The sequence below is a fragment of the Protomyctophum bolini genome (genome assembly GCF_963924005.1).
Source record: "Protomyctophum bolini genome assembly, chromosome: 21".
NCBI lineage: Eukaryota > Metazoa > Chordata > Actinopteri > Myctophiformes > Myctophidae > Protomyctophum > Protomyctophum bolini.
In genome coordinates this window covers 20,951,666-21,023,754 of record NC_137882.1, presented here as the reverse complement: position 1 = coordinate 21,023,754, position 72,089 = coordinate 20,951,666, and the positions used below count along the sequence as shown (strand labels likewise).

The 72,089-nt window shown below is 42.5% G+C and overlaps 1 protein-coding gene and 1 long non-coding RNA gene across 2 annotated transcripts; one reads left to right on the top strand and one right to left on the bottom strand.

Annotated features, from left to right (window-relative positions):
* Positions 1–11,565: 11,565 nt before the first annotated feature.
* On the bottom strand, positions 11,566–13,894 carry LOC308336208. The gene is made up of 5 exons (XR_013966133.1): positions 13,853–13,894; positions 13,134–13,432; positions 12,330–12,715; positions 12,026–12,109; positions 11,566–11,580 (listed from the first exon to the last, which is right to left on the bottom strand). It is a non-coding gene; the product is annotated as an uncharacterized lncRNA (long non-coding RNA).
* A 21,967-nt stretch (positions 13,895–35,861) lies between these two features.
* Positions 35,862–68,099, top strand: LOC308336639 (cadherin-10-like; the record flags this gene model as incomplete). Its single annotated transcript, XM_080794086.1, has 11 exons — positions 35,862–36,071; positions 48,229–48,523; positions 54,520–54,639; positions 57,340–57,507; positions 57,860–58,041; positions 59,852–60,105; positions 62,804–62,940; positions 63,185–63,306; positions 63,656–63,764; positions 64,026–64,277; positions 67,609–68,099. 11 exons carry the CDS (start codon positions 35,862–35,864, stop codon positions 68,097–68,099), a joined length of 2,340 nt encoding a protein of 779 aa, XP_080650212.1.
* Between the last annotated feature and the right edge of the window lie 3,990 nt (positions 68,100–72,089).

Here is a 72,089-nt window from a genome sequence, read left to right as displayed (position 1 = left end):
ATTTTGAATATGGCCTGTTGTGCATGTCAAATGTATTGTTTTTCACAGCTTCCCTTCACATCTTTAGCAGCACACTATGTCATGCATGCTCACTTGCACAGAACAGTGTGTGCAACTGTGATATATATGCATGATCAGATACTAACGTGCATTATGACATTATTCTGATACAAATAAAAAAGGTTACAAAACAAATACATATAAAATAGAGTCAGCGTATGCACTTCATACCCATTTAATCATCATTAAGTCATGCTAAGGTACAACGCAAGCAACGGTGATCTGTGAAGGTCACCCATGCTCTATGTGAGAAAGGGGGAAATGGGAGGGGGAAGGACACCTAGGATAGGGTGGGGGCTCTGGGGAATTCAGAGGTGTTAGACTGGAACTGTGGCTCAAAGGTGAAACACACAGAGACTCAGACAACTCATTGAAATGTTAGCCACCTCCACAGCCTTTGACTGATTGTGATAAAGTCCTTCAGGGAAAGCGAGGGCTCTCTTCTGGGACAGCTGGGGCTAGATCCATGCATCTGTCTGTCTGCTAGTCTGCTACTCTGTCTGCCCCTGTCTCTTTGGCTCTGTCTCTGCCTTTGTCTTTTTCTCAGTCTTTTACTTGTATAGTCTCTCTTTGCCAAAGAGAGCAATAATATTTTAATTGTAATTTAATACTGGCTCCATGGTCAACGCAATAATGTGTAGTAAACAATTAACTAATGAGACTGTCCTGTAAAAGAGTGGTCCCAAATCCACGTGGTCCATCAACAGTGACTAGTCACAGTATATTTTAAAACAGTAACAGAACCTCTACCTTCTCACACTGTAATATAAAATGACTACTGGATAGTGGCCTCCACTAAAGGCCTACAACACAATGAGTTATATTACATTACAGAAATTATTCCTGCAAGGGAGGCATAGTGGTCATCCATCAATTTAGCAATGTAGAGGACACATTGGACTATGTTTTTTTCCCCTCATTCCCCTCAATTAGCTCTGTCATTTGTGCATTTCCATGAGGAAAATGTTAAGTAGGCTGGTATCGCAGCTGCCATCACAGCTGCCATCGTTCTTTAAACAGACATTAAGGGGGCGACAAGAAAAATATCTGGAAGCGCAAGTTAACAGCACAATCTACCGGGTGCAGTACTTAGTTTAGACAGTACTTGGTTTAGACTAGTCATTGGTTAGACCAGTCATTAGTCCTACAACTACAACCTATCTCATAACCTCAACCTAACCCTAACCTCCCACGGGCAGCGCACCTAAACCTAACCTTAACCCATAATAATAATAATAATAATAATAACTTTATTTATATAGCACTTTTTAAAACATGCGTTACAAAGTGCTGAACAACAGTTAATAACAGGAGATTAGGTCATAAACAATTATTAAACTAAGACCCATGTCTCAACCAATGACTAGTCTAACCAATGACTAGTCTAAACTAAGTATGCACCCCCAATCGACCATGTATACAGTACATGCAATTTTAAGTCATTCAATGTTCAACCATATACAGTTTGCTATACGTAATATGGTGTCGAAATGTATACACATACATATATATAACCTATACATGCGCATGAAGTACAGGGAATAATTATGGTATACCGTCCGTATAAAATAAAAATAAATAGACTATACAGCACTGCCTAAGCCTCCTGTAGCCCCATGAGACATTGGCATGCCTCCTCCCAAACGTCCCCATGCATCACCTTTGAGTGTAATTGTCTTGATAATGCATTTGTCTAGAAGATGTACAGCAATGTAGTTTTATTCTTTTCACCAGCTGCTATGCAATAGCAAGCTGATGATCGATGATGATCCACGAGCAAACCAAAAGTGAGGCAGTAGGTATATTTTTTTGCACTAAAAGGTCTTGGTGTTGGATGTGATTGTCGATGTGCTCCCCATTTGTTGCATCTAGCCGTCTACACAGTACAACCAACAAACGTCTGACGGTGATTACGCACACACACACACACACACACACACACACACACACACACACACACACACGTAAACACACATAGTTTTTAGCGTGAGGTAAGTGCACACAATTAGTGTGTCAAAAATGTCTCCCTAAAATCTGTACATTTGTACAGCACCAAAGTGCTTCTCTGTCTCGGTTAAAAAATGCACTTTCAAAAAATGTCATAGCAGACAACATAAGAGATGTACAAGCTCACATTGAGTCACAAAGTGATGCGCTGTGAGCTTGTATAAGGCACAAAAAAAATCTAAATAAATAAACATAATACAAAAAAGTCCCAGGGACTTGTTTCTGTTGTTGTGTTTGTGGTGCTGTGTATTCAATTCATCAACATAGCATAAAGAGATGGGAAAACTCCATTGGCTGTGGGGATTTAATGAGTCAAAGCAGGCAGTACTTTTTCATTGCTTATCAGTAATAAGAAGGTTTCAGGACTATGTATGGCTATATTTGTTGCCCAGGTGTTACGTCTAGTAATGAACATTTACTAATAAACTAAGTCTTATAACTTTAACTGTCTTATATCAAGATTATCCAAGTTTATCAAGATTATCCATTGTGTATGGAACAATTCCTCACGAATGCCACTGGCTACATTATGTAACAGCCACATATTGTATTATTGCATATGTCCTTGATCAAGGAAAATGAACCGCTATCTGCACACTTTATCAATGTCACTCCTGACTGGAGCATGAGCAGTAATGGCAAAAAGAAAAAATCGGAATTTCTTCCGCCATAGTAAATCGTGGTGTGTGAAAGGGCAGTTGTTTTACCGGCCGGTTAAAAGGACAGGGGCTGAAGGCCCCTTTGATGTCTATGTGTGCACGTCCCTGCCTCCGTATATTGGTGTTAGGGTTGGGGTCAGGGCCAGCGCACGGCAATGTATGCACCGCGGGCAAAGTAGTCAGAAACCCCCTGATTGAAATACAGTAAGTATAGGCTACATCATACATGCTCAGTGAATCGCTTCATGTTCAGTCAAACTATAGTCAGTCATGCTCAATAAGAGGAGCAAAATATAGGGGAAGACATTGGTGAATGAATGAATAAACAAATAATCAAATCAAATAAATAAAAGAACCTACAGTCCATTATATAAATCATGTACACTAGATTTTTTTTTTAACAAGATCCTCTTCAATAACCCCCTCAGGCGTCTTACTGGTATTGTACTGTAATATTGCAATATATTTATACTCGGATGTCATCACTAATGACATTCAATAATACCCTATAGGCCTAGCCCTTCAAGTGTTTCGTGGAAGGCACACAATAGCCTATTTACCAATCCATACTACAATCCAATTGTCATTTTATGAAGTGTTGTCAAATGAATATGTTCAGTACAAGATCATCTATAACTTTGTGAGTCAAGCATGTCATGCAGTTATTGTTATAAGTGAATCATGCAGACATTTCAGTGATTATTCCGGAGGTCTGCCCCTGAGTTGGGCTATAATTAGACTCCTCTTTATGTGAGGCAATGCAAAGTGATTGACTTGAGCATGACATGAAGGCGCCACAGAGACATTTGCACTCTGCAGTATAAGCAGTTCATATTAGTATGATAATATGTTCTATATGAAAAGCAAAGCATCAGGACAAGTTAACATGAAGGCAATAAGAACTTAAGAAGGCTTATTAAGCCTTCTCATTGCAGAGAGCAGCCATATCATAGCAAGAGAGAGATTCATTATTTGGAAAAAACAAAAAGATCTAGTACAGCATTTAAACAACATCCTGGTGCAATTAAGAGGATATGAGGTAGGTTGTGAATGTGGGTTAACAAAAAACACAAGATTAGAATATTGAACAAATAATTTCAGGTAAACATTAAAGGGACATTTCACCGCTGGAAGAAACTGCAGTCAACTCAATGTTAACATTATTTGTAGTAGCTAATAGTAGCACAATTTGAAATGTGCACCCCATGGCCAGAGAAATAATGAAGTATGTGTGTTTGACTAGGGTTTGACTGGATTGCTGAATTCCTACAATGCCCATAATGCTTTAGTGCACTCCTTGTGGAGGCTGCATGGAGGTGTGACTTTGTAGACTTTGTAGTCTAAGGAGGAAGGAGACCACATTTGCATGAACATAGCATGATGAATATCTTTAAAAAAAAAAACATATTACACACATAAAAACCTCAGGAAAGTCTTTCTTGTGTCCTAAACATAATTAAAATAAGCTCTGGTTGCAAAAGGGCTGAAGCGGAATTATGTCCAGTATATGAATGGTGGAAAAACATGACCAACTCAAATAAATGTGATTAGAAAGTGTTTTAGAAGCTGTGGTAGGGTTTGATTATGGTGTCAAACCAAAATAATCCAGTGGTGATTATTAGTGTAAGGTTGACTGAGGTAACATGAGTTCTCTCTTACAGTGCATTTACAGCATAATCAACAACAAAAAAAACAGCTGTAGAATAATAAGCACGTAGGCTATGGAAAGAAACAACATGTTTTCAACCATGAACTCAGTGACTGGCAGCATGTTGCGGATCATCCACTTGAGATACAGAATGGTGGTTCAAGCTATGAATCACAGATCTCTTTCTCATTTTATATGTTTTATTTTTCTACAATTGCTGGCTGGCTGGGTGTGTGTGTGTGTGTGTGTGTGTGTGTGTGTGTGTGTGTGTATACACACACATCATACAGTATAGCATCCTCTTTGTCTTCTTTGGAGTGAACCCTGGGGACAGCGATGCTGTGGATGAAATCAGATGAGCCTATATAATAAGCGTTGGCGGGAGCTGCGGAGGTAAGCGGGAGTGTGTGAGACCCGGTGAGGCTGATGGGAGCAGACACGCAGAATTGGAAGAGAACTGGAAGACAGACTTACTTTACAGCCTCGGCCAGGGGAACGGAACGCTTTCATTTCATGTAATACAGAGATAGACAGGAACATTGTGAACGTGCTGCTGGAAGTGCTCACACTAAGATAGTTTTGTACGTTTGTGTACGCTAATAGTCATAGGGCCCTATTTTCGGCAGTGCTAAACCCCCCTAAACTTCTTTGCTTTTTTTAGTATTTTGAAAAACATTGTTTTTTTGTGGCTTTTGCCTTCATTTTATATATTTTATGGAGGGACAGACAGTAGGCTGACAGGAAATGGGGGGAAGACATGCATGCAAGGCCGTCAGGATCGGGAGTCGAGCCCGCGGCACACTGCCAGACTGGATTACCAGCCAAGGTGCCTGGACCATTGAGCCATGGCCCAGGCCTTGAAAAACATTTTTGAATAGTTCAAATAGCCGATCTACAAGCTCACAACGTGTTGATGTAGATCGGCTAGTTGAACAATTTTAATATGTTTTCCAAAATAGAAAGAAAAGAAAAAAGACGTTTAGGGATAAAGGATTTAGCACTGACAAAAATAGGGCCCATAGTGTAGGTGCTGCGTTGCTTTTTGCCTATTTGGCCAAGGCTCTTTAAGCCGACGGGTAACGTACGTGCCATAGGATTTATAGGTCTGGGTTCACCTCGCGGCCTTGTGTCTGTGTGTGTGCGTGCATGCGTGCGTGCGTGCGTGCGTGCGTGTGTGTGTGTGTGTGTGTGCGTAGTCGGGGCTGTGACAACTTGTTTCTGCAGTTAAAAAACAGCATTTGATACAATGCTCTGATGTTTACACAGAGTTGTTTGGACTCTGTAACAACATCATAATTATCATCCCAGTCGCATAAATACCAAGTAAATTAATACTAATTCTATGCAAAGATACAAAATAGCCTATATTTTATTTTTCCATGGGTTGTTAGCAAGCAAGAGAGTGAAATCATGCATATATTCGACTCTATGCATATGTGCACAAGCACCGTACACAACACATGAGTTGCTCATACAAAACTGATCTGCACATGCAGTTTGTACACAGGATGTTGACGGTAAATGCACGTACTTGCACGCTCTCAGTGTTCATACAATCACACAATACATGCCTAGTAGGCACACAAATAGGGGACGAGGGAGAGCGGAGAGGAGAGCAGAGCATCTGCAGTCTAAGCTTATATGATCAAAAATAATGTTTTTAAGTGGTGCAACCACTCCTACAACCAGCAATGTCCGTGTTCACCTATGTGTTCACGTATGTATGTATGTATTAATGAGCACGAGTATGACTGAGTACCAGTAGGGGCGCTGTTTGCCAGAAACAGAGAGAGATAGATAGTATTAGTGCTGCACTGTTGCCTTCTAATGAGAGAGAGAGAGAGAGGAGAGGAAGGGGGGGGGGGGGGGGAGTTGCACCACTCAGTTCACACGGGTGTGATTTTTTATCTTAAATGTAGAGTCTGCCTCATGGACCAAAACTGAGAGAGGGTTCTGCAGTTGGGGTGCATGTGTTTGTTCCGACGTACTAAGATTCCGAAGGCATTAGTCCGACAACCTACCCCAAACCCTAACCTCACATGGAACCTCACAGGTGAGTTTTAACTGGCAACTCATATCGGGAGCCACGGGTGAGTTTTAACCTGCCACGCATGTGTTGGGCTGTTGCACGTCGGACCAACGTCTGCAAGTTGAGGAGCCTGATAGTTCTGCAGCCTCCCATTTTACTCGAAACCACAAGCAAATTCTTAAAGAAGTAGTGAAATGAAAAATATATTTTTCACACTTTTAGAGCATATCCGTGGTCATCATGGGCATACCTAACAATAGATCCTAAAACAATGGGAACATTTGTATTTTTGTGTATTTTTATAATATATCAAAATTCCATAAATATATATACATAATTTGAATTACTACCTTTGAACGAAAACATGCTGCGTGATGACATGTGTCAGGAGCCACGTGTTAGTTGTAACCGGCAGCGTACGTCAGGAGCGACGATATATTGTCGGACTAATGCCTGTCGGACAGTTAGTTTGTCTAACCGACGTATGCACCCCGCTTTTATGTTGATGTGCCATTTGTGTAGCTTTTATCAAGCTGCACACATGCATGCATATTGCATACGTTTTATGAAAACCGACTGCACGGTTAAGCCAGAACTGCAATAAGAAGAAGAAGAAGACATACAAATACAACAGATGGTAGACACTAGACAGTATAGGCAAGCCTTTCGGGCTTGGCCCCTTAATTATAATTATATATAATTAATAATAAATGCCTGCCAAACTATAGGCTGTAGGTGTGGGGCTCTAATAATACAGATGCTGCTATTGCGCCAGAGGTTGCTGTGATGTTTCGAGCTAAACCCTCTTGAAGAGCGTTTACCTTGATGCTTATCCCACAGTTAATTGCTTTGGCCTGTTTCCATACAGGGGTGTGTGGTGCAGGTGTCTCATGCAGCAGTGGTTCCCAAACATTTTCGAGCCCAAAAAATAAATTAGACGTTTGCCTGGGACCAAACTAGTGAAAATACCAAATCTATGCTCGCTTCGTGTCGCCGTGTTGTGAGCTTGTAGGTCGGCTATTTTCACTATATTTAAACAATGGTTTTCTAATTTATGGAATTCTTAGATTTTTCTTTGATTCTTTCATGAAATTACTGAAACAAAACATCATTGAATTTAGTTTTGAATTAATAAAAAGGCGAAAAAAACTTCCCCTACTTTTAGGGGATGTTTTTTGAAAATGTTTTGAAATAATAATTGGCTAATTAAAAACAAAAGGAAATAAAAATTAATAAAAGTACTATGTTTCTGCGACCCAAAAATTGGTCCCGACCCAGTGTTTGGAACCCAGTGCATTAGCAGTGGTTCTCAACGTTTTTTGGCTGGGGACCCCCAGAAATGCTTTGGCCATGTCTCGCAAAAATTATCATAAATAATGTATCAATAAATAAATCCTGAAACCAGATATAATCATGAAGGAAAGCTTATGCATATACAACTAGCCTATGTGTACGAGCTACTGTATGTGAACAATTCAATTACATTTTCCAGCCATTCAGTTGCAAAAATAAAAATACTAATAATAATCTGGGGACCCATGCACCTGCAGGTTGAGAACCCCCTGCATTAGAGCACAGACCATATGCTGCACAACGTTCAAATCATGACCCTTGTCTTGTCTCACATATCATTCCTAACTCTCTGCCGTTGGCTTCCTGTCTCTCTACACTTGGTTGTGTGTCATGATGACTGCTGCTTTTCCTTACATTATTCATTGAGACGGCGAGTTCTGAGTGGCATGCATCCCACCATGCATTTCAAAGTCACTTCATCCCCATGCCGTATATCTCCACAGCTGGTAAATGTACAGTACGCATGACACCTTCATCTTCATATCGTATATGACGACAGATGGTACCGAGGTACAGTATATGTCACAAGTTCCTCGGTTGGCAGGCCGGTGAACCACGTTGTCACGCTCATGTCACTATGCCTCGGCCTATAACCATATGTGTGCAGCTGGCATACCTTGGCTGCAGGAGGAAAAATAAAATGTACTTTATAAAATAAATTCATGAATGTCTCTATGTCAACGACGTCGAGTCTGTGGGGGCTATGGGGCTGTAGCCCCCATGAAGAATTAAATAGCCCCTTTTAGCCCCCATGAAGATTTTCGTGGACATTTTATATTAACATTACAGATTTTCCGGGAATTATTGACCCTCTGTGACTCTGTCGCAAAATTCCGAAAATGTGAACCTCTCCGCCGGCTGTTCAGAGGTGTTAAAAGTACTCAAATGCTAATCAGGTTTCTTTTGTTTTCACCTAGCCAGGTATTATATGCCTACAGTACAGTGCCCATAGGCGGCGGGTGTGTATAAGGCTAGGGAAGGCTTAGCCTTCCCAAAAATTATGCTGGGTATTTTTTTTAAATATATATAATATATGTGCGCAGCATTATATAGAAGGCTATTGTGTGTGTGTGTGTGTGTGTGTTGTTGGTCCCTGGTGATCGGGTAGGTAGGCTATACAGCAACTGGCCTAATCAGCATATGATTGGCTACTATTGGTATGTCTGTAAAGCTCGTCCGCTTCCAGTCGCTTTGTAGCAAACAGTAGCGCGCGCTGGTTTGTTTTGGGAGACAGCAAAACGCAAAATGTATTTTCCAAGGCAAAGATAAAGTAATTCAGAAGAAGAAGCTGTGACTCGGCTGTCAGAACTCAGCACCACCACCAGTGCCCGCACGGTTCACAGTTCACACCACTGCAGCAACACTGACACGTTCAGCGGAGTGACTGCTGTCTCTGTGCCGTCTGTGAAGAGCCATGAGCCGCGACTCCCGGGAGGGGCAGCAACACCGCCGGGTAATCTACACAGACTATAGTGAGACTACACACTGACTCGAGAGAAAAGACCCATATCGTCCAAAATAGGCTAATCAGTCGTTGTCTGTGTATAGGCCAATTCATTGGTAAAAGTGCTAAATAACTCGTTTTTAGACCATTTGGGAAATAAATAAATCCACAGCGGCGCGATCTAAGGCTAATGGACACATAACAGACACCCGGGTATAAATGCAATAATTTATTAACAAGAAAATAATGAATATTTACAGATATATGGCATCATGCATAAATTACAATCAACATAAAACCTATTACTTTTATTACAATTTTTTTTGACTATGGCGTCTTCTCTCGTGTATCCTCAGATGTCCGGCTCCATGCTCGCCTCTCCTTGGAGGCCAGTTGGGTCAAAACAAAGTATATCACATTGTGACAGCTGTAGTGAGTCTACAGTCCACCTGCCTGCTGGCAATATAGCCTGGTTGTGATATGTAGATGTGATTGATATTTTTGTTTGTTTGTTTTTTTAAGTCATTCTATAACACAAAGTAATTTAATTTATTTTATGTATTAATTGTATTTTATATATTACTATGTTATTACTAATTGTATGTATAACTATATTACGAATTGTATTTATTTGATGTATTACTATGTTATTACTAATTTTACTTCATGCATTACAAATTGTATTTGTTTTATGTATTACTGTTATTACTAATTTTATTTTTTATGCATTTATTTATTTTATGTATTACTGTTATTACTAATTTTATGCATTACTATATTGATAATTTAATTTATTTTATGTATTATTGTCTATATTACTAATTATATTTATTTTATCCATTACTATGCTATTACTAATTTTATTTTATGTATTACTAATTTTATTTACTATTTTAATTTACATTTATTTTACCATTTTAATTTACTATAATCTATTTTTTTATCGTTCGTTTTATCCATTTATTTACATTATGATCTAGTTATTTATATTAGTTTATTATTTTATTGTTTATTATTTTCAAAGAGCCCTGATTGATCACATCTACATATCACCACTACCAGTCAGGATCTGAGTGACTCAGAACCCTGGTGACCTCCAGATGGAGCCACACAGGAGACCAGCAACGTCCTAAAGAAAAGAAAGAAATGCTCATTACTACTTTGTTCATAAAACAATATTGATTGAAATATTTATTAACAGTTTGCAGAATTACAGTACATGTCAAGCACAAACTCAATACAAAGACTGTTAACTGCAAGTGGACGACCCAATTAAGCATTACACTTGTTTACAAGAGGGTCCACCATGTTCAATTCTTCAAAACATTTAGAGACGTACAAATAAGACACTTCTATATAGTCAAAGAACAGAACAGGAATTAATCATAAAGGAGGTAAAAAGGGAAAATAAACGTATACAGTGAGGGGAAAAAGGGAGTCACATGTCTTAATGACTGTTGGTAGGGCGTTCCACATTTTGGTGGCATAGGAGTGAAAATAATTTAGTCCCTTGTTTGTGCCGAATCTGGGTTGTACATGGTTCGTTGCACTCCCTCTGGTGTTGTGGGTGTGGACTTCGTTAACATAAAGGAAGTATCTAGACAGGTACATGGGTATCTTGGTGGTGTATCGAATCTTGTGGACCAGACCCATTGCAAGATGCTGTACTCTGTCGTCGACCCTAAGCCATTCCAGCCTGTCAAAGTGGGCAGGAGTGAGGTAGGTTTGGGGGGTGAGGCCAAGTAGGAGCCTGACCAGTTTGTTTTGGGAGGTCTGGAGCCTAGTTTTAAGGGCCTTTGAGGTGCTGTGGTACATGCATAGTCAAAGAAACCTTGTACGAGGGCTCCTGTTAAGGTCTTCAAGGTGTTTTTGTTGACCAGTGAGGAGATCCTGTAAAGGAATCTTGTTCTTTGGTTGACTTTTTTGATTACGTTGGTGGCCATTTGGCCCATTTTATCACCGGAAAGATTAGCCTCCAGGATGGAACCTAGGTAGGTAATTTCATCTTTACGTGTGATAACATTGTCACCAACTCTAACCAAGAAGCCATTTGCCTTGCTGAGATTACTATTAGATCCAAAGAGAATGGATTCAGTTTTTCCCAGGTGTAAAGATAGTTTGTTATCAGCGAGCCAGGTGCAGATTCTACCGAGTTCAGAGCTGAGGGCCTTTTCAACCTGCAGTTTGTTCCTGTCCGAGACTAGCAGTGCCGAGTCATCTGCGAACAGGAACAAGTTGCAGTCACAAGCTGATGTCATGATCATAGTGTGTGCGTGTGTTGTATAGTTACCTTGCTGTGATGTAACTCCAAAGGTGATCAGAAATAGTTGCTCCATCGGCTAGAAACGTGCTCTTCACCGGCATGATGATGATCTTGTTCCTAAAAAAAGTCTATAGTCAACCCTAACTGATTACAGAACATGATATAAAAAAACACAACTAGAAGGATTTAGGCCTGTCACAATTACCTAATCGCCAAGTATTTGAGATACTTTTTTAGAGATTAGTCATAATCGTCTCCATGTTGAAAATGTTCAAATATTGTCAAAAATTTTAAAGAAATAATGGAAGCAACCGATCTACAAGCTCTAAACGTGTCACTTTGTAATTTTCTTCTCTTTTAGTGTATAGGCTAAAGTTGTTGAATTATGCCATGTGCAGCTTTTTGTTTACAAAGCCTACAAAAGCCAAAGTTTTATTTAGAATGTTATGTTATGACGCAATTAAATTGTTACTAGTAATTTATTTGAGAAACAATTAAATCGGCCATTATAAAACCTCAAATTCCGACAGGCCTAAACGGGTTCCAGTGATGTCTACCGAACCTTCCAGCTCCATCCGAGCCTCCCAGAAGTCCTCAGCGGAAACAGGAAAGCTTCGGATCTCGGGCATCGGCTGAGATCTCCATTCTAACAAAGAACGAAAGACAGACAGACACACGCGCACCCCAAAATTAGCTTTGCTGTGTGTGTGTGGGTGTGTGTCCTGTCACAACATACACATGCACTTACAGTAACGTTTAAGAATAGGGATTGACCGGTTATCGGCAACGGACGATTATTGGCTTTTTACTATAAAGCCTAAAAAAAGCCCCAACCCTAAAGCGGTTCGTACTGTCGAGTTCCTCACCGAAGCGGTTCGTATATGTTGAGTTCCTCTCCGAAGTCCTCCAGCGTCTACCCAGATCTCCGTCCTCTGTCCTCCCATCCATCCAGGCCCAGGTCCGAAGTCCTCCAGCGTCTACACAGATCTCCGTCCTCTGTCCTCCCATCCATCCAGGCCCAGGTCGGAAGTCCTCCAGCGTCTACCCAGATCTCCGTCCTCTGTCCTCCCATCCATCCAGGCCCAGGTCCGAAGTCCTCCAGCGTCTACCCAGATCTCCGTCCTCTGTCCTCCCATCCATCCAGGCCCAGGTCCGAAGTCCTCCAGCGTCTACCCAGATCTCCGTCCTCCCATCCATCCATGGACAGACCTGCAGATCTCTAGAGGCTCCAGCTGCGTCTGCCATTTCCATCCTGAGAGAGAAAGAAGAAAGCATTAGCTCTACAAGCTTACAACACGTTGCAACGCGGTGTGAGCTTGTAGATCTGCTATTTTTGCTGAACGCTCCCTCAGAATAGGGATGCTGGGGTTGAAGTGGTAGTGTCATTAAGACTTTGATTAGCTTGGAAGGCTGACAGACATTCAACCACAGTGCCACTAGGAGGCATCAACACATGTACAGTCCTCAACATCTTTTGTCATTTTTTATTCAAGTGCTTCTAAAAGCAGATGAGATATTGACTCTCAAACTATTGTGCAGAATCATTTAGATTTATCATAAAATATTTAAAACATTTGGATGACTGTAGTAAATGATGCCATTCTTCGTGCCATAACAGTACAAAAGCAGTTATCCATCCTCAGAAACAAGCCATAACTATTCCTACTCACAGCTCATCAGAGTCCTCTGAGGAAGCCCCCGGGGGGGGGGGGGGGGGGGAGCTTTGGAACGGATCTCTGTCCGGGAACATCAGCTCGTCTATCGATATCTCCATTCTAACAAAGAAAGAAAAGAAAAAAAACACACCAAATTAGCTTTGCTCTGTGTGTGCATGTGTGTGTGTGTGTGTGCGTGTACCCTGTCCAGCAGTGGCGTTCCAGCGACGTCTACCCAGATCTCCGTCCTCCCATCCATCCATGGACAGACCTGCAGATCTCTAGAGGCTTCAGCTGCGTCTGCCATTTCCATCCTGAGAGAGAAAGAAGAAAGCATTAGCTCTACAAGCTCACAACACGTTGCAACGCGGTGTGAGCTTGTAGATCTGCTATTTTTTGCTGAACGCTCCCCCCAGAATAGGGATGCTGGGTTTTTAAGACTTTGATTAGCTTGGAAGGCTGACAGACATTCAACCACAGTGCCACTAGGAGGCATCAACACATGTACAGTCCTCAACATCTTTTGTCATTTTTTATTCAAGTGCTTCTAAAAGCAGATGAGATATTGACTCTCAAACTATTGTGCAGAGTCATTTAGATTTATCATAAAATATTTAAAACATTTGGATGACTGTAGTAAATAGTGCCACTAGGAGGAATCATACTGCCATGCTATACTTCGTACCATAACAGTACAACAGATATCCATCCCAACAAGAAATATTCCTACTCACAGCTCATCAGAAGTCCTCCAGGAGGGAAGCTTTGGAACGGATCTTTCCTTCCACGACGTCTACCACGACCCATCCACCCTAAGAAAGAAAGAACGAAAGATTAATTTAAGTGACCAAGAGCCAGATATACGTACATTGTGTCCTTTCACATCATACACAAAATGTATAGAGAACATTTAAAACCGAAGCCGACCATACCACTCGCAGTAATGGAAAAGTCTAAGTGGTTTCTTACTTTGAGCCGCCTTCAGAGCCCCCCCATGCAGATTCATCCATGGACAGCGAGAACTGCAGATGTCCACCTGTAGGGGCTCCGGTTGAGCCTCGCAGCATCTGGAATGAATACATGGTGGTTATAGTCTATGAATGGCTTTGCACATCGTTGCTGCTGCCAATAGGAATTTGTGATGTCTGTGTGGCGACAATTGCTGGGTCTGTCTGTTTTTTTATAATACATACAATTTATATAGCACTTTTCAAGGTACCCAAAGTTGCTTCACAAAACAGTAAAAACAAATTTATTTGAAAATAAACTAGTAACTGCTGTTCAACACTAACAGCTACATCCACGACCTCCCTACAACAACATCAGTGAAGTATGGCTATGCAGACGACCCGATTACTGTGTCCCAGTCTGGAGCCGTAGCTCTCATGTCAAGACGCTGGATGCTGCCCTCAACACCGGATGGGCCACCCCAAACAAACTGCCTGCTCTCGCTGGAATCACTCCAACAGAGGTCAGACGAGAAGCAGCCACGCTGGCCCTCACTGAGAAGGCACAGCTGAGTGAATCCCAGCCATCTCCTCCACAAGGTCGTCAGAGACACCACAGCACACATGCCTCAAGTCACGGTGCCGTTTGCCACAACACACACACACACACACCAAGTCACGGCGACCTTTGCCACAGCACACGTGCCTCAAGTCACTGTGCCCCTTTGCCACACAGGCCCAGGAACTGCTCCACACAACACCAGCTGACACCTCCAAGGCATCCTGGGTGAAGGCAAGACAGAGGGACCAGTGGAATACATTGAGGACCCCAAATATGTTCTTTGCCAGCACCTCCACTGCAAGGAGTGGACAACCCTCAAAGCAGAAGTGGGACATCTCGGACAGTGCCCACTGTGAATGCGAGGATCCACTACAGACTGTGGAACACGTAATGACCATTTGCCCCAAATACCGGCCACCGAATGGTGATCGTGGCTTAGGTGACCTAGACAATGACACATTGTACTGGCTTGCTGCAACAGAGCTGAAGTTCTATGGACATACGGCAGAAGATGTTTAAGAAACTTTTTTGTAATTTCTTCATTTTTTCGGCAAACCTTTGTGGCATTTAATTTATGGAACATGTGGATGTTTCTTTATTTATTGGTGAAGTTTTAGTGCCACTTGTGGCATTCTTTGAAATGTATTGACACGTTTGATATATGTTTTTGTTAGGGATGTCCGATATTATCGGCCGATAAAGGCATTAAAATTAATAACTTAATTTTACTTTATTTATTATTTTACATTATAAACATCTACAAGCTCACAATACAATAAGACACATGAGAGCTTGTAGATCTGCCATTTTCAAATGATTTTTATACATTTTAAATCTTGAGATGAGAGATTAGATCATTTTAGATGAGACATTTTGCATAATGAGTAATTATTAATAATTACTTTTGGTATTTTAAGTACATTTTCTACCAAAACCTTTGTACCTTTACTCGAGTACATGTTGAATTGTAACGGAGTATTTCTATATTGCAGTATTGCCTACTTTTTTTAAGTAAAAAGTTTGAGTTATGTTTCCACCACTGGAAAAAGCCTGCATATAATATATATATATATATATATATATATATGTATCTGTTGATATCGGCAATTAGGAGTTGGACAATATCCAACACGGACTGTCGGACATCCCTTGATTTGTGTGATTTTGTCCAGCTTTTAGTGAGTTTGTGGCATTTTGTTTACTTTTGTTAACAACCAAAGAGCACACCCAGTATGTATCACAAGGCTATTTCCACCAGTCAGGTGTACTTATATCTACATCTCATAAGCGGCCATGAACTAAACACTACAGATATCACAATTTGACTTTGGCAGCAGCAAGAAACGACTGATATGCAAAGCTCTTCAGCCATGCTTCTCTCTATACAAACACTCATAATGTCCACATGGACATAGCAGCCATGATGGGGTGGTTCACACAGGAGACCAGGTTCAGTGTTCCAGCAGCATCTACGGTCATCTCCATCTACATCTAGAAAGAAAGAAAGAAAGACATCAGAAGCTGACCATATCACTCACAGTAATAGAAACATTTTAAAAGGATCTCTGGCTAATAAGACAAATATTCCTTAACATTATACTTGCCATCTATAACTAAAATATAAACCAGTTAAATATTTTATTTCTTTCATATAATCTTTTACTACATAGGAACTGTTCCCGTCGCAGGTCCATGTGTGGTCCAGCGCTATGGAATGCACTTGCTAATAAAAAGTACTTAAAATATTGCTTTGATGCTTATATCAATTAAGCTGTTTTTGTATTAGCAAACACACGGACAGGCCTCTTTCATACTGGAGTAATTCATCCGCTTCATTTACAGACATCAGTAAAACGTGACGTCCGTATTTAAAATACAACAGCAGCGCTCATTTTCCAGATCCAAACTTAGCGTTGCACAAAGCTTGCTTAAAGCGGGGATGTCACGCCCCTCGGGAAGCTATTAAGGCTATTAGCGCTAGCATCTAGATTGTGACGTAAAGTCGGGCCAGCTCAATTTGACCAATGAAATTGATCTTGTATCTGGTCTAAATGTCAGAGCGGCTCTGGGCTCTGCGAGTTAGCGTTCCTGGTGGCTATCAACTCATGCTAGTGGTTTTGAGGCCACCTTCAGCCTCAAAGCTGGGTAAAAGTTTGGTGGAAAAATTACTTTTTTGCTACAAAAAACTCGCCAGAATGACACCGAGTTGACGTCCAAGTTTTAGGGAAAACTGTTGCATAATCGCAATTCCGCGCGACGGGTTCCATCGTACCCATCTTGTCTATCTGTCTCCCCCCCGCTGACACGCCCTCAGCCGGCTAAGTGCTGAACAGGGCTCACGGAGCCCTGGAGCTTCACGTAACCACTGCCTGTGACTACTCCACCTCTCTCTCTCTCTCTCTCTCACACACACACACACGCTCGCTCTCTCTCTCTCTCTCTCTCTCTCTCTCTCTCTCACACACACACACACACACACGCTCGCTCTCTCTCTCTCTCTCTCTCTCTCTCTCTCTCACACACACACACACACACACCGATATAGGGGCGGTCTCTCTCTCTCTCGCACGCCACACACGGGGGACTTCGCAGCCGGTGTGTGGTGGGCTTCAGACGGACTAGTCACGCGAAATTGCGATTATGCAACAGCTCAGTTCAGTTCAGTGCAACAACTCAATGTCATTGTAAGGAAGATTTCCGAGCAATAAAATAAATTTTTTGATTACACTTTCACTTTGTATGACGCAAAAGGCCACCTCAAAACCACTAGCCTTTACTGCGCTAGCCACTCAGCTCGGCTAGATGCTAGGTCACGTCAGAGCCTGAGATATAGTCACGTGTCGTTTGAAACTGTTTTCATTCAGACCACGTGATGTACCTTATCAGCAATGTTAATCTCGGGCTGTGACACTCTCCCTTTAATAGCGACATCAATTCATTCCAATCCACATTAAATGTCGCGCTCTGCGCGTTCATTCATCCGTATGGTATCGCTCATTTCATTAGCTTCAATAGCGTGACACATCCATTATGGTTAGATCCTTCCAATCGATCCAATTTCAATACTTGTGTCCGTATCAGAGTAAAGATTTCAACTTGAATGTAGGGACAATATGCCTTTCTTTCTTTTATCACCAGAGATATACGGTTTAACAACGTGCTCACACTTTGGGACTTGGGCGTCTTGTAGTTTACTCACTTGTAGCCGTTTGTCGATGGTGATTGATGATGACTGCATGTCACACCCCTCTCTGAGGCTAGGGTAGTATGAACAAACGGATGGCACGGCTACGCAGTTGGGCAGAGTTTAAGCAAGATTTATTAACCCCAAGTGACAGACAAGTGATAACAACAAAGGAGACCAAACGTCTGCAAAATAGAAATAAAAAGATATATTCAAAACAAAGTACTGCATATCATATATAACCACATAAATCAAACTCATTTCCAAATAAATCATTATCATATGATATAAGCATAAGTATTTATAAATCCAGCCTTTTCAAATGTACATTAAATAATTATAATCTATATATAAAACATTATATATATATATATATATATATATATATATATATATATATATATCATAATAAACATCACAGTAATAGATCTATGTAAACCATGGTATTAAATAATAACAAAATAACATCACCTCCTCAGAGACAGCTCCTTCCCCGACCAACAGCAGCAGAGTGTGCAGACAGACTGACTTGGATATTCAGTCTCTGAGCTTTATACCCCCCATGGCCCCTCCCACTAGACTGGACCAACTGAATAGGGGTCAACATGATCCACAACATGTCAACTCTGCCTGGCTTGGCACAAAACACATTCATATACATTATATTCATATTCACATTTCAGTTGAGCTTGTAGCTCTATTTTAAAGTCTTTTTAGGTTTCCCAAAAGTCCTTTAATCCTTTGATGTCCTTCTGTGACAGGCAATCCTCCCCCTCCCTGGAAGGGGAGTTGGTTTGGCCCAATATAGAGTTCAGCTGCTTAAAGAGACAGGAATCTAGAGAGCAGTGTGTGACTGTTTGATTTTAGAAGGTTTAGTTCTAGAAGTCTGATCCACATACGGATCAGAAGGGGGCGGTAATGCAACTTTCTGGATGCCAACCGCCATAAAACCCCAATAAGAAGAAGAAGAAGAGCAGTGTGTGTGTGTGTGTGTGTGTGTGTGTGTTTGTGTTCAGTTTGCTGCTTCTTAGTAGTCTTTGCATGTCCTAACAGTGCGCGCTTACTGAAAGGCATGTACACTAGCAGCAAACAGTGACAGGGTGGGGTCACACTGTCACACTGCAACAGGTTAATATTATGGTAGGAGTTTGTGTCGTGTGAGTGTAATGGTTTCAAAATAAACGGGGCAAACAAAACAAGAACAGGCTCCAGACATAAACTAAATAAAGGTCTCAAAAAACAGACGAGCGCAGGGTTCAATAAACAAATAATAAAGTACTTTTCTTTCTGTTGGCAGAGCTGCCATTACAGCGAATCGCGATAGACGGAATCTAGATAGCCTGGGAGCTAGTCGGACATCAGTCGGGGAGGCGGGGCTGCGGGGAGCCCCCATGACGATCATCATAACTCTTCGGCTCTGCTCTATGTATATTCCCTATCTTTCGTCACAAATGGTATATTCACCAGTTGGTTCTGTAGGTCAGCACAGGTGCAATTCATTGTTGTTAATTAGCAGCAGTTGTAGCTGCAGTCAGACAGTTGTTTACTTTGTTTTGGTAAACTTATCTAAAATAATGTACTATATATCCACTGTTGGACTAATCATCATGTTTTCTAAGTTCATCTTAAGGTAAGACAGCACTTGTACTTATAATTTTGCTTCCTTCCTAACATGTGTGCCAACTGCCAACAAATGTTTATATAGCCTATGCTCAATTTTAAGGCATTAGGCTTAGGCTAATGCTACGTAGCTTACTCTCTTCGGTGGAGTGAAACTGTCTGGTCTGTAGGCTACTGTTCATACATAGTAGGTTAATGAATAGAATCAGTCAAAATCGATTGCTTATAATATCAAGACAGGCTGGCTATTTCTCTGTGCTGCTCTCTGACCGTTCCACTGAAAATGGAATTGTGCATGTTAAAGTTAATTTAAGAACATGACCGGCCGGTTGATTAGCACATACTGTAGCAGGCTATGTGTTTGTTGCCCAGTATATAGCCGACCACCTTGCTGCAGCTGCAATGGAGCTGAAGGTCTATACTAGGGTAAGGACATATGACAGAAGGAGCCACCACCACAGAGGCAAGGCACAGTTGTAAAGTGGTTTGTTGTGGTAGGCTATTGCATGTTTGTCTCCCACTAGTCCAATACTGTATATTCCAACCTTGGATCCCAGCCATCAGAGGCCTACAGATGGCTAAATAAATTATATTATTTATGTCAATTTTTACAATCGGCTACATAAAGGCTGCTATAGGCTATAACAGTGCACACATATATACACAGTACACACTTGCTCAGATTCAAATTGTAGGTACCATATTTGTATCACAGCAGGGACCAGGTGCAATATACTTTTGCACTGTATTGTAATTTGCATGTAGGTGTATTGAAGCTGCAGCTGTGATTATGTGTGAATTATTGTTCTGTTTAATTGTTTAAAATCTCACTAAAGTTGTGATTTTGATGAGCCTTGTATGTTTCATTTGATCATATTACACTGTTTTGCAAAAGAGAATACTATAATGACCACTGACCAATATTCATAGAGAAATGAACAAATTATTTCACTTTTTGTTCTTACATGGTAATGGAAATGTATTGCTAAGTTTAATTCCCAAATTCAATTCAATTCAATTCAATTCAAAAAGGTTTTGGTTGGCCTGGCTGGTGTATGACTCCCGGTCTGATTTAGGGTTCCAGTCCGGCCTTCGATACAGATTGTATCGAAAAGAAAAAATAGAAAAAGTGCCCCTTGGGCCACAGGTCTCCACCAGGCCAGGTCAGGTTGTGGCCTCCTGGTGGCGCTATAATAGGCCAATGTGAAAAGGGTGCCATTTGTTTTTACACCATTGATGGCAATTGGATGATTTGAGGCATTTTGTTCCAAAAATGTGTTTTGCAAAAATCCACCTGTTGGTGGCGCTATAACAGGCTAATGTGAAAAGGGTGGGATATATTCCTCAGCCTAGTAGGAAAATATCGTATGTGAAAGATTTCACGTAAATTCCAAGCTGCGTTCATGATTTGAAGCTTTTTGTTTCAAAAGGGCCTGTGTCCTGCAAACTTTGAAAGCCAATGTTATGAAATATCGGACAGATCCGGCTTGAACACATCACTATAGAGATAGTGTGTAACGATTTGCGGGATTCTTGGACAGAATCTGGAGGATTAATATCAAAACATGTGTTTTTCAAAAGTCGGCCTCCTGGTGGCGCTATAACAGGCCGTTCTGGAAATTAGCGGCCCGAACCTTCTAGTCTAGTGTCATCATGTATTGTACATTCAGTGTTGCATTGGTGATCTCTGGTGGGACGCTATTTTAAAGACGTCACGCGCACGTTGCTAAACAATGGACAACATCTACAGTAGGCTATATGAGTATTCCTATGTTAATAGGAATGAGCTGTGTGAGCGGTGTGACTGGCAGCCTTTGGTAAACTGTGTTGAGGTGTGAACTTAAGGGTTTGTTTTGAATCGGTGCATGTGCGTGCGTGTTGTCAAAGAATTTTCGAAACGATCTTAAGTTTGCGTCGTGAGCTTAATCTAGATTGCCTATTCTTTTGCCATGCGACAACGCTGCACGACAAAGTATAAAATAGGGCTTATCTCCCTTTCTCTCTTTCCCCCCCTCTCTCTATCTCTCCTTGTCTCTCTGTCTCACCCCTCATCATCAAACCCCTTCCTTCCTGTGATTCATTATCTGGCTTCATATTCCCCCCGTTAAAATGCTAGATCACTTTGGGAATGGCACATAATTGTACAGAGATGTATTGATATGCATCCGGCAGCATGCGTGTAATAGAGGAAGACGTGACAAAGTGCCCTCCGTCAGCTGCCTGAGTCCGCTCGCATACGACCATACACCTGCCTTACACACGTACACACTCACGCGCGCGCACACACGCACAGTCCTGCCGGCCCGTTTCCAATTCGTGATGGAGAGATAGAGATGGAGATTGGAGAATTTCCCATGCAAACCACCTCCCCCTCCTCCTGACGCCTGTCTCCTGTCCCCCCCCCCCCCTCTCCCTACCCTGTGGGTGATTTACAAGTTATGGACTTTTTCTCCTTCATTCTGTTGTCATTGAAAGAAGATTAGATTTTGTGGTGGTGGTGGTGGAGTGGGGGTGGGTGGTTGCGTGTGTGCGCACGCGTGTGCGTGTGTGTGTGTGTGTGTGTGTGTGTGTGTGTGTGTGTGTGTGGCAGGTGTATGGTTGGTCATATGCGGGTGGGGGTCTTTTGACATCAAACATTATTGAGTCAATCCATCAGAGAGCGAGACACTGTTTGTTCCCTCAGTCAGTCAGTTGCTGCAGTTAGCCTCTGAGAGATTTTCTGCCTGCATTCACAAATTCACAAATCTCTCTCTCTCTCTCTCACTCTCTCTCTCTCTCTCTCTCTCTCTCTCTCTCTCTCTCTCTCTCTGTGCTTCAATTCTTTCCCTCCAGTCCAGCCCTTTCCGAAGTCTCTACCGTTGCTGCCTTATTGCTCCCTGATGCGATGTGAGGGAACTCTCTTTTCCCCCTTGCACTCCCAACTAGTCCCAGCCCCCATGCATGGCCCGTCCTCTATAGCCTTCCCTCTCCCTCTGCCCCCCTTTCTTCCCTTTCTTTCCTCTCCCTCTGCATATACCCTTTTCTTTTCTGGTAACTTGTGAATGGCAGCCAATCAGGCGTCAGCTCCCCTGACATCCACCGCCAGGAGTGATGCACTGCCAGAGAGAGAGAGAGAGAGAGAGAGAGACAGAGAGAGAGAGAGAGAGAGGGGGGGAAAAGATTGAGCAAAAAGGGGAAAGGGGGAGAGGGGAGGGAGACAGATAGAGTGGGAGAGAGATGATAGAAAGAATTAGTAGAGAGGGAAGTGAGAGAGAAAGCTTAGAGCAGGGGAGGCGGAGTGGTGGGGGAGAGAGAAAGCGCAAGATAGACAGAGAGGAGGGCACAGAGAAGAGAGACGCACAGCAATAGAGAGAGAAGCAGACCGAGGACTCTTTCGCTCTCTCTCTCTCTCTCTCCATCTCTTTTCTCGCTCTCTCTTGCTCTTGTTCTCTCTCTCTCTGTCTCTCTCTCTCTCTCTGACAGACACATATACACACACACAGACGCTACACATGTCTGTGTAGTGTTGTCAGTCTTGGAATGTAAGCAGTGCCGTGGGCAGATCCCCTGGTCGCAAGTTGAGCATCGCAAAGGGAAGGGAGTAAGGAGGACGAACTCTACGTATACCATGCAAGTCTACATCACACACTAAATATACCACAGGTGAGCCAATTCTGCATGTCTAATGACAATAAGCTGTGTTTGTGCTTGTGTGTGTGTGTGTGTGTGTGTGTGTGTGTGTGTACACACACACACATTTATGCTCTTGTCTGGGGAGAATCAGACAAGACAAGACTGTGGTCCTCGATCGTACTGACACGCAGAGTCAAACCGTAAGACATCAGCAGAGAGCAGCGTACAAGCACAAGAAGTGTTTAAAGTGTGTGTGTGTGTGTGTGTGTGTGTGTGTGTGTGTGTGTGTGCGTGTGGGGGGGGGGGGGGAGTTACTGTTGGGATAACATATCACATCCCTGCTTGTGTGTTATGGAAGACTGTCGGATCCATGCCCCGAGCCATGCATACAGAGATCAGTGCCAGAGTGTGGATTTCCTAAATGACTCGTCTTTTTTTCCACAAGTGTTGCTGTCACAACGAGATGATTTGACGATGCTATATACTCGGTCTGATGGGTTTCAGTATCGGTGAAATTAATGAGCACATTATGTCTGCATCCAGACGATTGTACTGTTTTCACCTTGACACCTTGTCAGCCTGTGGAGTGTTCATATTGAAATGACTAAACTTTCTAGGAAGGGTGAATTGATTGTCGCATGAAACTGGATTATTATTATTATTACCCTTATTATTATTATTATTATTATTATTAGTAGTAGCCTACTAAGCCTATAGTATAGTAGTAGTACTAATCACTAGAGGGGACTTGCCTGTGTTAACATTGTAAAGGATCCAAAAAACTATATGCACTCTACTGAGTTTATAAGATGGAGTGTGTGCTCAAAGTTCATTTGTATTTATTTAAAATAGCGCACCTGTGAGTGAGTGTGTATTTGTGGGCTCTTTCTATGCACCTGTGCAAGAGTCCAAGTTGTGTGTGTGTGTGTGTGTGTGTGTGTGTGTGTGTGTGTGTGTGTGTGTGTGTGTGTGTGTGTGTGTGTGTGTGTGTGTGTGTGCGCGCAGAGCAGAAGAGAGAGGAGGGGGGAGAAGCTGTGATTACTAATCATAAGCTTGTGTGATGTATCACGGGGCAGATACCCTCCCAATGCATGTAGTAGATTATCACACTGTGCAAACGGCGCGACAAGAGCATGCAGTCAGCAGTGTACCTGCGGATATGTACATCTGTGTATCCTTCACACCAAAGTTAATCTGCCTCTGTCCCCCTGCCTCTCCCCCTCAGTCTCTCTCTCTCTCTCTCTCTCTCCCCCTCAGTCTCCCTCTCTCTCTTTCTCTCTCTATCCCCCCTCTCTCTCTCTGTCTCCCCCACTACCCCGTCTACGATACTGTACATCACACATGTGATACCTCCGATGCTGTGGCAGCTTAACAGTCGCCCAAGTGATATACGGGGCAGTAATTTGTCTCGGGTCATTCACATCACACCATTATTGTTACGCGCAAATTAGCTACTGAGCACGCTGCCCGGAATCACTGGCAGATATATGGAATGACCTTTTGACGGGGGAAAAAAGATAAAAGGCGGAAACGTGTCCTTCCACGTGCACAAGGGGGCCTCCTAAACATCCAAATAAGGCAGGTGTTTTATAGGTTGTATATACTGTTAGGCCTATATGAATATTTATTATGGAGAGCAAATCTATTTCAGGCCGTATTGATGATATGTTGTTGAACTCTATCAAACTGCTTCTACCCAGGATGTTGTTTTTAGAAGTCAAACTGCTTCCATCCATGATGGTATTTTTAGAACTCAAACTGCTTCCATCCATGATGGTATTTTTTGTTGTCAAACTGCTGAGTTCATGATGGTATTTTATTTCTTTAGAAGTCAAACTGCTTGCATTCATGATGGTATTTCACAGTGTGGAACTATACCTCTGGTGTGAAACGGCTGTTGTTATCGTGATGGTATTTTTTCCGGCGGCCTGCGTCCGCGTGGCTTGGACACATGTGACATGGTTTAGTAGTGAATCATGATGGCCTCTAAAGCAATATGATCAGTATGAAACCAGGTGTTTAGGTCAGCCATGGCACATTTACAGTAGCACATGATTAGAGTACATCCATCCCACAAAGCAGGGAGGCACCGTAACGGTCTAATGTAACCCAGGTTTATAATTGTATATTGTCTGTATTTGTATTGGTGCACGGTACCATCTACATCAGTTCGCAGCTCATATCACAACAGTGGCGTTTCCAGGAATTACATTTTGGGCAGGCAAGATGTGTTTATTGTCGTCTCCCCGCGCACAATCGTAGCACTAAAGAGATATACCTGCCAGACGAGTAGGATACAAAGGCTGAAAGGCCCGCATTTACATTCCAATGGGTGATTGAGCGTCGCATTCTACCGCAACGGCCAAGCAGCTGTCCACTAATACTTCTCAGTGAGATGGATTCTCATTGTATGGATTTTGGCCAGGCAGAAAATGGATTTGGACAGGCGGACGCCTGCCCTCACCGTATTGTAGATACGCCTCTGCATCACAACAATCACTCACTCAGTTACACCAGTTACACCAGTTTGGAATCAGCAATCATCACCACCAACACCTTACAGTACAGTATATGTACTTCTGAAGACGAAGCATGGGTTTTAGCTGGTTATTATTGGTAGGCTATTGTTTTCATTTCAATATATATTTTATATATTTTGACTTTGAGGGAAAACTGCAGACATTTCCCTCCTGTGTACCTTTCAGAGGTTGGTTCTCAGTTAGAAAATGTGGACTTTCTGTCTCTGTCTCTCTTTCTCTCTCTTTCTTTCTTTCTTTCTTTCTTTCTTTCTTCCGCTTGCTCCCTCCCTCGCTTGTGCGCACACACACACACACACACACACACACACACACACACACACACACACACACACACACACACACACACACACACACACACACACACACACACACACACACACACAATTTGAGCAAAGACATGAGTATAAGCTGGCTGAGGTTTGCCAAGCCAACAACTGCAGACGCCTCTGCAGCTCTGTCCGCTGCTGGCTGTCTTTTAGAAAGCTCCAGGGCTCCCCCAAGTGGCAGCTTTCACGAGTTCCCCCACCGCCCCCTCCTTCCCCATCCATCTCTCTCTCTCTCTGTCTGTTTCTCTCTTAGTAGTAGTCCGTCCCTGTTATTGCCCGCTAGCTTTTCTACAGTATTTAGTCTGCTGCCTGTGGATGAGGTCTGTCCATTCCAGCAAACAATCACCGGAGCTGGTCAAGTTGCCAATCAAATGCCATCTTTTACTTGGCTTCAAGTAGACACTCCCTTTACCTTCAGCCAGATTATCTGCAGCCACACTAGCACTTAAAGACCCAATCAAAAAACGGTGTGCGTGCGTGCGTGCGTGCGTGCGCGTGCGCGCGTGTGTGCGAGTGAGAACTCCCAAAACGTACAACCTGCTATAATCCATCTACCAATCCTTTTTTTCCTCCTTCATTCCATTCATACATTATTATCACACTGGCGTAGTCACAATAAATGTGTTGTTTGATCATCACAGCTCATGAAAACCTATTGTAAGCAATATACATACGCCGAACACTGGTACTGTATGATCTTAAAGGATAGGCCTACTTAATACCTGTGTGACTCAGCCCAGACATTCAACAAGGTGTCGAACAGACGACGCTGCATTCAAATTCAGAGGGAACACATGCATTGCTAAGTATATCAGGTGCATTAAGGACTTTGGCATATTATATATGTCCATTATATAAGTCCATGTTTTAAAAAACTAAAAAAGTCGATGTGCTTTGTGGAGCACAATATGATAAACTAGTTTATATTATTATAGTATATAGTTTAGATTATGCATGCGACTCACGAGTGAGACCTTTGGCTTCGGAATAAAGAGTCGTCGGACCGACCAATGCCTCGGAGCTGTCCTGCTACTGGGCTGGTGTAGATTCATCATAAGGGACCCGTTTCCAATACAGATAGGACTGTGAATCTTACTGTTGAAGAGGTGCAGGAGTACAGCGACACTGCATGACCTTGCACAGGGAATAGCTGCTACAGGCAGCGGACAGTACGTACAACAGCTTCTATTTAGAAAGAAAGAAAGATAAAGCATATCTTGAGAATGATATTTTCCCTGGGGAATCACATGGCAGCTGACGGTATGTTTGGCTGGTTGGTCGATGAATCATCCGTGATAATAGGCCTACAATGGTATAAATTGTCACTCTGCTGGGAGATGAGTTTTACAGATCATTTTGTGGAATTATAGACCTCTAAAAACAGCCTCCGCATTTGTCTGCGTTATTATAGGTCCAATATTATGAAGAAGGCTTTTTCAGTGCTTGTGTGCTTAACATTTCTCTCTGATATGCATATTCTTACACCTGGCATAAAACGAGACAACAGCATGCAGCACAGTGCAGGTGCAGGTGTGCACTAGTTTAGCACCACCATATTTTGCAAACTTGTGCCCATCGTTGCACCCCAAAATTGCTATTTTAGGTGGAGTGAGAAATGTTTAGACCAGCGTAGTCAGAAGACAAGAGTACAGACTAGTACAGTAGAGTTGCAATTAACTCAGGTCTGTTTCACTATACAGTAAAGTGTTTAACTGGTCACGATTTGCACCGCTCACTACGGAGGTTCACCACGCACATACAGTACAGTACGTTCAGCTTGCAATCATAATCCATCTGGATTTGCAGGGTGTCATGTTCAAGTTCTGTTCAACATACATGTGCCAGCCAATTTGCCGTGCTGGGAGATAAAAAATTAAAATATGACTATACTATATGGGGGGGGGGGGGGGGGGAGGGGAGAGAGAGAGAGATAATGGACCTCTGTTTGTGGTGAACCCATACCCTTCTGTTCTGCTTTGTCTATTATTACGACGGTAGATGTTTTGCACTGTTTTTAGGTAGACCATGAAGTGCTTATTTTTTCTAGGAGTGTATGTTTTTTTCCCTGTCTTTTCTGTCCTATATGCACTTCAGTGCAAATAGCAAATAAAGGCGATTCTATTCTTATTCTATTATATTATATCTCTGTGCAAGGTACAAAGCCAGGAAGTTCCGCCCTAGGTGAGGTGTAGAAAATGCCTGTGCCACCCAAAACATAATTTAAAGATGGAGTGCCGTGATTTTCCCACCCTAAAACATGATCATCAGGTCTTATTGTTATATAAGGATGTATAATTTTAAAAAAAAAGTGTACAGTATTTGTTAAAATGTTGTTTTTATGTGTGCACGCCCACCAGTTCATTAAGTATGCCTGGTTGGTGGTGATGGGTGGAGGATCCACAGCTGTAGTTGTATGATAAACGGGGAGGGGTATAGGGGAGGGGGCTGATAGAGTGATGTCACTATATTACTGTTTATTTCATTGGCCGACTGTCAAGGGTTCAGCCTCCAGGAAGAAACCCTAAATACAAAGTTAATACACCATTGCACATAAAAACGACTCCAGGGTGTCTAATGAAGTACTGTCACCTCATAGACACATGGAAAACTGGAAAAATAAAAACATTGTGGCACTCCATCTTCAAAGGAGTAGGCTAGTAGCAAGGGTGTGCCACAAGTGCCAGCTCCCGGGCGGATAGCCATACATTTATTACATATGCAACCGGCTACATTGTTACTACCTAAGATGCTTCTGCTTTCCTGATCACCTACTGCATGCCTCGTTATGTCAGTGGCATAAGGAGCTCCGCAGGGGTGCCCAAAAGGTAGATTGCAATCTACGCGTAGATCACAAAGGCAGATCACAAAGGCAGAAATATTATTTAGGGATACGTTATGTTGCCAACGGCTGATTCGGTCTGGTTAATTAACCAGGCTAACGTTATGTGATGCACAGGTAGATCACATAACATGCCACTAAATAATATTTCATTTAAATATAAAAAAATATATCTTTTGGGCATCTGCCACTTGAATTAAGGTGACTTTATTGATTGACATCAAAAGGGCCTGTCAGCTCAAACCCACAATGCAATATTTAGTTCTCAAGAGCACGTGTTGCTGTGCACAACAACGTCGGTAATTATAGCATTACAAATGAAATCCAAAAAACCCTACCTCTCCCCCGCCATGTACCATTCCAAGTGCGTTTGTCTTACTGCATATGTAACGCCAGCTCCGCTATTCAGGTAACTATTTTCAGCAATGGTATAATAATTTTTTCCGTGGGTAGATCTTGTTGAGTCATTTTGAAAGTAGCTCTCAAGTCAAACAAGTGTGGGCACCCGTGTGTTAGAGCGTTTAGTTTGCTATGAAAACAAAAGAAGGCAACGCATAGGGTGCTCTCCATGGTGCTGAAATAGCAGTACTATGTTTTATGTCCCTTGCAGTCAGTCTGATTGGGGTGTTGTTTCAGTGTTTCTATTAAATATATGTAAACATTGAGTGTGTGTGTGTGTGTGTGTGTGTATATATATATATATATATATATATATATATATACACACGACATTGGTTTATCTTTTGAGACTCTGAAAGGCAAACAACACTTTCATTAGTATTCGTATTATGCCAAAACACACCCATGACTAATTCAGAGACTAAATCCAACCCTCGCTCTGTGCCCAGATCATGCTCCACAGAGTAAGTAACTTGCCATATGTTTTAGACCAGTGGTTCTCAAACTTGCTTGGCCATGCACAGTACCCCCTTTCCCAGATCAATCAAGGTACACCTGTTATCCGACTACATTTTGCTTAGAAAATAACGACAAGCGAATATAACATTCCAAATAAGAAATGGAGTGAGACAGCAGCATTTAGTGCCTGCTGAGCAGATTTATTGTATTTACTATGTCCATAACATGTCATCACGTCCAATGTTGTCAATATATTCAAAATAAAACTGCATAATGGCAAATAAACAGGCCTATTGCTTTCTATTCAATAACCGTTATTTTTATAGAGCGTCGCGCCCGCTTTGAGAACGATGAGGGCACCAGGAAATAATTCCCCCGTAATTTTATTTATTATTAAAAGTATTTATTTAAAGACATTTAAGCCAACATCAGCCGAGTTGACAAATCATGACAATAAACACATTTGTTTGGGGCGAACAAATAATTAGAAAGAAGAAAAAAAGGGCAGGATGTTGGCTTTGTCCGATGTCTTTAAATAAATACTTTTTGAAATGTCAATGGGAAAAATTCATGGAGAATTATTTCCTGGTGCGGGAAAGCATGCGGGACTGCGACCCTCTATATGTTTTAACTTTGAACAACTTACAAATCTGCAGGTTCACTTCACACATATTTTTTGTCAGTGTGTTATCGTTAAACATAATATTATTTAATTCCCTATTTTAGTCTCATGAACCCTGTAGTACTCCTGCATACCCCTAGGAGTACATGTACCCCCCCCCCCCCCGTGTCTCAGTCATTTAACAAGCCATTCAGATCTGCCTCCCCCTCCTGCCAAGTGGGGACTAATTAAAATTATCCCACTTCCCTACTCCGTATCTCCACTCAGTCCAGCAGTGGATAGAAACATTTGTGTGTGTGTGTGTGTGTGTGTGTGTGTGTGTGTGTGTGTGTGTGTGTGTGTGTGTGTGTGTGTGTGTGTGTGTGTGTGTGTGTGTGTGTGTGTGTGTGTGTGTGTGTGTGTGTGTGTGTGTGTGTGTGTGTGTGTGTGTGTGTGTGTGTGTGTGTGTGTGTGTGTGTGTGTGTGTGCTCTCAAAGGGGCCGTGGTCATTTTTCAGTTTTTTCCAGATTATGTACAGAATGATGTCATTTTATTTAAATCTGAACATATTTGAAGAAGAAATAGTCATTTGAATCTTGTAATTTGGTTACATTTATACACTCCCAGAGTTAGGCATGGGATAATATATGGTAGGTAGTATTAGGTACGGTAGTACCTAATAAATAATAGAAATAACGCCCAACAGGATGATTAAACACAGCGGCAAAGCCTCTGATTAAACATTCCGTTTTAATCATCCGGAAGGGGGGTATTTCTAAACAACTTACGGTGCGGCATATATCCTGCTTATTAAATGGCTACTTAATAAATTAATACATTGACCCAAAAGTAACAACAGAAAAAGTATTTCCTTGCTTTACGAAAGTATTGCACTGTGTTGCACTGGCCGTGGTTCTAGCCTAGCGCAACACGGTTGCCTCGGAAAACAAGGAAGTGTTGATCAAATAAACCGATTTCCGGTTACTGCATCGTCTAGTTCTCACTTCAAATGTTTTCAAGAACATTCTTGAGAGCAACATTTAGTTGTAATTGTAAATGACATTGTGTGTTTGTTGACATGGCTGCCATGTTGGATACAGCAATAAAATTCACGCAGCGCAGTAAGAAAGGGATTTGTTTTCGCCGGAGGAAATATATTCTCTATGAGGCAGTTCTCTGGGCAATATCAGTAGAGGGCGCAGCAGAGTAACTAAAAATATTTTTTTTTCGGTGGAAACAAAATCCCCTTTTGGCCAAAAAGTACAGTTTGTACGTGTGGTGGGGGGCTCAGAGTGCGTCCACTAAGGAAAGTATGCTTTCTAATGACACAACTCGCCTTTGTTTTAGTGAGTAGCAAAAACTTTCTTTTTATTTACGCCAAAGAGTAGAGGCTGGTCTGCATTCATGCGAGCGCCGGAAGTTGAGAGTAACATAGCTCTAATGCGCGCATTAGAGCTATGGACCAGAACTAAGTAGACCCCAGGAAATTGCATCTGGCCACAAAAGATCACAGGATCTACTGAATGTGAAGGTGGACACTATAGGGTGATATGCAGGCTCAATATGTCCGTTTGTCATCTCCTCCATGTCATTCAATAGATCTTGTGTGGCCAGTCTGGAGTCTTACTTGAGTACAGCCAACAAAAGAAAGCAGCAAATGAAAATAAATAAATAAATAAATAATAAATAAATAAAACTCATCTTTTAAAAAATAAAATAAAAATAAAGTTGTCATTTTAGCCGTGTTCAAAATACACACCGTGTAAGCAACCAGGGGTGGACTCAACCTCAGTAATGTCTACTTGTGGAAATGGGCGGTGCTTAGGAGGGTGAAACCAGAGAACAATTATGGCCATTGATTCCAACCTTTCATGCAAATGTTTGGCCTGCATGTTTACAGTACTCTCCACCCCCAAAAGACGCACAAAAGCACACACAAAGCAAGCCTTGTTTTTGCCATACAATTTTAACCATTTAATGACCCCAAAACGGCTAACTGTTGGAATGAAAACATCCTTCAACATTCAAACTGTGTTAATGTGCTAAAAATGCCCCCAAATGTTTTACTTACCGGTATTTGGCTTGTCACTGCATGCAGTTTCACAACGGCCGACATGCGAACCTATCCATCCAGACTGGCATTAGCGTGTGCGTGTGTGCGTGTGCGTGTGTGTGTGTGTGTGTGTGTGTGTGTGTGCGTGTGTGTCCTGTCCTACATGTCAAGTAGTAGTACAGTATGTCATCAATGTTCTATCTTTTTTCCTTTGTGTCGTAATCATGTGCAGCATGTATTGCGCCTTTTGTGCAGATCCAAATCAAATAATTCAAGTGTGTGTGTGTGTGTGTGTGTGTGTGTGTGTGTGTGTGTGTGTGTGTGTGTGTGTGTGTGTGTGTGTGTGTGTGTGTGTGTGTGTGTGTGTGTGTGTGTGTGTGTGTGTGTGTGTGTGTGTGTGTGTGTGTGTGTGTGTGTGTGTGTGTGTGTGTGTGTATGTGCGGGTGTGCATGTGAAGACCAGGTGATTTACGACTTGATGGGGAATCGTGCCACCCACAACCATGAGAAGTTGATGTTTATGCTGTTTCTGCTGAGCTATGTGTGCTAAGTAACACAATGTGGATTAGAACACTGCAGGTGTCAATGTGCATACTACTATGGAGCCAAGTTGCTGTAACCTGCCGCTAGAGATCTCATAGCCTGCGGGGCTGTAACCATGATGACAGATCCCATAGCCTGAACTCTGAATCTCTGGCAGTTACACAAAAACGCTAATAAACAGCTTATGTTGGAAAAATGACAAACCAGCTGCGTTACCAGTCTGCATATGCTAATGGTCAATAATGCCCATGTGCAAGTTCAGATTAATTTCTCAACACACTGAGGAGAACCATGAACCTGTTGAAAAGGGCTATAATGTGTAAACAACTTGCGTGTGCATGTGCATTTAAAATTAGCTTAATGCGCAGCCTAATAGGCACACCACATCAGAGTTTAATATCCAAAGTGCTATTAAAAACTCAGTGACGGCCTTGAATGATAATTAGAAAATGCAAGTGCAAATATCATCCGACCAGAATAATTACAAGATTTTTTCTAATGCAACTTGATAGACGATTATGGCTAAACATAATGCATAGATCTTAAACACGTTAAACAGTTCTGTCTATATAATGTTTTAATTAAATACGTATTATATTTCCTCCAATCAGGAGAGGATGTTCATACAGGATACATAAGCAAGCAAGTGAAATTGGTAGTGATACAACAAAGAACAGACCTACCTGGAATCTTACTTTCCCTGCCATGTAGAGCTCGGGAGACAGTTACCGAACAAAGCAATGATTATCCTAATTTAGTTGTTTTACAAAACAATAGAAAAGGAAAGAAAATATACCATACACAATCTTTTTGATACTTTTGGACAACTGTAGACTACAACGAACACAGGACTTTACTGGATTGTATATTGTATAAGCTACTTTACTTTGTCATTCAGTTTTTTGGTCTTCGCACGCATACGCACAGACACACACTCACAGGGAGTAGCCAATGTGCTGTGCGTCAGTAAATACAGACCATTGTGTTCCTATAACATTCCACACCCATCTCATAATATAGTCTCTAGATATCATATCTCATGATGTTTGTGTGTCTAATGAGTTGCACTGTAGGAATTGTTGTCATCTCTCGTTGTCAGTCATGCTTACAGTATGCACCTTTTAAACAGCATGTTGCAGATAAATAAACTATAGAAATGCACTCTTGAGAGAGAAACAAGTAGGCCATGTAGGGCCTACTTGTGCGCAAGTAGAGCGCACCATGAGGTGTGCTCACCACTGCTGGTATGACTGCTGCTGAGTCCTAAAGCTCTCTGCTGCTGTCTGCTGCTCTGAGTCCCTATAGAGCTGTCTGTCTGGGTATGACTGCTGCTCTGAGTCCCTATAGACTGTAAAGGTCCCTATAGAGCTCTCTGTCTGGGTATGACTGCTGCTCTGAGTCCCTATAGAGCTCTCTGTCTGGGTAAGACTGCTGCTCTGAGTCCCTCAGGCCATCAGGCCACCAGGATTACTGCATGTTTTTTGTGAGGGTACCTACCCTAGGGGACACGGGGAGAACATGTAAACTCCACACAGAAAGGCCCTTTCGCCAACCCCGCCTTCGGGTATGGTCACTGATGACGTGGAGGAGGGAGCACGCCGCCAGTGCCCAGTGTCCCCAGCTGGAATCGAACCCAGGACCTTCTAGCTGTGAGGCGACAGCACTACCGACTGTGCCAAGGGTGCCACCGTGCCCCATCTTTAGTGTGTACTGTAGGCCTACATAAAGAATTCCCTCCACAGCGAATTGCATGAATGCCACCTTCATTTGCATTTTTCTCTTGATTATGTGTCTTAATTCAGCCAGACTTTATCTGTGTGTGAGTGGAATGAGCAATGTTTCACTTTGAGATCTCATTAGATTAGTTATTTGATTTCTATGCGAGGGCAGGATCACATTATGTGCTTAACTTTGATCAATGGAACCATAATACTAATTTGCTCAAAGACAGTAACAGCTTCTTTGTTCACTGGCATGCCTCCATTGACACTAGAATCCTTATTTAAGAGCTTGGAACAAAAGCAAATGTATTCCGTATTCCCTGGTGGTTCACAGTGAATGCTTGTTAGGATATCTCTGGCACGCCGGCCCTTTTTTTTTTACACGGTGTTGACTAAACAGGCTTTCTTAGAAAGGAAGATTTATTAGGATTAACTTCCCGAAGTCCATCAATTATGCATGCATTCCCAAATGACCTATCAAGGCTAATCCTGTGGGGAGCACAGTGAGGTATATAGTGAGAGAGAGGTTCACCAATAGCACAGAGAATTGTGTCTGGTTAAACACAGAGCTTAATGAACATCTGGGGAGCATTCACAGACCTACTGTATGTATATATATATATATTCCACTGTAGTACACAGTGGCATAATACGTTTTTTGAGGTTGACATAAGTAAGTGCATTGAAGTAGCACTTCAATGCACTGTGAGGAAGTCACTTACTGTACGAGAGAATAACAGGAGGGACATCCACTTTGCGGCTGGCTGTTTGTCGTCCCCTGGAGAGCGGTTATTTTCTCATAACAGACCTGCCTACAGTGCATTATGTTGCTTATAGCAGCGTAATGCTGCTGTTTTGTCGTAATGGTTTACCGCATCTAACGTGGAGATGCCCTTTATTTGTACGATTTGTGGAAAACCTTGAAATTTAAACTCTTTGGCGAAGCCCTTCTTTTGTACCCGTCTCCTTCCCTTTCTTTTTGTCTTGGAATAACGACATGATGGGAAATATGCACAAAAACGAATTTCACCCACTATTAAAAGTGTCTGTCTGTCTGCTAGCTGTGCTGGACTGAATCGCATATCTAAACAACATTGATCCTCAGAGTATCAATGCACAGGTGCCCTCGATATCAACAACCCCCTTGTGTTTCAGGAGTGATCGATATTGTGTCGCCAGATCCAATTAATTTGTGTTTGTCTCCTCTCCACAGGGACCTACATGACGCTGAGGACGGGAATACGATGCGTTTTGTGGCGACGCTGATCTCCAGCATTCATCCCAGCTGAAACTCGCTTCCGTATAACTCAACGAGTCAACTTCACGCTCCCGGATACCATGATAGCCAATCACCTGCCGCTCCTCCTGATGCTCTCCGTTCTGTGGCCCAGTGCCGCCCTGCCCTTCTCTCCCCGGAGCATAGGGAACCTGTTTGGCATGTCAGAGGGAGACGGACGGATACTGCAGCGCTCCAAACGAGGATGGATGTGGAATCAATTCTTTCTGCTGGAGGAGTACACAGGAAACGACCATCAGTACGTCGGCAAGGTAACGTGTCAGAACACCACCGTCCACTCTACCTCTTTTTTTCTTTTGCTTTAGCTTGTTAAAGCAATGCTTGATGTACAGTAATTGGTTGATGGGAGGCACGGACCGGACAGAAAGCTCGGCCTTCGAACTGAATCGTGCTGACGCGGCGCACGCACGTTGCAACATCGCCCCCCACCGCGGCTCTCGCATCCCGTTTCGCCCCATCAAGTCACGTGTTGTACGTGAACCCTGACATGAATGTCACCTCACATCATCGTATAATTAATTTTCCTGCTGTGCAGATGTCAGTGATGTAATCGAGGATGCTTTGACATTTGCTGTGGAAAAGAGCACAATTTGAAGCTCATTTGGAGAGCTTGTTTGGCATCATGCCTACATTAGTATATGCATATCACGAAGCCACGTGCAACTGTAATCACAGCTTCATCAAGTCCTTTTGAAGCTGCAGCTGATGAGTCTTCTGCATACTTCAAGATGATGTGAATTAATTTGAGGTCTTTGCCAAATTGGGAGCTGCTATAGGCCAGACATATACTGCGCATAATTCACAAGAAGGGTTAATACTGTACACCCACAGCTTCTCATTTAAGTTATCAACTGGGACGAGGGGGTTGCGGTGACTGTGAACAGCCAACTTATTTTGGGGGAAAACTCACATCAACACACAACTATTAGAGTAGCCATATAGGCTGGTGTAAAAACCACACCACAAAGAAATTCCCCCTAAAATATAAATAAAATGTATACACACTGGACAGCCAGCATGCCCCACCCTGAGAGCAGCCTTATCTCAGATATATGTCTTTTTTAAATTTTCTAAAAGACAAAGATGTCTCTGTAGAGGTTGAAAATTAGATATATTCGTTGTGGGTATAATCTAATGAAAATCTTTGTTTAGAGCTATGGACTTAGAGACACTCGATATTTATTTTGATTCCTTTCATTCTGTTCTGGCTCTTTATTTTACAAATTTGTTTGCGTGCCTGCCTGCTTGTGTGTGCATTTGCAGTCTGTGCATTGAAATTCAACTCACAATGAGGTAAACAAGTTGTGCTAACTACATACAGTATGTGTGGGGACACCCATGTGTTGATGTATCTGGGCATATTTCTTGCTGCATTCTTTGACGCTTTCTGGCACGACAGCAATCACATTCACCAACTCCCCACTCTCCCTTTGTACAATATAATTCACCATTAAACTGTCAGGGAGACAAAGGCCTATAATAAATGACGGAGCCGTGGAGGGGAAAAAAATAAAATAAAAGCAAGTGGAGTGAGGTAGGGCGTTGGGGCGTTTGGGGGCAGGTAGAGCACGCACGGCAGTGTGCTGCCATGCAGAGGCGATCCCGATCTGTATCACCGCTTTCTCTCTTTCAATGCAGGCCACAGAGTTCTTCAGAGAGAGAGAGAGAGAGAGAGAGAGGAATATGGAGACAGGGCATGGGAGAGCTAGAGAGAGAGAGAGAGAGGACAAAGTGAGTGAAAGGGGGAATGACAATGATAATTTCAGATTGATTGCAGTTTAGTTTGAGAAACGTACTGTATTTTGCATGCCCGTTTGAGGAAGGTGGTTTGGTGGAATGGGTGGTTGCGGTGATGGTCATCACATCATCTGAGCTACTTTGTGTCCTTGCAGGTGATTATTTTTCAAAGTGCTGGAGTTTGGAAGTGCTCGTTAGATGTCACTCAACTGTCCTGTGTACCACCTGTTTTGAATTAGCATATAATGCAGGAGGCAGCAGGACATTGCTTTACAGAAAACGAGTGCTTCCAAACTCTGTCTGTTCACAAATTTGTCGTACACAAACATTAAATTCCCTTTGACAATGAATGGAAACTTCATAGTGTCTGAGCAAATAGACATAGTGTCTATTTTACGTCATGATGATGTACGATGATAAGAGTGCCCCTCACTTCACACGGGTGTGATTTTTGATTGACAAACCACATCAAATAATTCACATTTACTGGTGGTGAAGGAGATGGAGCCATAGGTTAGAGATTACTTTTTTGTGGAGAAAAGTTGACAGGGTTGTTGCTGCCAGATGGAGGAGTAGTGGGAAGTGTGTGCACTGTTGAGGGTTGTATTTGTATTGCTGCTGGCATCATTTATATGCATCCGAGTGGGCAGTGAGCACAGTTCCTTTTGCCAAGTCATTCTAGCTGGCAGCCCTTGGATTTGAGGTGTTGAATTTGGTATGTTTACTAGGGGTCAGAGTGCATTTTGGACACAGACTTGGTTTCTGTGGGAGTGAGATGATTGAGACAGGAGGACAGTGCATGTTTTAGTAGCCTACTGTACATGTGGCAGCATACCTTAGCAGTGAGCATTAATTATGAATTGAATAATACATTTTAACAAATTGATTAACCACTTATGCCATATTTTATAATTTAAACGATGTGATGCACAACTGCAATGCATTGTGAGTTGGTAAACAGTTATTTTAACTTTTGGGGGTTTTATCGCTTTATTGCACCCCCAACTGTCACTGACCGAAAACTGCACTTCCCACAGACTACAAACACATGCAGCTAGGGGTATAACGTTTCTACAACATACTGTATGGTTCAAATAGGCCCTTCACACTAAATTTGGAAGCCAAAAGAGTACCGAAGGAAGTATGTAGTACACATACTATTTATCTTCTCATGTACCCTATAAAACCACTTCAGTTCATTTTCATGTGGAATCCATGTGCTTATAAGCAGGTTATCAATACTTTAGTCAGATAACAGGTTGTATAATTATTATTATTATTATTATTATTATTATTATGAAGAGAACAGAAGTGATCTGCTCTTCAACGGGGCTACAGACAGGCAGCAGCCTAGCCATGGTCCACATGGCACTCGTACTTAACATGACTGTCATGATAATCATGGCAGTCATGTTTCAGGGCTAGCAGCAGCCAGAGCGGAGCTGAGCACATGCAGCATGGTGTCAGATTTCACTTTAGTTTGGTGACAGGTCTTAGCTGCATTGGTGAGCTTATACTTCCACTTATTTACTCACGATAACCTGTAGCAACGGTGCGCTCTCAAAGTCTCAATTCATCCTGTAATGATTTCCTGTTAGCGTCTTGAACAACGCTGATGAAGGCTATGTGAGCTGAAACACGTCCGTTGTTGGTCTCGGTGAGGAAAATATAATGATGAAGTTCTGCTGGATTGTTTATTTTCTAGTTGTATTTTTTGACCGTGCCTGCCTATACTGCCTAAAGCCTCAACGTAAGTTTCTTTGGAAATAAGATCTAGAACTTAAGTGCAAGCGTAGCCCCTCTCGGCACCCTCCGTAAAGTTTCTTTACGTAGGGTCCCTCTGCAGTTCGTAAGCCCACAATAGGACGCAGCTGTACATCCCTCCGTTGCGGCCGTGCTGTGGCCTGGTGGTGGTGGTGAGATGTTTCAAAAGAAGCATAAATCGGCTATAGGAGACAACGGAAACGTCAGAGAATTTTCATTTGGCGCAGTAGCCATTAAGTATTTTTTGTTTGACCATTTTGGCTTCTCTGAAATTCTCTCTTCCTTCGTTATTGACTTCCCATTGTACCGCCTCCAGCACCGGGACTGGCTAGCTGCGCGTCCCTACGTTCCTGCCTCTGATCTGCTCTGTCTAAGCATAAATCGGGGGGATCAATGCCATGCAGTTCAGTCAGACAACTCAAGGAGGATGTAATATATATATTTATTGAATATAGGATAATCAATGCAATATATTTATTATGGTTTGGCGATGTATTGGATCTGCTTTTTAGGTACTCAGGTCAAGCGCATCAGTCCCGACCATAGGGACTCTGAATCCCCCGTACCTAAACAGTAGATCCAAAACGACAGGTGGTAGCTGGGGTGGAGGTGGGTCAGCAGCAGAATTGAGCGCAGGTTGTATGACAGCGGCACGCTGATACAGCAGCAGTGGGCAAGCAAGAAGGCAGAGGAATGCAAGAAGGCAGAGGAATGCAAACCTCTGGTTCAAGTAGCCGGTATGAGATGGGGTGAGTGTGTGATTGGCTGAGTGAATCATGTTGATGAGAGCGTGATGCTGAGGCGGCCCAATTAACGGCCGGCGCGCTGACTGAGGTTCCCTGACTGAACTTGCTCTGCGCATGTCTACGACAGGCGCAAATGCTCATCTATTAGGACACCTCGTGGTTGGATTCGGTATTGCCGGTGTTGAGAAGCACGGTGGAAACGGTGGGGAAATTCTAGCACCGCGACAGGCCTAGTACAGTATATATTTTACTCTTTGTTTGCTTTATTCTATCCTTTTTTGCTGTTGTTGCAGTTTGATGTTATCTATGCTACTGCATTGTCTGAGGGAAGCCAAACAAAAACGGTTTTATTCAGCACATGTACACAAGATGTAACAATCAAGTACAACCTTGAACTTGAACCTTGATACCATTGATAGTATTGGATAGACATTCTCACATAAACAAGTCTAAATCTGAAACAAATGAGACACAAATGTGAGTCTGTAACTGAGATTGTATTCATGTAATACACATAATGAGAATAGAATGAATGGGATAAGAACACAATTAAGGGTAGAGGGGAGAGAATGAGCTCCTGATTTTTTCAGATGTACCTGAATTAATAACACATCACACAGAGACTGTGTGTGATCTTAATTTTAATCCAAAAATGAGTTAAAATTACTGAGATTAATACTATGTGCACAGCGTCTTCATCTCATGTTTAATCACAACAGAGACAACGGGAAGCAAGGGGAACATGTCAAAAAGCCAAGGTAGGTTTGCTCTTGCCCCCATGGCTCTTGGTCCCATGGTGACCCACCACGGGGGTTCATCTCTATCTTCACAAAGTGACCACATATTTAACTTTAAATGGCCAAATTATCAATTATTACATCTTAAAACTACAATGTATATTTCCATTGCACTGTAGTTGGTTTGTGATATGCTTTATAGGGGACAGTGATTTCATGGGTAGTGTAATTTTCTAACACTATAGATCCAAATACCGCCGCAGAATAAATGACATATTCTCTAAACATCTGTTGCGTCTGTGAATGTGTGTGTGAAGTTTGCGTATCTCGAGAACCGTCCGACCGTCTTCACCTTCAGCATGTACGTTGCCGTCGAGACGAGGGAGTGCCATATCCGGCATTGAGTCGCCTGGATAGTTTTTAAGTATAGTTCATGTTTAGTCCTACTAGCTACATGCTGTGCTACAGCCTACATTTTCTTAAATCGACTGGGAGGACTTAGCTGTGAAAGATGTTGTTTTGTGTATTTTGCATGCAACATTGCATTGTGCTGCTGGTCCTGTGTGTGCAGCATGTGTCCTCACTTGTTAGCGTGAAGCCAGAGCTACGATGTGAAATGGGTGTGCATGCATCTGGGAGTAAAAGCCTTGAAATCTCTCCTTTTGACTGACTTTCAGACTGCCATTAACAAGTGTGAGCGCTCTGCAAAACCCAGACGCGGCGCCCTATTTCTTTAAGGGGGTCTGTGAAGTGAACACTTGCAAGAACACAATCACGTCTGGAGCATTTCCAGCAGTATGTGTTCTGAAGTGAACAAAATCCTATTATATGTTCCACACAGCATGTTGCCCTAAATTAGAATATTCCAGCAGTTTTATTCCTCTCGCTCTCGTGTTATTGTTTGAGAATTGGCATCTTCAATGTTTTTGCAAGGTCTTGCGCAAATATCTTACCCCGTGAATTTTACAACCAGCTATACATGATAATGTGATACAGACAAGACAGGTGGTTGTGAGGTGTTAGTTTAATCTACATAAGAACATTACATTTTACTCAAGTCTTGGAGAGAGAGAGAGAGAGAGAGTATTACTCTGTATCCATTTTGAGCTCTATTTTGCTATCTCCTCTTTGCAGCGAGCAATGCTCACCACAGACCTGACAAGGAGTGCCAATGCTTTTGCTGCTTTACTGACAATCCCTCAGTGTTTGTGTGAGGCAATTTAACTCATCAAGTCTCTCTTCTGTGCTTGTGCTGCAAGGCCAGAAAGGCAGTGCTTGTGCTTTGAGGCCTTGAAAGGGAAGCCATTAAAGCTATACAAATTTGATTTAGTCACGGCTTTGTGGGAAGTCATTGTGCGGCACTTTTTCAAGATTGTCATTGCAATTTTCACCCATGCTTATGCAATCTGTTTCCTGCACTATACTGTAACGCAGAGGCCACATTTTCCTTTTTAACCATCCAAAACCAACAGCTCGGTTTAGGACTGAATGCAGCACATGTACAGTATGATGTAGCTAATAAACCATATAGAGCAGTCAGGCACACTTTTATTGTCTTTATCCGACCGATAGGCCAGGAGACAATGTTTTTTCCCCCGCCCCTGTCCGCATGTGTGTCCGTGCATGTGTCCACATGTGCCTCTGTGTGTGTCCTCCTGTGTGCAGCTAATCTTGGAATTCTGAAACCACTCATTAAACTTTGCACGCACACTTATATGTAGGCAGAAGTAAAAAGAAAGTTTTAATCCAATTTAGTCGTCTCCTACCAGGGAGGAGCCCCTGCCAGGAGGACGTATAGCCTTCATTCTACTCCTCCCGCCCAACACTCCCTGCTGACAGGTGCCACGCCATGATGTACAGAGACAATTATCACCCTCCCTGCCCGGCTTCCCTCCCACAAACACGGGCCAATTGTTTGTGTAGACAAAGCCACAGCAGCACCACGGTAGATTTGAACCCACAACAGGGGCCTATAACTGTACTCATATGTCGTAGTCACGTGATAAACAGTGATGTGGGTAGGGAAACAAACATACCTTTGATGATTCTCACTGACAATAAAGTTGATGTACAGTTTGAGTTATAGGTAAAAAAAATCACACCTGTGTGAAGTAAGGGGCGCTAATTTAAAGTCTAACTCATGTTGAATAGGTGATGGTGATGTAAAACAAACGGTGCCAACACAAACATTAAACGCCATTAACAATATAGAGACAATATGACGTAATGAGGGACAATATGATGTAAATTTTCCCTTCATCGTCAATGGTGCTTTTAAAACAAACATTGAACTAAAAACAACGGCGACCATAAGGCCAATTTGTGGAGGTTCTTCTGTGTTGGGGCATAAGGCTGCAATCATACACTGCCACTGAATACCCCAGGTTATGTGGTTTGTGTGTTGTGTTGCAGTTTCTGTAACAGTTTTTGTTTTCCGGGGTATAGGCCATGCAACTCCCAACCTGGAGGACCAGTGCTGCTTTTTGTCTAGCCCCTCTCCTGTGACCTGCCCGGTTGAACCTGCCAGGGGCTTTAATCTTTGAGCCCCCGCCGATATAGTTCACAGGGTCCTTGAGCTTTATCGATTGCTATGTTATAATTAACTTGTGACAACCAGGGCTGGAAATCACTGCAATAAAAGCCAAAGATACGTCTGTGCGGCTTACAGTACTAGTGCCTCACATTGCATCACTCGCATAACGCAAAGAACACTCTGGGGGATTATTACCATTATAAAGAAATACCACACTGTTTGCTCTCGCATGATTCCAGCTAAATGGCCAAACATTGAGCATTCAGTATAGACATAGGAAAGCGAACTGTATGCACATGATTAGGGAGCTGCCCCTATGAAGACGTGTAATAATTAACATGGTCATTTGGAAGAAGGGTCTGTTCTTTGCCATTAAAAAGTATTTTACATTTTTCCATTTTTGACAAAACAATTATCAATTAGACAAGACAGCTGCAATTGGCATGATTGAGAGAAGATATTATCTGATAGCACCTAATTTGTTACCCCTTCGCAATTACAAATAATGGAAAATGTGACGCATGATATGATATATTATGAGAAGGAAAGAAATCACACCCATGTGAAGTGAGGGGCGCTCTTACCATCGTACATCATCATGATGTAACGATTTGCTCAGACACATGTAAATTCTCAATTGTCAATGAGAATTAAATATTTGTGTAGGACAAAAATAGCCGATTTGCTCGTCTACATACGACGCAATTTCTCCATTGTCAATGGCATTTACTGTTTGTTAGGAACATATGACGTAAATTCTCCATTCATTGTCAATGGGACAAAAATGTGTAGGACAAAAATAGTCGATTTCCTCAGACACATACGACATAAATCCTCCATTCATTGTGTTTAGACAAAAGTCTACACTATGGCTGAATATAAAAACATACAGACAGGCAGCAAAAAATATGAATTGAAATTTGAAAAAGGTTCATTCAGAAGCTGTAATGTGATGTCAAATTACGTGTGACTGTTGGGAGGATGACTGCGTAAGAGGATGTCAGGAAGAAGAAGCGGTGTCTCGACATGTTAATACCAAGTCCTGCTATCAGTACAGCTCTGTCTTTATCCGTCACTCACTATACTGACTATGCTCTACTTTCTTACATTGAATCAGTTTCTCTGTGTTCCTTTTATGCACATTCCCATTCCCATAATGGAGTTCTCTGTATCTGGCTGTCTGGCTGTCGGTGTCTGTTTCATGCCCATATATGAAGATCAATGTCTACATCTGTCTGTGCCGAGTTTAGTCAAATGGCCAGGCGGTTCTTGAAATGTGTAAAAAAACAGATTCACCTATGCACATGCACGCAGAGATTTTGTGCAATTACGGAATGATTTTTGGACTTCACACTGTGCACTGTACTCCCTGGTCCTCAGCAGTACCTTAGATTCCCATAACTGGATGTTATGATGACATAATGGTGTGTGTGTGTGTGTGTGTGTGTGTGTGTGTGTGTGTTGTCTTGACCGGTTGTTGATCTCTCACTGGGTGCAGAAAAAACCTGACCGCGACTATCACAGTGCCAGCTATCGGCCGTTGAATAAACCTTGTTTTGATCAGAAACGCCATTCCGGGCGCCAATTTGGAGATACAAGTGATTGAAAAGAGCGCATTGAACGCACGTAGATGCGCGCACAATCTAAGATGGCGCGGTAGGTCTAGTGTCGCACTCGACACCTCAATGCTAACGTGAGTCGGCTTGAGCGGATCAAAACATGGATAAAACATCAATGTACGTTATTTTATCGATTTATGCGCTTTATGGGTTAATATTGATGAAAACGGTGTGGTCCTCGGCCTCCTTGGCTGACTGAGCCGAGTTCCTCATGCAGTGGAAGGATAGTCGTTTCGCAAAGCGGGCCTGCAATACGGATACGGCTCACACTGATTATATATGTCCATTTTGATTGCCTGTACATCCCGCGGTGCTCTAGCATCCCACAGATCTTTAAAAAGAAGCTACAGACCTCGAAGAATACATTTGTTAGATTGATCCTTAAACTCCACCCAAGAGCACATCTTCTCCCTGCTCATTGTATTAGCCTCAAGTGGCTCAGAGTGGAGAGAGAGTATCACATCAATCACAGGGGTGTAATCAAGGTGAATTTCTAAGGTTAAGAAAGCTGTAGGTTAGTAGTAAATATTATAAATACAATTAATGTAATGTAATGTAATCAATCAATCAATATTATACCTTGGTCGCCGTTTTGTATAGCCTACTGTACCTAATCTTTATGGGAGTTCTCTCAGCTTGAGACCAGAACAAAATGGCATGGCAATTAAGGCAAGGCAACGGATTCAGGTTACTGATATTCACCTTCCTGTTTCGGCAATTATGTGCTTCTATTTTAAGGCGTTCAGCAGATGTGCTGTGTGTGTGTGTGTGTGTGTGTGTGTGTGTGTGTGTGTGTGTGTGTGTGTGTGTGTGTGTGTGTGTGTGTGTGTGTGTGTGTGTGTGTGCGTGTGTGCGTGCGTGCGTGCGTGCGTGCGTGCGTGCGTGCGTGCTCTATAGAGCGCCGCAGTCCCTCCCCCTTTCAGAAAAACGAGTGGCCCAGGAAATGAAAACGCAATGCATTCTCCCATCGGCACTTCTAATATAATTTATTTAAAGACGGTTACGCCGTGGACAAAGCCAACTCGGATCGTGACAAATCATGATAATGAACACAATGTTTTGGGCCGATCAAATCATTAGAAAGAAGAAAAGAAAGTCAGGAGATAACACTATTTGTTTTGTTTTTCGTCTTATAAATTATTTGATCGGCCCAAAACATTGTGTTCATTGTCATGATTTGTCACGATCCGAGTTGGCTTTGTCCGCGGCGTAACCGTCTTTAAATAAATTATATTAGAACTAAGTGCCGATGGGAGAATGCATTGGGTTTTCATTTCCTGGGCCACTCGTTTTTCTGAAAGTGTGAGGGACTGCGGCGCTCTATACAGTATGTCCTTGAGCCTCTGTCTTCCTAGGCCTCACTCACACATGGAAGACTATATTGTCTTATGATTGACCTGGGGGGAGAGGGGGTTGGTTCAAGTCACATGGTTTTGAAGAGGCTGCCTTGTCTCACATTTACATTGCCTCTCATTGGCCTACTGGACTTCCCCTTCTGAGAACTTGCCTCCTCTCGAGATACAATCATACACACGCCTCAGAGCCGAAGGAGACGTCTATCTTTCTATGTATATGGCCTTATAAACTAGCTACCTTCTGGCCTCCAGTAAACTACCTCAAAATTGTACAGTACTTCAGTAAATGTACTTAGTTACTTTACACCACTGCATACTCATGCTACCTGGGAATAGATGGCTCGTCACATTTCTTGTCACAGGTGTCGCAGGTCACAATTGTCAAAATTGTCACTCTATGTCAAAATAATTAGTTTCCTTGCAACAGGCCTATTCATAGGCCTATTCATATCAATAAGGTGCTGAAGCACATTACCCTGGCCCTAACTACTTCCTACTTGTTTAAGACGTGAGCCAACAAGGTAGCACACCAAATAATGTATAGACAGGCCGCTGTGTAGTAATGTTTGAATGCTTGAATAAAGTATCTGTTACATTGTGACTTTTGCAGCCGTTTTCCGGAGATGGATGAGTCAGAGTTGACTCATTTGAGCAATCTGTGTTGTGAGTCTCTCCCTTTGTCATTCTTGAAGGGTGTGACATAGCTATAGGAAATCAATTTGACGCAATTGTATGAAAGCGTGTGAGTCATATTCAACTCCCTGTGCAGTAAACCCAGTGTTATTAGCAAGTGATGGAAATAATGTTTTTTTCTCAGAATCTCATGGTATTTAATGCCTTGAACACACCACTTCTAACGCAGTGGGAAAGGTGTCTATAACCTATTGATATTTCAAAATTGATTCATAACATTGTCTGTGGTCACAATAGGCCTACATTTCAGCATCAAGATGCAAGTTGCAACACTAACAGACTCCTGCGGGTCAAAAAACCTTGACCTAATCGAGCGGGAGCGGGCCTTGGTGTGTATGCTGTTGGCCTGTTGTGTGTCTCCCCACTGTAGTGCGTGCATGTGCACATCTTGTTACCGAGGCGGACCGGGGTTTTTTCCAAATCACCCAAATCACTGAATGCTCCTTTAAAGGTTTATTTGTTGTTTTAGTATTTCATTTCAACTTGCATACTCTGCTTGCGCGCCAAACTGGCCGATAACGTCCCATAGCTGGGGGGTACAAATATATCTGTACTAAAAAAAGAGTGCGCAAGAGTGAGTGAAAGGGGCACGGTGGCACAGTTGGTAGTGCTGTCTCCTCACAGCTAGAAGGTCCTGGGTTCGATTTCCGCTGGGGACGCTGTGGGCACTGGCGGCGTGTTCCCTCCTCCGCGTCATCAGTGCCCATACCCGAGGCGGGGTTGGCGAAAGGGCCTTTCTGTGTGGAGTTTGCATGTTCTCCCCATGTCCCCTAGGGTAGATACCCTCACAAAAACATGCAGTAATCCTGGTCTCTAAAACTACCTCCCCCTGGCCAGCCGGGGCGCCTGATGGAGGGGAAAGGAACTGGTCGGAATAATGTGTCCCTTCCACGCGCTACGTCCGGCCGGGGAAATTCCCCTATGTCAGGTGAAAAGAAGCAGCTTGGACTCCTCATGCATAGAAGTAGGCATGAGGTCAGTCCGCTGCCCCCCCAGGTTGGCAGAGGAAGTGTAGCGCCCAGGATTACATTAGATAATTGGCACTGGGTGAAAAGAAAACTGGGTTACAAAATCGTGGGATAAAAATGTAATAAAAAATAAAAAAAAGAGTTAAGTGAGAGCACCAAGTGAAGATGGTCAATGGGCCACTTAGCCTAATTATTTGCCTTTATGTTCAATCCACCTACTGTATATCTAATTATCTCTTCACTCATTTCTTTCCAGCTACACTCCAACATGGACAGAGGCCTTGGCAACGTGAAGTACATTCTCACAGGGGACGGGGCGGGCACCCTGTTCCTGATCGATGAAAAGTCAGGGGACATTCACGCCACCAAGCGGCTGGACCGGGAGGAAAAAGCCATGTACACGCTCCACGCCAAGGTTATGGACAGGAACACCAATCTTGATCTGGAACCAGACACCGAGTTCAACATCAAAATCCATGATATCAACGACAATGAGCCAAAGTTCGAGAAGGAAATCTACTTTGCCAGTGTTCCTGAGATGTCCGAAGTTGGTAAGTGTGAGTTCCTAAGGCGGTGAAAACTTTCAAAAATATTATACATTGGTACATAGCATATACAGTATGTATGGCTGAAGCCACTACAAAATATATGGCCCAATGTTTGACGTGCAGTAGTACGTCAAACGTACGTACGTCAAAAGTAGTAGTACTTTTAGGGAATAGGTTCGTACTGTAACTGTTACTGAATAAATCATTATATGCAGTAGTGCTTTAGCAATAATACCCGAGGGGCCACTGTATTGTTATTACCACAGGTGTTGTTGTCATTATGACAAGCAGAGTGCCACACATGCTCAAAGCCCTTGAATATACATAAATATATACCTTGGCTTATCATGTTAATGGATAAAGGAGGGCTTTAACAATGGCAATCATGCTATACATAACAGTATAATAAACTTACAATCAGGAGTCTGCTAAATGAGAGGAGGTGGTTAGACCTGACCTATAATAAGGTAATATCATTCTCTGGGCAATTCCTAGCAATTCAATGCCTAGCTTGCTGACAATGACAAAGCTGATCAACGAGACATAATTCCAATAGAAGGGTACGTGAGCAAGAGATGGGTCCTCCAATTTGTATCACAATGAAAGTAACATTGCACCAGCTAGGGCCATGCTGTTAAATAACAACCCATGCTCAAGCGAGTGTTGAGGTTGTAATTTGACAATAGGCTACTCAGACTGCATGAAGATCACCAATTAAAACCCAAATGAGTCATAATTATACTTGCAATACAATTGTACACAGTGTGCACTCACTGAAGCACACATCTCCAACTGGAGGCACAATAATTATAATTATACTTGACCTGTGTCAGTATCGTCAATATCTCTCTCTCTCTCTCTCTCTCTCTCTCTCTCTCTCTCTCTCTCTCTCTCTCTCTCTCTCTCTCTCTCTCTCTCTCTCTCGCTCTAGATGACTTATAGACAACTGTTAGTAGACCAGTTAATGACATCAAACTAAAATGAGGCTCTTTATATCCTTACGTCAGTTTAAAATAAAATAAAGGCTGCTGATGGAGACCTATACTATTATATTAGAACCATGGTTTCTGATGGAGACCCTGGCGAGATGTTACAGTTTGCCTTTCCTGTGTGCCTTGGAGCAGTGAACCAGTCACATAGTGGTGTGTCGGGCGTTTGTACCGGACTGCACATACAGGGGCATACCGGTGGTGCGCCTTGCAGTAGCCTATGTTAGCCTATTGCAGCCTTGCCACTGTGTGACGTGATCGCATCTCCTTTGACAGCTGAATAATTAACCTTCTCCGGCTGATTGTTTTGTCCATGCACTGTGTGTATGAAATATTTGCAGCCATTATGTCTAAAAGTCGGACAAAGGAGGCGACAACCTTTTGCCATCTGATCCGAGATGTCCAGTCCATATGTGATGTGCGGTGCTCAGAAAGCAAAAAATAATATTTACAGTGGATGTAGCTTTTCCAGACGTGCACCTGCTGCCTTGGCACTAGGCTAGGGGAAACTCCCCTCTAAATATGCATGGTTTGGTTATTATTATATATTCTTTGTTATGTAGGCCTATAGAGCTTTTCAGCCTCTGCCACTGAGGTGATAAAATATGAAGCCGCTTGCCAATGAATGTCTCAGCCATCTCAGCACCATGCTGTCAGCCAACTGTTCACCAACAGGCTGTGTCACACCTTTCACTAGAAGTGTTCAACGTGTATTTTGTTTCTACATTGGCTGCTAACCAGAACTTTATTCCAAATGACAAACCAAGAGGCTTACTAGCTATATATTGCATGAAGTGACACCATATGCTTTGGTGGGGAACAAAACTGCTCATCAACATTACTATTTTCTCCAGGTCTATATCAGGCAATACTGTTGGCAATGAATGTGTTCCATAATTCCAGATAGCACATGATGTGTCTTTGCTGTGGCACAGTATCACTGGAGACTGGATTGCAGAGGACAGTATCTTGGATATGTCTGCCATGCCCCGTAAATACAGTAGTACCCCTCAGTTCATCTAATGGCAGGTGCCAGTTCTCTGCCCCATCTCTAGACTTCTGCTGTATGTGGTACTTTCCGTGCCAAGGATCATTTCAGAGAGTTTGAATAGAATCATAATCAGCCCTGCCCAGTCAATGAATGTGGATACTGTAATTTGTGGGATATTATATTGTTGCATATAGGGCTTTGGACTATTAACCTTGCTGTAGTTGTGTGCGATATGACATGATTAGGTCATGAAAACATCTGCTAGAGAGATTGTTTACATGATGCTATCATTTGCAGTTTTGTACGAGTATACAAGGTAAGCTCGCGTTTAGCTGTAGATCTGTTACACCAGAGCAGTGGTTCCCAAACCTTTTCATGTCAAGGACCCCCAAATTGACACTAATTAGCCTGCGGACCCCCATTTGAAGATATAATGCCAGGGACCCCCATAAGATAAGATTTTTACGGCTTTAGCAATGATTCTCAACCCGTTTCATTTCACAGACCCCAAGTTTGACATACAGTAAATATTAGTCTACAGACCCCCATTTAATGACATTTATATCTCTGATACCCCCAATTTATATTGTAAAATCAATGTTAATGTGTACAAATGGAACCAAATAACGGGTCCATTTGGTTCCATCAGTACACTCTCAGAGTTACAGACCTATAAGGGTCCATTTGGTTATCATTTGGCTTGGGACCCCCTGGAACTCCCTCAAGGACCCCTGGGGGTCCCCGGACCCCCAGGGGTACCACTGTGTTACACAACCTATATACCAAAGTTCTCTCCCTCTTTGTATTTGCCAGCAATTATGGGTGACAACATGGACCCATTAGAACCTAGTTGTGTTGGTAATATTACTGACGAGCTGGATTTATCAGCAGCTCACTTCAGAAGAAAAGGTACTGTCATCCCAGCTAATGCTGGGATGACAGTACCTTTTCTTCTGAATGCAGCATTAGCAGCTACAGTACATAGACAACCCCCCCCCCCCCCCCCCTCTCTTTTCTTTCTTTCTTTCTTTTTTTACTTTTTACTTAAAAGCTGGAGAATATAATTACATCCTGGCTGGTAATAAAACCATCACAAAAAAAAGGAAAACAGAAAAACTGCAGTTTAGTATTATTATCATCGCAAATCAGACAGACACAATTAAAATGTTCTCTCTCTCTCTCACGTGCACACACACACACACACACACACACACACACACACACACACACACACACACACACACACACACGCACACAATTACCAACATTGGCAAGAGTCACCTGGGACATTTCTTGATGTCTGTGCCCAGAACAAAAATGCACCACCTTTCTGGAACAAAGGCACCAGTTTCTGCAGGACTGCCATTGTGAAATACCGTTTCTGTTTTCCACTGCTTTTTATTGAGGTCACTTGATTCATTTTAGCTCTCTTATATTATCTTTTATTATATTGTTTTCTCTCTTGGTTTAGATTAATCTTTTGGGCTTGTAGCCTATGCCTTTTATTGATAGGAGAGTAGACTGACAGGAAATGGGGAGAGAGATGGGGAGTGACACATAGCAAAGGTTCTCGGGCTCGGGATTCGAACCCGCGACACTAGGCCTAGTGACACTAGGTCCTAGGCAGCCTAGGGCGACTTCGCCACCACACCAGCGGCCCGCTGGGTCCCCCATTTTCATATAGTAACACAGGTTCTACCACTGACGTTTACTCACGGAAACTGACTGCGAAACTTAGGCAGAAATGGGTGGGGCCTGTATGTGGAGTTGTCATGATCCATGGGATCCAAGGGAGCTGTATGCTTGCTTTGGGTTGGAGGCTCTTTACCTATGCTACTGAGAGTGTGCATGCAAAGTGTCTCTCTCACACGCACGCACGCACGCACACACACACACACTGGCGAAAGGCAACACCTCAGAAAAAAGAGTGTTGTAATGTGTCTGGTCTCTGTGAGGAGACTAGCAGTAAGGCCGATGCAAGTGGAGCTGTTTTGTTAAAACTATTAAATTCCAGATTGCAAATTGTAATGTAGACGAAACTATATAGACTAGAGCACCTGTTAGAAGAGTGCCAGAGGTCTAGATATGTTTGGGGGGAAATGTAACAGATTGGTTTTAATATTAATGTCACTTATAAAGTTATAATACCGTAATGTATGGGAAAAAATGTCTGCCATGGAGCAAGATTTCCTTTGGACTGTTGTTTACAGTGGTGAACAATATTTGGAACACTAGATGCATGTGCTATGGTGATTCACCAGGAGGCCTCCTTCAAGGCTCTTGAAGCAGATACAACTGAACTGAAAAGACAGATCTCTTGTAAATAATAATAATAAAATAACTGAACCCATGGCACTTGGATGTTGTGAGGAGGGGAAAGACATATTGAAATGCCTCTGTATATTTTTGTATTGTATTCAAAATGATTTCCATGTAATATATCTTTCTGCATAGTTTGTAAACCCTGAATAATTTCAATAAAGCTTATTTAAAAAGCCAAAGGTGGGCTGGGGTCATGTCTACGCCACGCAGCAATCTATAGGCTACATTCACCACCTTGCATGTGATGGGAGAGAGAGCCAGCTTCATGGCTGCCTTGCTTGATTAACCAGGACATTGGTTAATCAAGCAAGGCAGCCATGAAGCTTGCTCCCCTTTTGTGGTGTCAGTGCAGGGACAAAGTGGGACAGATGTTCAGGCATTCATTAGTATGCATGGAGACATTCTGCCCCAAACACGACACAGCGAGGTCCCTTGCAATACCAAGGACAATGTTTTTAATTTGTGGAATTATTGAAGAGCCTTGAAAGATCAACTATAAAGTGCTTGGAAAAGCCATTGCTCAAAATGGCAGGATGTCAGAAAGGAAACAAGATAGAAATTTATGTTGTAATCCTGAGTTTATTGTTGATTTAAAACACAGTTCCTTTCTCACATCCATATTTCTGTGGGAGTCTTGAAATGCCTCGTAATTTGATTTTGAATTGCTTTCCAGTCTTCCCACAAAGCAATTTGCAATAGCAAAAGATTAGTTTTTCTTCTATATTTCATTTTAATATTATTATTTATCTTTGAATGGGGATCACGTGTTTCTTTTGGATAAAGTATTTTTAAGAAATGGAAGGCTTGTGTAAATGAAAAGCAGGTGTGTTATAATCAAACTCAAACATTCACATTTGTGTTATTCTTGGAATAAACATTCACACATTTGCGTCTCATACAATAAGAACTATTCATGTGTGACAATCTACTTGCTTTATTATTCACTGCTATACATGGGAAGCAGATGACAGCTAACTTTTAAAACACACGTCATGCTAAACTCAGTAACACATCAAACACGTGTGCGTGCGTGCGTCCGTGCGTGCGTGGGTGCGTGCGTGTGTGCGTGCGTAGAAGTTTGGCAGTGGGCACTTCAGGAGAGACAACACTCAACTACACCAGTGGTGACTGACGTTTTGACTTTCATCTTACTCCGAGTCAAACAGGATATAATGTGTGTGCGTGCGAGTGTTTTCATTATGATAACGCTAAAATAGGATCTAAAGGTAAATGGTGCATTTATATAGCGCCTTTATCCAAGGCACTTTACAATGTGCATTACAATCATTCACACATCAATGGCAGAGGAAACCATGCAAGGCACCAACCTGCTCATCGGGAGGGGTTCAGTGTCTTGCTCAAGGACACTTTGACAATAACTCTGGGGGAGTCCGGGATCGAACTACCACTCTACCTCCTGAGCCACTACGTTAGTTCCCTTGTTCCAAGCCAGGGACACAATCAATTGATTGAACACAGCATGCTATGAAAATGCATGTGGCCGATGTTAAGTGGTCCACTGGCATGCAGTAGCTTAGGCTATCATATTGATATATTTTGGTCTCCCTCAAAATTATTTTAAACTTAGTCAAACTGGCATTACAATAATGTCAATGCATTACTGGTTCAGTTTGCATTTCATTATATTTTCGACACATTTGCATGTTAGTTGATATTGTATTTTTTTTTGTTGACAGGTACGTCTGTTGCCATGGTAACGGCCAATGATGCTGACGATCAAACATATGGGAACAGTGCCAAGCTTGTTTACAGTATCCTGCAGGGACAGCCATACTTTTCTGTGGATTCTGAAACTGGTAAGCTATCGCACACCAAACATACACCATCCATGAAAATGGAACCGTTTGAGACCACTGGTCGAGAGCAACGGCAGTGTCAACATAATGGACTTATATTTAGAATACAATTTAAGTGTGTCCGGGTGGTACAGCATCGAGACTGGGGTTTGATTCCTCCACAATGTCTCCAGCTGTGCATGTGCTACGCCCTCCCAGTGGCTGGTCACTCCATCGAATGAGGCATGTGATTGTTTTGTCTACTTCCTCCCCAGGCCAACTGTGGGAGTTCAGCACAGCTGCAGTGACATGGACCATTTAGTTTACAGTATAGTATAGTGAAGGAGAACAGCTCACGGGTGGCCTTGTGGTTAAAGTGTCCACCCTGAGAGTGGGAGGTTGGGGTTCATTTCCCAGGCTGGGTCATACCAAAGAGGCAAAGACTACAAAAGAGTATAAAAACACTAAGCTTTCTGTGTGGAGTTTGTTCTCCCCGTGTCCCCTAGGGTAGGTACCCTCACAAAAACATGCAGTAATCCTGGTCTCTAAAACGACCTCCCCCTGGCCAGCCGGGGTGCCTGATGGAGGGGAAAGGAACTGGTCGGAATAACGTGTTCCTTCCACGAAAAATGGACTTAGTCAGTTTTCTCATTCAAGGTTGATTTATTTTTTGTTAATGACCAATGGTAGTCATCATTATTGTCTGATGTCCATTGGCATGACAATAACTGACTGAATCATTCACATGACACACATGCAATGCAACCTTGACGTTAACTAGACATTAACTGTGCACTCGTCTGTTCAATTAACACTCCGAACACGATACGCATATAAATTCTTAATTAGCCATGCTTCCGATGCGAGACACTTATCTATACGTTTCGAGCACAAATTGATTACTTTCAATCGCCTTTCTACACACCCGGACAATAGATCAATCAGCCCCGATTCATCCCACAACACTCCGGTCACGTGATAATTTTCTTTTTTTTAAATCCCCTCCCGTCCTGAAAACAGGGCGGGAGGCGCGCATTGTGTAGAATAGTCTCTGTAAACGTAATGGCGGCGCCCATGCGAGCGTACATACAACTCCAGTCAACGCGAATTTCTGATGAACACTCTTGTCTTGTCTTTATTTTTCTGAATAAAATATCCTTCTGTATTCATGTATCCCCCATTTGCACCCTTTTCACCCAAAGCTGTGTGTGAAATATACTACAAACTCAATAAATATTTATTGTTGTTGTTGTTGTGGATACATCAATGGGGGACTAGCCTGTTAAAAGTTAAATGTCAAGCATATTTAACACCTAATTCTTACATCTGTCATTTTCTGTGGAAGGTAATTATCCACTTAAAGATGTTCTCCACACAAAATCATGTTTTTGTTTTGTTTGTTTGTTTGTTTTTTAATGGTTTATAATGTTAATTAATTATGTTGTATTACTTGTGATAAAAAAAACCCTGGTCTTGTATAGCACTGTATAATTTCTGAAGCACTAATGGCTTTCAGATCAGCACTCTCAAAGCTGTTTTGAAGGTGTGATGCATGAAATGTCATCTCACATCAACCAAATCCTTCAAAGACATGCATAAATAGTGACATGCATACATGTATAATATCTCTGCTCAGCCTCAGATTCACTGCTATACAGCTATCCCTATTCTAGGGACACCCAAGTCCCTAGAATAGGGGCGCTAGGGTTCAATGGGTTAATAAAAAAAGATCCCATTTAATCTCTGCATATGTCTCCCTCAAGTAGGAGGAGCGAATACTTGCAACTAACCATGTTTAACACCACCCCTCCACCACGCCTTTCCTTTCCTTGGAATATATGGGGGCTCCGCCCAATAAAATGTGGATAACAGCATGTTGATAGATACCCATGTAACTTGAGAAAGCCCGGAGGGGCGAAACGTTGTTGTATTAGGTTGAAATAAAAAGGACGGGAGCAGAATTATATTGTGTGAGGACATTCCACTTTTTTCTTCAATTAACAGGCCCATTTGGTCCACCCTCAGCCCGCCCCTCCTCTTCCGATGGGGCACTTATGTTTTCATCTACAGTATCTAATCTAATATATAAATGCACCAAGTCTCTGTACGTGTGTACGTCTGTAATCCACGTAACTCGAGAACCGTTCGCCCTGCCGATTTCAAATTCCACAGACGCGTTGATGATGATGCTCAACCTCGCCCTTTATTAGCCAATTGATCACACCTGATCACTCCCCAACGGGCACTGTTCTACTTCCACTAGTCCCCAATGTACAAACATTCTGAATGGCCCCGCTGACAGTTTCAGTAGCGCAGCTCATGATCTGTTCTTGAGAGTTAAATCAAGACTATTTAGACTTACAGTATGTGAGAACATGTCGGACACACACATTCTCCTGTTGTGTGTAAGGACAACACCGGACCAGAATGTCCTGACCTGATTCCCTGGACATTGTCCAGAGTTCATAATGCGAGAGCATGTCTCTTCGTGTGTTAGAAACAAAAGCTCTATTCAGATGGCTTGGAAAAGCCCTTGGGTCGGAAACCCCTCTTGAAAAGGAGGATATAAATATAACATATTTTCCACTGTTTTCAAAATGCCTTCTGAATGCCTTTCTAGCCTCATGAAAAGTACATTCATATTGTACTCTTTGTGTATGAAATATGCAGTATGACTTCCTATAAATTACTTGAATTACTAAGGTTAAACGTTCTCTGCAGGCACCATCAAGACGGCCCTGCCCGGCATGGACAGGGAGGTGAAGGAGAACTACCAGGTTGTGATCCAGGCTAAAGACATGGCTGGACAGATGGGGGGGCTCTCAGGGACCACCACGGTCAGCATCACTCTGTCAGACGTCAACGACAGCCCGCCACGCTTCGCTAACCGTAAGATGCTATTGTCTGTCCCCTTCTCCGCATACTCTCTCAGTCTCTCTGTCTCGTATTGATTTTGCACTGTGTACAAAATATAGATATTTTTGCTATTGAATTAATTTTTCCTTCTTGCAATCACACGCATGCACGCATGTACACACACACGAGCGCACACACGCATCACACACTCCCTCTTTCACACACACTCAAGCATGCACGCATGCACATACTAGAGATATTGGTCATGTAACAAAATCATATAACCCGGTGAATGTGGAATTAATGTCTATTATCGGACATCTACGGAACACACAAAATAAACAGTAAATAGGCTATTTATATTAACATAATATGCTCTCTACAGATTCCTTTCGTATGACGGTGGTGGAGTCGAAGGAAATCGGCGACACCATTGGCCGGATCAAAGCAGACGACCCAGATGTTGGCCGCAACGCAGAGATGGACTACAGCATTGTTGGCGGCCACGACATGTTCAACATCATCACAGACCAGGCCACGCAAGAGGGGGTCATCACAGTTAAACAGGTAAATGTCACTTCTTACACATCTAACATAGTTGTCCTTCGTAGAGCAGAGCTACTGTAGAAGGTGTCAGTAGTTTGGTCCAGAACTAAAAGTGGGTCAGGTGGTTTGGTGTTTTATCAGTGAAAAAAAAAAAAAGGTTTGGAATGTGTACTATGTATTTAATAGTATTTACTGTAATTGTATATATTTCGGGGAACAGTGGCACAGTCGGTAGTGCTGTCGCCTCACAGCTAGAAGGTCCTGCGTTCGATTCCCGCTGGGGACGCTGTGGGCACTGGGGCGTGTTCTCTCCTCTGCGTCATCAGTGCCCCGAGGGTTGGCAAAAGGGCCTTTCTGCGTGGAGTTTGCATGTTCTCCCCGTGTCCCCTAGGGTAGGTACCCTCACAAAAAACAGTAATCCTGGTTTCTAAACTACCTATCCCTGGCCAGCCGAGGCGCCTGATGGAGGGGAAAGGAACTGTTCGGGATAACGTGTTCCTTCCACGTGCTGCGTCCAGCCGGAGAAATTACCGGAGTATTTAACTAATACAATCAAACATGATTTTTAGTGGACAAAATATGGAAGGATAAGGATTGTCTCTGGAAAGCAATGCAACAAATGGGAAGAGATACTATAATTATCCCAAAAACTATTTGAAGCCAAGTCTTTTGGTTATTCTAAAGGTAGCTCTCCACCGCACCGACGTCGGCCGTGGAAGGAGTTGGATAGAGTATGCTGCCAACAACTTATCATTGGCATCGGTTTGTTGCACTCTGTTGGAGTTGGAAAGAGTCTATTGGAGTTGGAAACGGTCTCTTTGGTGGAGAGAGAGACACCTTAAAGGAAAACTTCACACTTTTTGCAAAAATATGTTAATGACATTTAGAAGATTTAGAACACTTTCCTGGGGGTCTTTATGTGTGTAATATGTGGTTTTAGATATTTTAGATTTTAGTAGTGAGCCCAGTGTCTCTACATGTTGTCTCAGTAAAGGCCTATTCATAGTCTGGATTTCCGGTTTGCATTTGAAAGAAGATCTCCACCAAGAGAGAGACAGAGAGCAGAGCAGATGACTTGAAATGTGTGTGATTTGAACAATGCTGCTGATTCCTCACTCGGAGCAAAAAAGATGATTTGAAATATTTGGATATATCAAGTAGCTATTCAACCCAAGTTTCTACCAAAGTTCAACATCATTAAAATCCACAGGTAATCATAGTCTTGTTTTGTATGCAGGGCCAACGGTATAACCAGTTTCTCTCGACTGCTAGCACGATTTCCCTAAAAGGTGCTTATATCATTTTACTTTCAAGAGCTGCTTCTTTTGCCGTCGGAAAGGCTGGAGCTCACTCTGCCTTAGTTCCTTTTGTCTGCATTTCAATCAACCCTTCATCTCATTTGCCAGGTTGCTCTTTTCTTTCCTTCCCTTTTACAGTTACAGCCAATTATGCTAAGTGTTTGACTTCAGTGTTAAAATAGATGATGTAAGGGTAAAGCTGAGATTAAGAACAGTTCCTTGATAGTATTCATTAAAGTGAGAACGGTTTATGAAAGCAGTCGTGCTGAGACCTGTTATTAAAACCTAAAGATACACTTTGCCTTGAAATGAATAACATAAAATAAATAAAACATAAAAAATACTTTTTTTGAAGCGCTCTTTTAGGTCTCGAATAAGAGAAGGTAAATAATTATCATTATTTCTGCCTATTGCTTGGATTCTGCAACGATTTTCTAACGAATTACTAGTATAAATATTATTATTGGGGTGAGAGAAGAGAGAGGCGAGATGAAGTGCGCCCCCTAACAAGACTTCCTCTTTTCATCTTTCAGCCGCTGGATTATGAGACCAAGAGGGACTATGAGTTCAAGGTGGAAGTGAGAAACACGTATCTGGACTCGCGGTTCCTCCAGGGGGTGCAGTTCAAGGACCATGCCACGGTGCGTGTGACGGTGGAGGACGTGGATGAGCCGCCCATCTTCACCAGGAACCCCTACATCATCGACGTGCACGAGGACACGGCGGCCGGCAGCTTCGTGGGCGTCGTGTCGGCACGGGACCCTGACGCCGCCAACGAACCGGTCAAGTGAGTCCTACACAAACCCTGCCCTCTGTGGTATGGGCAATACAATGCAGACAGGACCACTGCAGAATCCATCGGAAAGGTGTTTTTTCTTTTGAACCAAAATGCGGAAACATTAACTTACCTTATTGCAAACTATATGGACCTTATTCTAAACTATATTTTTTCCCAGTTCCCCACCATGGTCAGATGTACTATGGAAGGTGTGTATGAATACAAATGATGCTGGGTGACTTTCTACTGCTTTTTCTTTTAAGCAGAAGGAGAATAAAAGCTGCACTCTCAGTACGTCTTTAGGACTCTTGTTTAATAATGATGTATAGGATCCGCAGCAGCAGTCAAACCAAACAGACGCGTTTCGGTGTGCAGGCCTTCATCAGTGTAGGAATTTACATACAAGCGGAAATGACATGTTTATATAGAATTCTTGCAAAGAGAAGCATTTTGGATTCACTTCTTAAATACAAGGTTTAAATGAAGAGTTGGTGTTAAACTGCTTTCTACTAATTGTTTTGAGTCTGTGTTATTTTTGTGTATTATATGAGATACTGATGACACCTTGATATTATTGACATGATATTTGCTATGCTTTTTATTATTATGTCATTCAATAATGAGACACTGCTGTATAGTTTTTTAATTCATCAAAAATTCTATATAAACATGTATTTTCCCTCTTGTATATACAGTACATTCCTATACACTGACGAAGGTCTGCGGGCCAAAACGCATCTGTCACATCCCCTTTGGCCTGACCTGCAGGGCCTGTGTTGTCTGTGTCCCTTTGTACCGGTACTTCCCTATCTATGTGTTTCCCCTCACAGATCTATGTGTAGGTGTCGGCCAAAGGTTCCCATCTTCCCCAATCATAGGTGCATTGGGAGCACCTGATCACTGCTCCCTGGAGCCCTATAAAGGAGTTGGTGGCAGCCATTCTGATGATCCCCTCCAGATGACAGCACCCTTTTGTTTGTTTGACTTTATGCCTTGATTTACACACCATACAACACCCCACACTACATTGATGATCACACATCCACACTGACACTACTGATATTACTGACATCCCACACTCTTTTGTTTGTTAGAATAAGTTATGTTATTATACCTTTTGTTAATAAATGATATTGTTAAAAGTGCACACTGCCTGCATCCTCCTCCATTTGGCATGGCCCCACGGGCCGGGTTGTGACACATCTGTTTGGTTTGACTGCTGCTGCGGATCCTACAGTATATCATTGTTAATCAAGACTCCTAAAGACCTTTACTGAGGCTGAGGTACAGATTTTATTCTCCTACGTATTTTCTGAATCCGCACCCAGCATACTCCTGAACTCTTACAGACTGTCCTTGAGTCGAGCGAGCATTTCCCTTGAAGTGGGTTTTCTTTTAAGCAAACGTGGCATGAGAAAGTGTGCAGGGGTTCTAGACCCCAGAGAGGGCATGTAGATTAGAGACAACTGGGTGCTTTTGAGATTTGGCGAATGTGAGTGAAGAGGAAAGATTATGCAAGAAAGCGTTAATGTTTTATACTTTTATTTGCTTTGTTGAACCCAATATATCTTGAGGGTTTCCAATTAGCATATCCTGTCCAAGATACAACCAAGTTGCCTGGACCTATTACCCGATGCCTCCGCGCAAGCCATTTTGAATTAATTGGACAGATTAATTCAAATTCAAACTGATAATTATGTCAGCTCCACTAATTATACATGTGATCAATCCCAAATAAATTAGTCACTGTATATGAGACTGTGTAGTGCATTTAATGGGCTGCTTTGGTGCTTTGGCTTATAGGTGCTTCTGTTCTCCATACCAATGTACCATTGATTTCTGTCTGGCAGCAAGAATATATCTTTTCATCTGTTTTTACCAGAGTCATTTGTCCGAGGATAACAGCCATGCGTGTGGAGAGAGCATTGGACTAGCCTCTCGTCCTCCACTGGCTGTGGCACTCATTCTGTGTGTGCCGATGCACTTTCTGGCCTCTCTAAATGGCCACTTATTTTTGTATTCTTCTTTTGATGTGTGCAGCTCTGAGCTTACCATGTTGAGCACAGCAAGTAGAACAGGGTTTTAGGCATGTCTCTTTTTGTTTTTCAACTCTGCTAAGGACTCACTCCAGAACAGAGTTTAAGTATTCATCCATTGAGCTACATTCTCATGCTTTTTTTTCTCTGAACCATCATCTGACAATTCCGAGATTTGATTACCACGGCACAGGAATCAATAGCAAAAACAAGCAACAATCACTTTATTGATTCAAAGTCTCCTCTCCTCTCTCCTCTTTGTTTTGGTGAGAGATTAGGGAGAAGTGTGAAAATGTGCTCACTTAAACATATAATTTGTCTGCATAGAAAAGGGGAAGAGAAAGTGAATTATTCATGGAATTCCTTCTGGACATTTCCCTGTGGAAAGATGGCAGCGGTGTGAAGTGAATACAGACAACTGTTTGTTCCCCCCAGAATTATGTAAGACCTCTCCTGTGTCATGGCACAAAGTCAAAGTGAAAGATTCTAATTTGCTCGATCAATGGTTCTTGCTCTGTGTCGACATTCCTCACATATGGCGCCTGCCTATGTCAATGCAGAGATATGCCGCCGCCGGTGTGTAGCTTGGTGCTACACAGCGCATTGTTTTGCATGGTCTACAATGTATAGTAACCATTTCCAAACATTTCATTATTTCATTCTTTGTTTAGATACTCCATTGACCGCCACACGGATCTGGAGAGGCTGTTTAACATCGACTCCACCAACGGCACCATCACCACGCTGAAAGCACTGGACAGAGAGATGTCCAAGTGGCACAACATCTCTGTGGTCGCAACGGAAATAAGTAATTGTTCTTTTATTTTCTGCCTCATTATACTGTAGGCCTACGTGTTTACTGCAAGCTAGGAGAGATAAATACGCATCGCACATTCTCAATAAATATTTGTGGGAGTAAATCCCCTAAAAAAAAGAAAATGCATGCATGCTTGCATGCATGCACATGTGTCTATGTGTGGCTGTGTGCGTTGCTGTGCATTGTGCAATAGTTTCTGCAATATTCCACAACAAGCTGTTTTTGTTTGTTTCAGATAACCCACGGCAGACAACTCGAGTGCCAGTATTCATCAAAGTGTTGGATGTCAATGATAATGCACCAGAATTTGCGATGTCCTATGACACGTTTGTCTGTGAGAACGTCAAAGCAGGACAGGTGATTTAATGTCAATAACATCTTATACTGTGCACAAGGATGCTTACGCACACCAAACTCCTTGCAGTTGTGCCGGTCCACAGGGGAGCAAACATGAGCAAAATGATTGAAGGAACAAGAAGCTGGCCGCACACACTGATAGCCAAAGTGCCAATATTTTATTTAGAACTCAGAGTAGGACATGAAGCCATAGCAAAACATCTTATAGTCAATACATGTATAAATGTTGGTGGGATTTCTTGGGGGGGGGGGGATATAATTGTACGTATGTGAAACTGAAAGCTATGTGGGAAACAAAGACAGGCATGAATGACCATTTTGAACAGTTCCTATGTTATACTTCTCACAGTTGATTCAGACGATAAGTGCAGTTGACACGGATGAGCCCCTCGTTGGACACAAGTTTGTCTTCAGTATCAGCTCCAACAACCCAAACTTCACCATTGAAGACAGAGAAGGTACAATGTGCTTTTAAACATATACTGTACAGTATACTGTATCATCTAAAATCTGGTAAAACTCAAATCAGGTTAACGTACAATTTTATTCCCAAGGTTCCCAATGTCTTTCCGAGACCAAAATCACTGGCGAAATGCATGAACCTACTGTGTACAAAATATAATGTCATTACAGTATAGGACAAGATAGGATGTAGTCAGATTCACAATGTTTACAGAGTCACATATCATTGCATTCCTCCCGTGCGTCTCCACTGATAGATAACACTGCCAACATCCTGACGAGAAGGGGTGGGTTCAGCCGGAGAGAGATGAGCGTGTACTTCCTGCCCGTGGTCATCTCGGACAACGACTACCCCATCCAGAGCAGCACCAGCACGCTCGTCGTGCGCGTGTGCTCCTGCGACAGGCGCGGCAACATGCAGTCCTGCAACCCTGAAGTCCTGCCCTTTTCAGACGGACTGATCACTGGAGCCCTGGTGGCCATCCTGCTCTGTGTCATCATACTGCTTAGTGAGTGTGCAAATCACTGTGTGTGTGTGTGTGTGTGTGTGTGTGTGTGTGTGTGTGTGCAAATGTTGTGTTTAAAGGTTGAAAAAGGGTTCTTATCTTAGTGCCATATTTGTTTTAAGCACACATGGTATTTATGAGATTTTGTCACTAATAAACAAATAACAATGTGTTGGCCCATTTGAAATATTAAGGATTCTCATTATCCCTGTATGTGGAGCACTGCTTCATGGCTGTTGTGAAGCTCAAGATGCTAGCAACTGAGCAAGCTGCGAACCCATTGGCAAAATTATAAAATCAAAATCCTTTGAATTTGCCTCTGGGTGCACCACCCAATTCCCTGTGTAGAGACTGGATGTTCTCACTCTCCTTCAGCCCTCCTCTTAGGAGATGCGTCTTTGTTCATTCCTACTAATAACAAACTCCACAAGTAACGGGAGTTACCGACAGATTCAGCTGCAGTTCTGAATCTGTCTTGAGAGATTAATAGCAAGTGAAGGTTGCTCGTCTTTCTACACACTAAAGCAACAACAACCACACTTTCAAACACTCTACACAACACAGAGATTCATTAAAGCAAAGTTGAAAGTGGGCTTTCGATGAAAAGGTTCACTGAAGTGCAGTTCAGTGCCGGTTTCCAACGCAGAGCACAGTCACGTAGAGGATGATAGGCTGGTAGTGTATCAAGTGGTTTCCCAGTAAAGCACCTCATTAGTCCTACATTGGCTAAAAGTGCATACCGGTAGATAGATACCGAAACCTTGGGTGGTTTGATTCATAGTTAATTGAGTCAGAAGTGCAGAGCCAGCTTTGGAAGAATCCTTTCTGCATCTAAGATAAAAGCATGTGTAATGTCTCAGTGAGAGACTACTTTACATACCCGGATTCCATATAGCCGTCTTTCCTCTGGAAACAGTGCAGTGGCTGAAAGCTGCTTTCATTAGCAAATAAATCCTCTTGACAAAAAGGTCTTTGTGTATTTCGCTGGTAAAGTAGGTCACATGCTATTTCCTGACATCCTAAAGTGCCACTTCAGCCACCCTTTGTTATTTAATGCAGTAGGCATACAGTGCAAAACAGGGTGAGTGCATATATCGTTTTTCCCAGCAGAATGTGCTTATGTTCAAGGGCATATCAATAAGTAATGGATTTCAAAATGTCATTGAACTTTATACCGCCTGGTCAAGCATAGTCTTAGTCTCTTGGGCTTTGGTATAGTGATAAGAGGCAATATGTGACAGAATCCAGCAGGAATCCAAAAGGCCCTCAACTCTACTTTTCCATTTTTCAGATTTTTACAGATTATTAAAGTACAGAATGTAAGCTTTCATATGATGTATCATTCAATGGAATTGGACAATAATTGAAGGAGATATCACCATTTTAAAATGATTGGGGCCTTTCACCCAAAGCTGAGAAAAGTCCCTTTCAATATTCACAAAATTTTTAACACCTTAGAGCTGGACAGAAGTGGGTGTGACAATGGTCCTTGAGGGAGTTCCAGGGGGTCCCCAGCTAAATCATAGTTCAGAGTTAAATTAACATTGATTTTACAATATAAATTGGGGTGCCAGAGATCGAAATACCATTACATGGGGATCTGTAGACTAATATGCATGACAAACTGGGGGTCCTTGAAATTAAACATGTTAAGAATCACTGCTATAGCCGTAAAAATCTTCTCTTATGGGGGTCTCTGACATATCTCTTCAAATGGGGGTCCGCGGGCTAATTAGTGTCAATTTTTTGGGGTCCTTGACATGCAAAAGTTTGGGAACCACTGCCCTATACTGTTTGCATCAACATTAGCAGCCTCTCCCCTGTGCATGTTACACACGTTCAAATGCATATTCTCTTTAAATTCTAATTCCCTGTTCTATGACTGCAATCGCACGCAATGTGCCTCAGCTAACTGCAACATGTGCAAGCAAATTGACACCGACAGACTAACCCTGCACTCAGCATCTATACCTGTTTTATAGCTTCCCGGCAGTCACCTGCCTGGCGGCTGTGGAGAGATCTTTTGCTCTCCTCTGAAGCGAAATACCATGACATCTGCTCATTATCCTATACGCCTTTTCCCGCATGAACCCCCCTCTGACTCGCCTGTCTCATCTGTCTTCCATGCACATGCAGCCATCAAGCTGAATTGTCTCTTATTGGAAGAGTGGTGGAAAGTAACTAAGTACATTTACTTAAATACAATGTTGAGGTATTTGTAGTTTACTTGAGTATTTCCAATTGGCAATACTTTTACCAATTCCTCTACATATCAGATCCAAATATTGTACACCTCGGCATGGTTTGCGGACCACCTGCCTAATAATATAAATTCTGTGCCCCATCCCTGTACATAATTTGGTGTTCATATATTTGAACGGGTAAAGGACTAGTTACAAAACATACATTACCCACTTCAGATGCTAATTTCAAAAGATGATTATAGTACATTTTAAATGGGACATTCTGCACAATGCATACTTTTACTTTTGGTACTTTAAGTACATTTTTAAATTCCTCAAGTAAACGTTAAATTCCAGACTCTTACTTGTACCAGCATTTCTACATTGCAGCAGTATTGATACTTTTACTTTAAGTAAAAAAAAAAAAGCAAGTACTTTTTTCACCACAGCTTATTGCCCTCTATTTTGCCTCACCTTCCGCGTCGTAGAAAAATTGCCGCCCTTGGTCCGTTGGAAGTTTCAGGAAGTGTAGTTCCTCAGAAAAAAAGAAAAAAAACTGTGAGGTACTGTAATTAACACTTAGTTGGAGGCATGCAAGACGCCCTGAACCTGCTGGGAGGGGAAAAAGCATAAAGGGAAGTACGGAGGCAGGAGGCGGGTTGGGGGTCTTGGGTCTGGAAATATTTTGCTCATTCAAACTGTGCAGCTGTATGCGTGTAGAGAGCGCCGGCTTCGCAGCCTCAGATTAAATGCCTTTCATCAACAGAATTACGCACATGAGATATGAAGACGTGTGCCAAGAGAGTACGGTGTGCACGTGTGTGTGTGTGTGTGTGTGTGGGGGGGGGGGGGGGGGGGGGTTCCCATGAGCACCGTGGCTTTTGTACTGTGAATGTGGAACTGAAGGGGAAAGAGATATGTTTTTCTCCCCCTGCCGAATCCTTAATAATAGGAGATAAACACCAGTGGCAGTGCAAGGGATTTATTGCCGATAGCAAAATGTGTCTCCACATGCTCGCCCCCCCATGATGCTCTTAAATGCATGACACACGTATTAAGCAGGTACACGTCTTGCACTGAACTATCTCTCTCTGCTGTGTACTTCTTTTTCCTTTTCTTTCGTTTCTACTTTCTTCTCCTCTCCCTCGCAGTGATCGTGGTGCTGTTCGCGTCCCTGCGGCGACAGAGGAAGAAGGAGCCTCTGATCCTCTCCAAGGAGGACGTGCGGGACAACGTGGTCAGCTACAACGACGAGGGTGGCGGCGAGGAGGACACGCAGGCCTTCGACATCGGCACGCTGCGCAACCCGGAGGTGATCGACGGCAACAAGATGCGGCGGGACATCATCCCCGAGATGCTGTTCCCCTTCCGCCGGGCGTCGCCCATCAAGGACAACGCCGACGTGCGGGACTTCATCAACGGTCGGCTGCGGGAGAACGACATCGACCCCACGGCGCCGCCGTACGACTCGCTGGCCACGTACGCCTACGAGGGCAGCGGCTCGCCGGCGGAGTCCCTGAGCTCGCTGGAGTCGGCCTCTACCGAGAGCGACCACGAGTACGATTATCTCAGCGGCTGGGGGCCGCCGTTCAAGAAGCTGGCCGAAATGTACATAGGCAAGAGCCCCACCCGGGACACCTAGCGGCACAGAGACGAGACAGATTTGAATATATTCCCACTCTTGTCTTTTTGTTTAATTCTTATTATCTATCCTTCGAGCTCTGTCCACTTCTCTTACACTTACACTCACTATCTGGCTGTCTATAGGGCTGTCACTTTTAAATTAGAACTTAGTTTGAACTTTGTGAAATATTACATTTTCAAACTGTAAAGATATCAAACTGTAATGATTTGTGCAATATCTAAATTGAAGCACAGCGTTCATTTGAGGTAAAGCATTTACCCATGGCGCCGTCCATTGGCTATGCTCGCGGGCAAACTTTGATTAAAGCTACTTATTTCCCCCAGTGAAGGCCAGTACTGAGTTAACTAAGAACGTGGAAGTATTCAAGGCTGTTCACAGCCTTGGGGCATGAAGTACTTCACATTCTCACCACTAACGTTAAAAGTTAGGAGGAAAAAAAGCCACCCCATTCTAATTAATGGAACATCGCAAACCCAAAGCACCCAAGAAGCACAGTGTGGAGGCATTTAGGTGATGATGGCAAAATGATCGATCGAGATAAGGCTTGAGTTTGGGATATAGAGGCATAAACATTAATTAATTCATTTGGGGGGTGTAATGATTCACCTATTGTATTGATTCAATTGGATTTTCAACAACCCAACTACATTGATGTAAATAGAAAATTTTCCTTCTAGTGTTACTGGTATCAATTTATAATCTATGAAAGGATAATGGTCAAGTGACCATGCAGACTCAATGTTGAAAACACCATTACATACAATGAAAATACATTGAAAACAAAACTTCAAACTCTGGGCTCGCCATCAGAAGCGGACTTGAGCCCTGTGAGGAGTGCCTGAGCAAGACACAAGCTGAGGCAACTCATTGCCATTCGAGTTGCATTGAATTGCCTATCTACGATTCTACGTATCAGTGCAAGTCGAATGCCAATGAGGATAGAAATAATGATCTCTCCTCATCCAATTTTTTTTTTATCCTAAAATAAATTAATTAATTAGTTCAAACAAATTCCATTAGGCCTATAGTTTAGTTTTTTAAATTGCTGTTTCTGGAAAAAGTGACAGCCCTATCTATCTATCTATCTATCTATCTATCTATCTATCTATCTATCTATCTATCCGCACACACACACACACACACACACACACACACACACACACACACACACACACACATACACCTGCCATACATTCACAAATGAAAACAAAACGTTAAGAAACAAGAAAGACGTGAACTGAACTGAGTTTTCCCCCTCACTACTGGAGATATTGTTATCACAGTTTTTTTTGGTTTGTTTTGTCATAATCAGTAAAGATGCCTTTGCCATTTTAGGAACTTTTGTGAACAGTGGTGTGGACAATGTGTTTTGTAACAGCCTCAGAGATAGTAGTACTGTATACTATCAGTGTTTAATGGTGACAGGGGTAGGTGGGGTGGGGGGTGCAGGGGGGGGGGGGGACATCTTTTCCGGCCAGCTGCGTTAGATACTGTAAAACTGTTTTTAATGATGAACATCCGTATATATACTATTTGCTATCGATGTCCATGTGAATGGTTGGTGCAGTTTGTCAAACTGTGGGCTCATTTATCATCTAGGTGTTACTATGTAATGGGGGGAAAATGTGTTGTAGGATAAGAAATGTCATACACTGGATTCATGCTGTTTGAATGCTGGGTCATACTGTTTTATATTTATATTTTTCTACTTATTTTATTAATAAAGCAATGGAGAAAAAAAGCTATATTTTGTAGTCTGCTGCTAGTGAATGCATGTGTGTGCTAGACAGTGAATGTGCATTTGCGTACATGTGCACATGTGCGTGCGTGCGCCCATCTGTGTGTGTGTGTGTGTGTGTGTGTGTGTGTGTGTGTGTGTGTGTGTGCGCACGCACGTGCACACGTGCGTGTCTACCAGAGTAGTGCGTCTATGTGCGTGTGTTTACCAAACATTTGTGGGTCACGGACCAATTTCTATGGGTCACGACTCACGACTCGATTATAAATCACATTTTCTTTTCCAACATGCAAATTACAATTCAATTTGCCAGCTATAGGAATAGAGTACTGTCACCTACACCTACTGTCCAGCTATTGAATTACAGTGGGTGAATAAATATGGCTTAACCACACCCCTTAAAGATGGAGTGCCACCATTTTTTCCACCCTAAAACATGATCATCAGGTATTATTACAATATAAGGGGGAAGAACTTTTTCCAAAAAGTGTACAGTATTTGTTAAAATCATGCTTTTAGGTGGACACGCCCACCAGTTCATTAAGTATGCCTGGTTTGCCTGGTGGGTGGTGATGGGTGGTGATCCACCTGAACTGAAGCCGCACCCACAGCTGTAGTTGTATGATAAAAGGGGAGGGGTTAGGGGAGGGGCTGATAGTGTGGTGTCACTATATTACTGTTTACTTCATTGGCCCGTTTGACTGACAGCCTCCAGGAAGAAACCCTAAATACAAAGTGAATACACCATTGCACATAAAAACAACTCCAAGGTGTCTAATGAAGTACTGTCACCTCATAGACACATGAAAAACTGGAAAAATACAAAAATTGTGGCACTCCATCTTTAACTTTATTACTGCCACTAGGTGGCAGTAATAAAGTACTGCATAAGCACACGTAGTGTATGCCACATGTCTGCTCTCACTCTACACTCCTTGTTTCATTTCCGGGTTATTCAGGGTCATTGTTAGAGGTAGCTCATACCCCTTAGCTATCATTACAAACAGTTACATGTGCTCAGCGATGCGATACAAACTCACAAATGATTTCCGATCGCTGGGATGCGCGACGGCTCACCATGGACAGCGCTTGAAGCTTTAGAGATACAGCGCTTTGAAAATCCTGTTATAATGGAGGCTCAATGGAGCTGGATTTAAAAATCCCATAGCTGGTGGGGGAGGCTCTCCATAGTAACCGGAGCAATGCTAAAAGGTAAATTGACGGTCGCCGCTTTCATATATGGAGAATATGGTTGTATACATGTACGTAGTTAGCATGTTTACTACCTTTAGCTTTAGCTACGATTATAAACGTAGATGGCAGTTTTGATGGCAAAACCACACCCCTCGGGGGAGTGGCCCCAAACTGTACCTTTTAGCCAGTGACATCCATATATATCATTATTATCATTAGTATTATTATTATTTTATTATTATTTTAAATAAAATGTAAAATAACTTTTTAAAAGAAACAAATCTTTGGGGGCAAACTAATCTCTTTTTTGGGTCTACTCTCGACCTGAAAAGTTTGGGAACCACTGATAATGTACAGTGATACACATTTTGAAGGCCTAGAAAATCCTTATTTACAGTAGGCTACTTTATGGTTTTGTTCTCGAAAAGCAGTCTCTGAGGCTGATCTGTACAGCAACATTTGCACTCAGGATATTATCGTCGTGTTACTCATGTACCAATCTCGCTGAAGCAGCTGCACAATACTGTAAAAACTAGTATCTAGTTTTTACAGTATCTGGATCAGTATCTGATCCAGTGCATTTTATCAGCATCCCTTTGGTTACAACTTAAATAGAGGAATAATGTGTATGTGATGCACTGGTTCCTCACTTTATGGTTTACCAATTATGCATCACTGAAGAATTTGAAAATCCTTTAAAAGTATTTTAAAGATAAAGTCCGTTACCCTCTCACATACATACTACATTATACAATCATACATACAAAGAAGAAAATTAAATGTTACGGGTTTTAAATGTCACCCTCTCACATCTAAAGACAAATTAGATTTTGCATAGAATTGTTGACGTGGAATTATCTCTGAACAATCCTGTATGCATCGATTAGCTCAATGTGCAACAGTTGTGTTCATACACCAGCTAATACTTTAGTGTAATTGGTTTATTTAACTCAGGTCAGGTGCGTGATCGCTTCGCTTAACGCCCACCCAGAGTAATCTAGTAAGAGAGTGGCGACACGCTTTGATCTCGCCACAAAGCGGGCGCATATGGGCTA